This window comes from Cyphomyrmex costatus, unplaced genomic scaffold (assembly GCF_001594065.2).
Source record: "Cyphomyrmex costatus isolate MS0001 unplaced genomic scaffold, Ccosl1.0 scaffold120, whole genome shotgun sequence".
Lineage (NCBI taxonomy): Eukaryota > Metazoa > Arthropoda > Insecta > Hymenoptera > Formicidae > Cyphomyrmex > Cyphomyrmex costatus.
In genome coordinates this window covers 2190466-2262554 of record NW_017275174.1, presented here as the reverse complement: position 1 = coordinate 2262554, position 72089 = coordinate 2190466, and the positions used below count along the sequence as shown (strand labels likewise).

The window sequence follows — 72089 nt, the reverse complement described above, 5'->3', positions numbered from 1 at the left end:
ACTAAAATAAGATTAGTTAGATCACATTTTGGTCCCTCGATCGTGGGCGAGATGTCGTCTACCGCGGCGTTTCGTCCCGGCCCCCACTAGTATAGAATCGTCAGTAAGGCATCATAGTGGAAGCTTGCCTTAGAATACATGCGAGAATTGGCGTGAGTCTCCTTGGATCTCTGGTGGTGGGTTGTCACAACATAATAAAGGTTAGCTAGGTTAGAAATCTCATATTTTATTGATCACCAGTGGCATACTTGGCACTGATATCAATGATTATCCACTGATTCAAATTTAGAGAGTAAGTGATTAATTATTGTCTTTCAGCATCAGCCAATATTTCAAAAATTATACAAATCTGTTTGTGAAATATTGAAAATCAAAATCGTGCTGCTTAGAAGTCCTATTAATGTAATTAATATTATCATTATTTGAAAAAAATTAGTTTGATAACTACATCGTCCGATTATTATACACATATGTAATAACATACAATCCTGGATATTTTGTTAATACATTAATGATTTGAGTAAAAAATTAATGGAACAATAACCGAATATAAGCTTTTATTCTTTCAATCTAATATTACAATAAAAGTATACACAGGAGAAAATATAACAATAGATTTTTGATAATAAAAATTCTGTAAATAAAATTTTTATAATTACAGAAAGTAAATGGAAAGTAAGAATTATCTCGGAAATGTAAAAAATTATATTGAAACGAAACAAAGTTCATTTAAAAACTAAAAGTTGACGTTTTCACGTAGCATAATAAAGTTTAGGAAAAAAATTCTATGAATATTACAATGTTATAAAACCCCTCAAAATCGTTTTTAACTTTTTAAAAGCATTTTTTTTCAAAATTATGAAATGATAGCTTTTGGACAACAGATTCGTATCTAGCAGAAAAAAAATATGTTGGAAATTACTATTTACATTTATGTTTCAAAATAGTGTTGAACAGTGACAATATATGTTAATAGAATTTCCATCTTTATTTATAAAAGTTTTAGTTTCAAAATAGTTTATTGCTAAAAACGTATTGCGCTTTTCTGTGAATATTTTTATTGCAATATTGAACTGGAACAATAAACTTATATTAGTTATTCTTTCATTAATTTTTAAATAAATTGTTAGTATGCTAATGGAATTTCCAGGGCGTATATTTTTCGTGAGCGCACAATATCATTTCGTTTTCACATTATTATTTCCTTCGAATTTGAAAGATATTGCCTAGCATCAATTGTTCCCTTTTTATCTTTGCTTCTCTGTGATCCCCTCACTTCAGACCTTCGGCATTTTCAAAAGAACCAAACGTGTCTTCGTACTTTAATGAAGGCAATCAACCAACAAATACTTACCGTGAATCCTTCTTTAAGATTCCAAATTCTTTTCCAAGATCCACCCTTCATCCAATTTTCCCAATGGTCTTACTCACTAAGCAGATCACTTTTCTTTTTTCCTCGCATAATGGAACATTAAAGAAACATTTCACTTTACGTTACGGCACACTCTCTTCTTGTCGGAGCGATGAAGTGGCGATGTAAATTAGCATCCTCGAAAAACGTATAGTTTGAGTGTTCACGCGTTGCTTTGCTTCTATTTATTGTTGTCTCGGTTATCTGCGAGATTAAATCGCTACATATTTCGTTCTTGCTAACAAAATATAAATTATCACGAAGTACGTTCTGTCATGCTATCTCCAGTTGCTTTACATATTTTGGAGCAACGGAGATAAAACATGCATTTTATGCCTAATATAAAAAGTTAACGTTTGCAAAATTAAATTACAGATATGTTAATTACTAACAAAACGCGTTACAAACGGCATATTCATGTAATTGCATAGTATATATAAACGTTGATTGTAATGCAATATCAAAATATTGTTATTGAAGAAAATAGCCATCGGCATTTACATAATGTACCTATTATGACGGAAACGCTATTGTTTCAAGACTGTTGCGTATATATAACAACTATAAATATCCGACGAGACTTTTCATGTTGTTGTGAAAAGTACGGAGTTCTCTCGGACCGGGACGTGTATTTTAATTATTCATACTCAATTATAACTTTTCGCTGCCGATTTATGCTTGCATAATACATCTAGCGATCGGCTTAATTACAAACCTAGCTACAGGGTATACATCAGGCGGTATTGTGCCACTCCGTATAGCCGGAAAAAAGATTCACTCCGTATAAATACGGGCGGATGACCTCAGGGGATGTTCACCAGCAACCCTCTTCGGGTGCGCTTTCCATGTTAATTAAGAGGGGTAAATAATATTCAGAAATACATTTCGCGCAATTTCTATTTCTTTTCGTAAATTGTGCTTCCCTTTTCAATAAGCTGCTAAATTTTTTGATGGAATAAAAAAATATATATAATGTAACTGTAAATGTAAATATAAGCTCTCTTCTTTCTTTATCTCTTTCGTTGACCATTTCTCCAGAAAATAGAATAAATAACATTTGTATCAATTTTAGAATTTATTGTTATATTGATTACAGTTTTGTGTAAAGTTGTACGTTTCTATTTTATCTATTTTATCTATCATATATCTAGTCCCGAGACGCAAAAATGACGGACATTGAATGAGAACCATGAGAGAAAAGAATGTGAGCGAGGTCGATTTGACAAATAATTCCAGAGAGTTAATTGAACGCTAGTTAAATAATCCCGGTAATGTCATCAATAACAGAAACGTGTGAATATTTAATTACGAGAAAATGATACGAATTAATTTGAAACCCACGTAATAAAAGATCAGCTTTTCGATTGATCGATATATATATATTCTTTTGTCATAGAATAACTTTTTTATAATATATAGAAATAAAAATAATAAAATATATAAATTTTTGAAATAAATATTTAGAGCGCGAGCATTATAATACTTCGTTATTATACTTTGTTATTATACCAATTCATAAATTGCATAGAAGAATTATTAAGATCAATTATCTTTGCATCGAAAACTTTTTAAAAAGAGCATCTCAAATTTTGCAGTGTGTTTTTAAATTATAAAGCTTATTGTAAGTGACCTGTTCGTGCTGACGAACAATCAAGTTGAAGTCCTCGTCGTTTATACGATATCACATATATACGTCTATCGTGCTCGACCAATTTGGTCAGGACTAACTCAACCGAGTTGCTTGTTTACGAGTTGGAGGAATTCTTTCGCATGTTCTGAGCCTGGGAAGTAAGGGATGTGGAATTAGACGTCCCCGGAGAGCTTCGCGCGCGAGCATGAGAGGCACTTTAATAGAATAAGTCAAGTAGCGGTACACAGAGCGATGAAGGTGCGAAAGGTGTAAAAGTGTATACACGCGAGTGTAAACCCAACACGCCCGTTTTACAGAAAATTAACCATTTCGTCGTCAACTTGCTCGCGGTAAAATTCCCACGTTTTACGTTGCGGTTGCGTACTTCTTCTTTTTCGAGGAACGCAAAGAGTGGAGAAGATCCACTATTCTCTAAAGAGCAGCCCTTTCGACATCTCTCGAAACCGCGCTGTGGAAACGATGTTTCTCTCCCTCCGATGTTTGTTTTAATTTTCTTTCCCAATCTTTTTTATCGATGAGATAGTTTTCAAGCAAAGTCTTCTCTCGATACTATTTTCTTGAATAAGTTCAGATCAATTTGTAAGCATTGGTACATATTGCATACTTAAACATTTATAATTTTAAATAAAATAATTATCACATAGTCACGTTTTTATTTTCGCTTTCTTTTGAGAGAAAAAGGGCTGATTTTATATTAACTAAAATATTTTTTTAACTACTGAAATGTACGCGCTAAAACTCTTGACTTCCTTTGGGTACTTTTGTATCCCAATGCGCTCGAAATGAAATAATTTTTTGTGGATTATTATATATTGTGTTACTAACAATATCATTTGTATTTTATTACAATTACATGCATTACCAATGCCACAAAATTAATGATAAACACGACTAAACTATGCCATCGGCATCAAGTAATCCACAGGTTTTCACAAATATCTCTCATTGTATAGTTTAACTGTTAAAATATCTATTTTGGAATCGGCCGTATAGAAGTTTGTATCGCCGCAGTATGCGCAGCATTATGACTATTTTGAGCGAACACGAATTATGTTAATCTCGCGATTGCATAATTCGACAACTTATATTGCTCGTTACCGCTAATTAGCGTTCTATCTGCCAGAAGGTATTCACTCAAGACCGCGCGCATAGTCCGTTTAGTTTATTTAATGCATCTCCCACGAGCGGAAACTCCATCTATCTTCTCTCTGTAGTCTGAATGCCCCGAAGTGAAAACGCGCCATCCCTTCTGCACCCTGCGAACGCTTTTATGAACACTTGCATCAATTTATTGTAACTAATTATGGTCAGTATGATGTCAGCAGTTAAATGGCCATAATGAAATTTACGTTAACTAGAAACATTATATGTATTTGAGAAATTCTAAACGTGTATTATAATACAATATATAATTCAGATCAAAAGCTGTATTTGCAATGTGAATTATATTAATAATTGTCACTTGCAGGATACATCATAAAAGACCCGCATAATTCTGGATGAAGATTTTAGGAATTTACATAATAATCATATTTGATATAAAATAATGTTCCTATAAAGTAATTAATTACATGCATTTCGTAAATCTTTAACTATATAGCAATTCCGAATTTGCAATAGTTTCTTTTATTTATGTATGAGAATTATAAAAAAATATATTTGACTATAATGTGTGTGTTACTTTATTTCATAATAAATCTAATCTTTTATTTAGATTTTTACCATATTCTGTACAAGCCATGCACATATTGTAAGCCTTTATATGCTCTTTGATCTTTTACTTGTTCAAACTTTCGTTTCCTTGTATGCCTCCCCCATCTCTATTATTATTTTTTTAAATAAGAATGGGATAATAATCTGATATTAAATTTTTTGAAAAGGCTAATGGATGCTTGAAAAATTCATATACTATATATTCAGGTAAAAATGTTTTAAAATATTTATTAAGTTATTATCGGTAATAAAAATATTTTTAATTTTTCTTTTTTCTCTCTCTACAGTAAGAGGAGAAAGGCGATTTATTTAATTTTTGGAGCTATCCGACTATTGCGAATTCTCCATTCTTTTTCTTTAGCTTTCACGAATCGGAGAGAGTAAGCGGAAAATTAAAATAATAGATCCTTTGCGCGTTCAAACAAGATAAAGGCCCGTCGCAGCAACGTCGTTGTCCCGGCGTGTTCTCTTCTGTTTTTCTTCTAATTTAATTCTATGTTTTACGCGCGAAGGCGACGACGGCGCCCGGACGTATAGTCACGTCGCTTTTCATTTTTCAACCGGTGCCCGGCGCTTTTTACGTTTCCTACGCTTTTGTACCGTGAGTAATTAAAACATTTTGGCCGGAATCCACGGGCCGGAGGTCCTTTGAGGTTTAAACGTGCCAGAAAATGCAGCCTTTTCCCCGCGTGATGCGGAGCCCATGGCAAAGTACGCGTCTGCCGTGCGGCCTGGTGCGGCCGTAATGGAGAACGTCGACGCATCGCTCGCCGACAAGCTTCGCGTGTCATGTATTCGCTCCGTGAACCTTTACAGCTTCGCGGGCTTCGTTTGGTGAGCTACGACGTGAAAGCACGTCTCTTTGATCCGCGGATGATCGTTACGATCTTCTAACTTGTGATTATGCCTGGCTTGCATTCACATGATGTACAAAGGTTCTTCCTGAGACTTTGTCTGTGTGTGTGTATGTGTATGCATTTACGTGCATGCATACCTACATGAAAACATTTTTCGTGCAGATTCGATATTTGAACTGTCCTTGTTCCTGAAACGAAATCGAAATGATTGTTTACACACACATTTGAAAACTATAAATACTTATAGCTTATAAGATCGTAAAGTATAACATCGTTGTATAATATTGTTATCAGATATTTTCAGTTTCGGCGGGACAATTCCACTCTTAAGGTATTTGTTCCACTATCCGGTCAAACATACGATATCATTCGTTCCGATTTTAACAAAAAGTATAAGCAAAAGTTCCCATTGGAAAATGTTTTATAAATGTCAAATTGTAAAATCATATGTATTATCACTTCCAGAAAGTAATGCAAAAATAAAAGAATTTTTCTTTACGATAAATTAAATATGGACAAAGGTAAACTAATTTTATATATTTGTATATTAAAAAATTTTTATATATTAAAAAACAATATTAATAATAAAAATTAATTTTGATTTTAATGACCAAGAATTTTGTACATTTCTTTAAGAACGATCTTTATTAAAGCAGATAATTTTAAATGATAAGTATAAATAAGATATAAATATATTTGTATTATTTGTTTAAAAATAAATTACAATTAATGTATTATTATTATAAATTATTATTAATGTATTTATCTTTTATATTCTCTCACTGTTTAATAAAATTTCTACTTTAATTACAAAAAAAATTTCTGATCAAATTATATGCATAAAATACTTTACAATTTTTAACTACATTTTCATTTTACTGGCGGAGTTCTTTCATAAATTTGAAAAGAATTTTCTTTGAGAAGATTACAAAGAGAAACCTGTTATTTTTACAACTTATTATATTTTTTACAAGTTTTATCTATTCATTGAATATTCTAACTTAACTAATGAGCATTAAATCTGATTACTTTTATTGTTCTAAAAAAAACTCGGAACATTTGAATATAAACGGAACTCTGTTATATTGTATAATTATGCACATATACAGTTAGTTAAAATGATAATAAAGTTCCTGCTAAAAAGAAATCGATTGTAATTTGCTCAAAGTGTTCATATAAATGAAAATGAATTCCTTGGACAATTCATGTTTTTATTGTCGAGCTTGTAATAATCCTTCTGTAATTATTCATTTGCTCGTTCATGGACTACGCTCGTTTATTCATTCTTTTACGAGCTATTAAAATATGCATATGATATAATTCTTGTCTTCATATCATGTCATTTAAGAATAGCGCATACATGAATTAAACGTGGCCAACATATCAAAAGTAAAACAAAGCATCTTTTTCTGGCAGAATTATAAACTGCATATATTCAGCAAAATATACAGGGTAGTCCTTAAGTATTCTACAAGATTTAAGAGGTACGATTCTTCACATTAATTCAAGACGAAAACTTTATACAACTACTTATATGTTTAAAATGGTTTTGTTTGAAATATATATGGTGTCAAAGTGAAAGGAAAAATTTTGTTTTTCCTCAAAATTTAAAAATCACTCTTTCAAGTTGTTTTAATAAAAATTTCATGTTCTTAAAACAAACATAAAATTTTATCAAAATAACTCCCATGTAATTTTCAAAATTTTTTAAATAAACGAAATTTTTCCTTCAACTTTAACACCTCATATTGTTTAATTATATTACTATTCTATTTATAATTGCGTTTTAAAAAGCTAAAAAAGGTACGATTTGAAGAACTGGATATGTATATAAATTTATTCTAAAATATTTAAACATTAATTGTAAGGGTTACTTTGATAAAAAATTGGTTTATTCCTCTTTATATTAATTTATTTGTAAAATTAAGGATCACTCTATATACCTCTTTCTATATAGACAGAATATGTATATGTATGTCCATTCTTATAATAATCAAAAGTATATTTTAAAATGCAGATGATCTTATTTAAATAACTCAGTTTATGTATATTTAAGTGACTGTATTACAAACAGAAAAAGATAAATATATACATCGAGAACATTAGAAATATCAGAAGAAAGAAATATGTTGAAAATTATCTTTACCTGAGAAAATAAATTTTCGAATCTATAGATCCTTCTGTTGAGATACAGACGTGTTTGCAAGACTCGATTACACCCTCAAGCGTGCTGTTCTGAAGTTAATACACTCGAGTATTGTTACTCGATGGGGACGGTGAGCTCGGAGCAAATTTCTCATTGAACGTAACTAGTGTTTCGATATTGCGAAATTAAAACGCATCCCTCCCTCGATCAATGTTTGACTAACCAATGCGCGCGATAACAAGGAGGGGTTAAGCGAGCTCTATGTGTACCTTATAAATTTTATTTGCCCTCGTTTCGGGGCGCTCTCGTTCACCAAAGGAGAACACGGCTCAGAAGAGCACAAGCATTGTGTTTTCGCGTGATTCATGCGGTCTGTCACGTAACAGGAAGAAGCGAAATGTGCCTGTCAAGATTAATTAAAGATTCCTCCAATTCTCGAGGCGAGTCGTCTTTAATTCTTCCCTGGCGAGTCGAAGATATCCGGAGGGACGCTTTTGCAACCGGGGGTGTAGCGAGGGTGTAGCGTTGCAACGAGGTATCTTCTTCTCTGGAAGAACAACAAAACACCCGTCGCTGATTAATAGCGCCGTCTCGCTCGCTTCCCCTTTCCGCGACTTCGTTTCCTTCGCTGCTATTGGGCTAGCGAAACTATTTATCATAGCGTGCTTCCGCGTGTTATCAATTTCACTGACCACGACTGTAACTACTGTGTATTTCGAGACTCTCTTAATTTCTCGCGATTCCGTCCGTGAGGCGTAACAACAGCCGAGCTCGGTTCAGCATACAGTTGCGCTGAATCTTAAAGTTGCACTATTAATCCAGAACTCTGAAACGATGAGTTTTGATTTTCAATTTAACTTCATCGTTTACAAAGGTGTTCTGGTTTCTCAGATTTTCTTCAGCTTTTTAGCATATTAATAAACTATACGACGAATTAAATCTTTATCGCAAAGCATGGATTATTTCATATAATTTAATTACATATAATTTATATTATATAATTTTTATACATCATGCATTTATTCAGAGTTATTTTGTAACATTCATATTTCTTGGAAAACATATATTCAACATGTTATATTATTTGAGATTAAAATATGGAAACCGAATGCATCAAACCGCCCATTAAACTTAAATGCACCCGCAGCAGAAATGTGCCTCTTTATTTTCCTTTCCTTTTCGCTGTTTATCCTATCGATGCAATTCGCTAATATTGTTATATAATTTGATGTGTATATCTCAAACAGTCTGTGAACAAGATATTAATTGTTTTGCTGTGAATAACTCTTCGGGGACAGAAACGAGTGGGGTCGTTTGGAATTCGTCGAGTCGCGCGAGAGCTCTATCGCGAAGATTACGTCGACGCCGACGTAGCTGTCATATGCACACTAACTTGTCGTGACGCCTTTTCAATCGGGAACGTCCAATCGAGTAACGTACAGACGCTACGAAGAAATCAATAAATCCGCGCAAATTCAAGCACGGTACAAATCGATCGCGTGCGTATAATGCCATTTCCACTTTAAATTAACAACGCGACGTTCTTCATTATTCACACTCGGACTAAATGTGACAAGAAAAATTCTAACATCTCTCCCGTTGGAAGGTACCTCCTAACTACATAAAATAAATGATGGAAGTTAACGAGGATGCCAGAGAGTTTTTCGATTTTATTCAGACGGAATAAAACGCGAGTCTGAGAGATCGATCGACGAGTGTCGTGCACGTCGAGACGATCCGGTTGCAATTCATGTGGCGTATCAAATTCTAAGCTGACCGTATCTCACGACAATTTAGAATTTCCACAAACACATACGTGACCGGCATCGCAAGGAAAACGTTTGTATAAGACAGCTGCGGTGCGAATTGAAAATTCCTCAAGGACTCTCTTACGTGGGCGGTTGACATCTTTGCAAAACTGATTGCGAGGAAAAAATGTCGACATTATAAATCTACGAAAATAATGTCGGTGTCCAAACGCTTTCAGATATACATTCGTATATGGGCATTACATATGGATTACTTATATGCACGTATGCCAGCACGTGTTGCAAGCGCTGCTGTTCGAGATATTGATGATCGTCGATGTCGGACGCCGATCAAGTGGATGCATCGCTTGGAATCGCAGTGATGCTGATTCGGTCTTCAATAGCAATTCGACGTTCTCAGTCGCGATCGTATATACGGATAAACGGAAACAAGATTCTTGACCTTATTTTGCGTTGCACAATTTGTATCGCTGCGCTGTTGGGGCGAAAGACGTTCAACTTCGATTTAAATAAACGGGGATGCTTCGGTCTCGATGCAGTAATTGACTTACTCTGATGGTTCGAATTCTTTTAATCATATTATACATGATATTAAAATTTAACCGTTCTATAGATTTTTTGGTTAATGTAAATTAAATCAATATTTCCATAGCAGAAATTTAATTGCAATCAATGCAAAGTAGAACTGAGTTATTTTTAGCATTATGGAGGGATTGAGTACGGCAAATACTGCGAAAAACTAAATAGAGCCAACGATTATTTATCAATTAATAGAAGCTTTATTTAAAAGACATTTCAGTTATTTAGCTAAACTATAATAATTGACATTTATATTATATATTAATTATCAATAAGAAATATAATTTTAAATGAAAAACAAAGTTCTTGCTATTTGAAATCAAGAGGCGGTAATACAAAAATATAAGATAGTAAAACGTACCCAAATAATAAGCGAATTGATCAATCATTTATTATGTCAAATTATACTCAATTTGAGTTATTTTCAGTCATTTCTACAGATCGCCATGCTCCTACTCAATATGACGTTACTTTAACTAAAACAATGGAGTTGAACAATTTAACTCAAGGAACTACGTATATTAAATTTGACTCAAATTTTTACTATTTTTCTAATTCTAAGTGCATAAATAATATTGAATTGGTTATGCATTTTAAATTAATCACAAAAAAGGAATTAATTTACATTTTAATACAAGGGATTGAATTATCACTGTTTCTATGATGTTTAACATTGCAAAGACGTATAAAGCAATCCAAAATGTTTGCTGCTTACATCTTACTATTTAATTTTTTTTGTATGTCATAGTCTTTTTCCACCATCACACGGAGTGGAATTAAATCTGTATTGTTTCTTGTTTAAAATTATAGTTTATACTATTATAGTATATAACATATAAATATATTAATTATTTCAATTTAAAGCCAATACTTTTTTATAGAAACTTTTATAATTAATTAATAATCATTGACTTTATTTAACTTTTCTTTTAAATATTCACAATTTTCCCATTTTACCTTACATGAAAATTATCGAAAATTATATAATTGTATTTACCAACAAGCGTGTATACTTTCTACGGTCGCGTGTTATAGGTAATGCGACACTAAACATATATCAAGCTATCAGTGGATGCGAGAAATGAGAGCTTATCACTGATCTAATATACTACAACAAAGTATCGTTCGTGTTTACTTCGTGTTCGCGATTTTTCTATTCTGTCCTAAATCTGAAAGTAATTCAACTTTTGTAAATCGTATTAAAATCACAAAAGTTCGTTTTCACAAATCTTGTTCCACATAAATTTATAGTAATATCCTATTTAAATTCATGATACTTTGAAACTGGGCTTACAACGTTCTCAAAATGACTTTACGAGAAAGTGCAGGAAATCGGCAATATATTTGATTTTTCTTATATAAAATAAAAACGTTTGACTTAAATATATTGTTAAAGAAAAATTAAAAGAAACAGCAATAACAGCAATTAATTTCCAATTTTTTCGTGGAAAAACTCCAGAAATTTATGTATAAACAAATTCTGTCTAATTACTTGCGTTGACTGCATGAATAACGTAATCGCATAATGTAACTTGGCTTGAACATGTTATTATCGTTCTGTATAATATAACTTGCTCCAGGCAGTAAACTCTGGTCCAGCAGCCGCATCGCATTGCATTCCCATTTCGTATCTGTCTCTATTTGTAATGAGCTGCTGCGCCTCGCTGCCTTGAACAAATTAAGCCTAGAACGTGTGCATCTCTGCGCAACGCACGTCCTCGATCGTAATTTCAACGACATCCTCGAAGCGCGGGGATTGTAACTCCACTGCGCGAATTCGGTGCATAAATATCGCGCAACGCGACTACAAATGAATCCATTGGCGGAGACGCGCGTCATCGCTCGCAGGGCCGCGTCAGTAATTTAACGGAATATGCACAATTAGGGTGGGGTAATTAATATTAACGGCACGGATATCGGCCTAATTTGAATTAGACGAGGTCCGTGTAATTAACACTATTGTTTCGCGACGCATTGTACGAATCATCGCATACGCATGGATGTATTTGTGTGCGTAAACACACGCGATTTACCAGGCATACACGCTTAGTCGCTTGCAGCTTTCACGTTATCATTTATCATGTCGATGCAGAAACGAATAAGTAAAAGCAAGCATTTATCAGGATTTTCTCGCTCGTCTCGATGAAGAATTGAATCATATAGATGTTAGAAACGCAATCAGTCTACACAAAAAATGTATGTTTTTTATTCGAGCTACAGCAACGAGTCATTTGGATTTAAAGTAAAAATTTTTGTGGTTATATAATTTGTACGATTAATACTATGAGATTCTAAAATGAAGATAAAAGAACTTTTCAAACCTTTTTTTATACTGAAAAGAATTGTTTATTTGAATAAACTAATTTAGTTCGTCTTTTAAATATGCTTTAAAACTTAAAAAAAAACTGTATTTAATTAACAAAATTTTTTATATTTTGATAATTTTCTTTTCGTACATTAGGTAAAAATCTGAGAAAAATTTTGTTGGACTATCAAAAAATAATTATATAGATTATTCAAGTTGACTGCTTGAATGTCAAAACGTTTTGCAACATTACTCATTATGCAAGTTTTTTTACATATAAATGTTTTGATAATTCAACAAAATTATTTTCAAATCTGCAGTATCTAACTAAATCTTTAGATACCTTTTAGACACTTTAACTGTCCTTTCCGTGTGTAGTTGAGATTAAAGGTTTTTTCCACATCTTCCTCGCTGAAAGCTGAATGTCTAGTTAGTGTCCAGCGATGCATATCGCTTGAATCCCACGTCCCTCTTTCTCTGTCTACGCAAATGGAGGTGACAAAAACATATCTGTACTGTACATTAATGCGGACGAGCTCTACGATATCTCTCGGTTGCGCGTCCTTAATGAATTGCAACTAAATTAAGTTACACATTCACTTTTACAACGAATAAAGCGGTGAAAAAGTTTATGTGACCGTAATAATTAAAATTTAACCGTAAAAATGTATAAATTAATATGGTGAAAGGGGGATTGCTTCTAAGAAGTTAAATCGTAAAAGATTTGGTGTTGATAAAGCAAATAAACGAAAGTTTATTAAGACAAGTATAACATTATCCGTTATCCGATTCATCTGATGTAGCTAGCGTAATAAAGAGATATAGCGTTAATATAATATTATAACTCCTCAGAATCAGCGGAAAAAGGCGCAAGGGAATAGAAGACGGCGCGAAGGAGAGAGTAAGAGGGAAAAGTCACGGTTTTTCTTCATTAATTCTTTCGTTGCACAGAGCTGCATTACATTACATCGTCCAATTGCGCTTGCCCGTAAATCTTGGACCGCGACTAATATTATCATCTCTTCAATGCGCCGTTATTATTCCATAAAGTAAGTCGCCACCATCCGCCACCGCCGTCGCTGTCGCGCCGGTCATTTCCTTTTGCATGTTAATACATTAGCCGTCGTCTCGAGGTGCAATCTTCCCGCGCGAATGAGCATTCCTCACGTAGGCTAACGTGGCAATCTCGCATAAATATCCGCTGAAAGTTTATTACGTCGATAATGCATACCGAGGGAATAAAGTGCGGAACTGCGAAGGTAAGGGTTGAGAGAAAGAGCCCGAGCTTTCTCGCTTTGCCAAGTCCGAGCTATCGGATGTATATCTCGGTATTCTTCCTCCAGCCGAACATTTTTCTAACTAGAACTCGCACAGGGGAACGGCACGATCGCAGGAGGTTCGATGAACCAGAGAGGGATGCGCTCGGCCTCCAACGGCGACAGCCACAATCCGTTCATTTTACAAAATGCCATTATCGTGGGTCGGGAGCGCGCGCGCGCGAGTTCAGATAGCCATTGTGAGGATAACGATGCCGCCTCCGGATGACGAGTGCTATTGAATCACTCCGCCAATACAGCCGCACTATCGTACTCATAGATCTGTCCGCCTACGCGCGATGCCGGGTAATACGAGTAATACAATAAATTGCAGTCGATACGACCTGGGGGATGACGATAAACTAGTGGCGTGTTCAATTAAAATCCCAAAGCGGTCCATTTACCGAGGTAAAATTCACTTTAGGCGACACTTAGAATTCACCGCGCAGCGCCAGTTTGCAGGATGTGTATCACTATTAAATCTATACGCGCTAAGACGTGTTTCAGATTTCGCAAAGTTATACATTGTTATTATCGATTCAAATTAAAATTAGCTAATATTCTTGTAATAATCACAAGAATTTTTCTTAATAATCTAAGATTACACGTGAATTATAAGTTTGCGGTAAATATTGTTGCGTTGGTAGAAAAGTGACACATTTCAAAATTAACAGCTTTTTAGCAAAATATTGTTTAAATTCTGAATTTGACGTTTTAATTAAGATAGTGATTATGCATAATTTAATTTTCTTTCCATGTTGTAACTTTAATTATACACTGAAAAGAGAGAAATGTACTAAATTTTGATAAATATTTGTTTCACAGTAATATTATTTAAACGTACACGTGTTTAATTTATTACTTTTTTATTAAGTAAATATGTTTAAGTTATCTGAAAATTGTAATATTGAAAATATATGTATTAAGATTTAGTAAATTTTTTTCTTAGTGCAACGAGCACCGATCTTTCAAGTAAATCTAACATATAGTATATAGATACGTTATTTTTTTTAAGTAACAAGTAATTTATTATAACAAAATGATTAGAAATGTTTACGAATGGGGTACATTGGCTTAATTAAGGAAAGTTAACTTGCTGTCGTTATCACGTACGTGAACATTCAACTACAGCTTAAGTCTGACAAACACACTTTATATTTAATATTTCTATGTTAAAATAAACTAGAACTAAAATAATTTACATTTGTTTTTTATATCAACATTTTGCTATTTGATCAAGCTATTTGATTACAAAATAACTTTAAAAAAATACATTTTTTACTGAACAGTTACATATATGTATATTTACTATCTGTTTTTTTGATTTTTATGACGATTTTATTAATTTAATGTAGACTTTATCAAAGATGCAACTTGCACCATAATATGCATCAGTTTACCCTACTATCAAACAAGTTGACTACAATGCGACATGTTTGTATTTCACTTACTATAAAGAAATTATACAGTACTTATACAGAATTATTCCTGGCATGAAATTGTAGAAAACTATTCTTTTTATTATATTAGTAAATTTTAATTAATTATTTAAAAAGTCTAATGCCAAAATTGTGAAAACTGTGCTAACAAGCTCCGGTTTCTCTTATACGTATTCAATTACATATATATTTCTTAAAATTATATCATTTTTAATATTAGAACACTACAATCCAAATTCTAATTTATATCCTTGTGTCACTTTTCTATTAACATGGCGATATCTAAGTATATACTCTACCACGGAATAAATTTCACCGTTCCGAAATTGCGATCGACATGCAGAGTATTTATCCCAGACAGAATTCGAAGTTTGTCGAAGGAAGGATGATCGTGATTGTTAGTCTTGTCGTTACCGATGCGAAGAAGAAATTATTCTTACGAGCTTTATCTCGAAGTGGTCCTGTGCACATCACCAAGTACGAGAGTTATGCGTTAGCGACCTATGAAAGGCCGAGCAGGAGAAGCAGCCAAGGCCTGCTGCTTTCGGCTCTTGTCATTTGTCTTCCTCCGAGATAGAACCAAAGTTTCAAAGACCGCTCCAAGTCGCGTCCCGGGCGAGTAGCGAGGTCGACGTCACCCTAAATTTTCGCGCTTGCAGAATTAATGGCGGCGTCAGTTTGTAAAATCTTCGTTAACGTCGCGCGAGACGATGTACGTTCCGATAGTTGGAAATCGAGTAAATCGAGCCGGTCGTACGTAATGGCGAGATAGATCTTAATTCTCTTACTGTCCGTGTCGCGAAAAACGGAGAAAAATCAGCGGTACCATGCTGGTTTTATTCCCAAACTTTCCGGCGACAGAATCAGCTTGGTAGCTCGCCGACGTGAATCAAAAGTGACAAAAACTTTTCATCGAATAATTAAATAGTGACTTCACAATCGTCTACCCTTTGTTCATAATAATCGTCTTTAATCCTACCATCTCTGTAAATTTAATGATTAAAAACCCCTCTCTACCTACGTACGTTCGTCTTTTAGGATGAAATATGAATGCGAAATATGCATTCGGTGCTTTTAACCATCTACTGCTGCGCTTTAGCTTGCATTATTTAATTACGCATAATCCCGAAGCTGTTTCCAGTTCGCGGAAGCCATAGTTGAAACATACCGCAAAAAGTAATCGTAATAAATTATTATGTCGAACATTATTTGTATAATACGTTATAACGCGTTGTCGCGTGGACTAGTGATTTGTATGCTACGTAAAACATAAATTCAATACGCGATCACGTTGTAATAAAATAAATATTATTAATCAATAAAAGATAATGACGGCGTTTTTTTCATAGAAATAAAGCATTTATTAATCGCTGATTACTTTCAATTAAATTCAGACTGCAACATATAGATTAAATACAATATTGTAATTATTGGAAATCATGAAAGAAAACTTTGTTAACAATCAATCTTTTTTCACTTTTATTGATAAGATTTTAAATTGCTTACATCGCAAAAATGCAACACATTTCTCTATAAATCTAAAAAGATATCTTCGATATACATTAATTTATTCATTGCACTTATTTATAATGAATTTCATTGTGTAAGAAGCATCACAACATATTATCATAAATATATTACAATTTATGAAATTTTTCAATATCAGTACAAATTGATGTGTAACTAAACATAAATTTAAGAATTTCCTTTTTTATATTATAATATTTTCATACAATGATATATATTTTTCTAATTTTCAATTTCTAGAAGCTTAATTTTTAGAAATATTTAATGCATACGAAATCTAAAATATATTAGTAAAATAATATAATAATGAATACAATATTAAAAGATGATTAAAACTTTCATTGCATTTAATTTTGATAAAAGAAATATTTTTCTCGATATTTTTTCTAATTATTTGTTACAATTTTCTTCTGATAATTTTAGCCAATCAATAAAGCTGATGAAATAATTAATAAATTGTGAGTTAAAATATTATGTATATATAATGTGCTATAATTTTGTTTTTAAAACTTTAAGATCTTATACAAAGTAATTATTCAGATTAAAATGAATCATGTGTCTTAGTATAAAATTCGAGATACTAGGTCAGCTGGCACTAGGGGGCAGAGTCTCTTCTCAGAATTAAATCCCGTAGGGATGACTGATCTGCACAGTCATTTGGGTTTAGCACGAACCCGAGCTCAATACTCTGCGGACATTCACCTACATTTACACATTATGTACATACACCTATGTATCCACAATTTTATGAATAGCAATGCATTAAACATTTTAAAAAAAGGTAAGAGTTATATACAATTAAATTAATAATAAAAACGATAAGAACAAAAATATATACCTATATGATAGATATGTGATATAGATGAAACATGGGATTGCAAAATTTAACACTCACGCTTTTTATTTATGTCCCTTCAGAAAGAGAGAGAGAAAAATAAAAATTCTAAAAAAATTCTTAGATATAATATCATTTTTTGCTCGTTATAATATCATAATATACTTATTATAGATTAATTATTATACATTAATCTATTAAAATTAAGTAATTACTGAAATAATACTAAAACAATTATTAGAGCTAAATTAAATGGATAATTATTATTAAAATAAAATTATTGGATTAACATCAAGGCAATTATTGAAGCTATTTTAAATCTCTATATTACAATAGTCCCACTGCAAATTTTCAACGATAAAATTAACACATTCAATGTTTAATCTTCAGCGTTAATTTTTGACAATTCATTTATTTACTACATAAGAAATAATTTTTTATAGCTGTAATAAAAACTTTCTAATGCATATATGGAAATGATATATTTTTAAGTAGTTATTATGCCAGCGCGTTATTGAATCCGCACAGAACACCTGAACCTCCCGTAGTTTCCACTATTTCCAGGTGCCTGCCAGAATTTCCGTGTTTGCTTTTATCCACTTGAAAATAATACAGCATTTCACCATACGAGTTTATGAGAAACAATACAAGCTTGCATAAAAATAGTTATATAATATATAATTTCGAAATAGTTAATTTCTTTCAAAATTAATGACATAATTTATAAAGCATAATGTTAACAATTTATATTAAAGATAAATAAAATGATTGTCTCCGTGTGTGTTAAAAATATATGCTTTGGAAATAATTTTGTCTTTTATATGCTAAATCAATATTAAGGCAATTTTTTCAAAAATTATTAATGCTTGAGATTTTATGTCAATCAATGGAAAAAAAAAGGATGAAGAAACTTCCCTTCTACACGTTATCACATTGCGCTTACCGAAATGTGATGAACGAGCCAGCATAATTAGTCATACTGAGACTGCAACATCGATTTCCCAAGAGGGGACATGTTACGCTCATCAGGGGGAATCTCGATGGCGCAGGCGGTTCCAGAAGAGTACAAGTGCGGGATATCCCATACCCAAGATAGATAGACGCGCAAGTATGCCGTAGTTACGCGTCAAACGCTCGAGGATTTATGTGCGCGTAATAGAGTTTGGATACCTCCTCGCCGCTCATCGCATGCACTTCATTCAGTACTAATTAAGACAATAAAGCAGCCAATATATACCGTATAGTTAACTGCAAGTTTACCGTGTCGTTTAAAAGTCTGCCAACCTGTTCTCAATACGCGTTAAACGCTATAGAAAGACAGACACTGAATTGTTTTCATTTTAAACAAATTTTACGATGTAAATGAAATAAAGATAAAATAATAATCTTTAAATACATAAAAAATAATCATTTAAGCAATTTATCCTCAAAGTGTATTCAATATTTCAAATTGTCTATTAATATTTATCTAAGAAAAAATGTAACTGTCGCGTTTTTTAAATAAACTTTTATTTTAAAAATTATAAATAATAATTTATAATAAATAAAATATAGATATATTAAAAAACCTCTCTTTTTTTAATGTCTGAATTTCAATTAGATATATGTGTGCAATAAATGTTTACGAAACATTTTTATTATTAGGAGAAACTGCCCGATAAATATATTTAAAACATCTATTTTTTTTCATGTTTACGTTTTGATTACTCGTGTATGCGCTTTAAATGTTCACGAATTATTTTTATTATCGAAACTGACTGATAAAATAATGTGAAATGTTATATTCAAAATAAAAATAAATAACGAACAAAATGGTAGGTATGCGTTATATAACTTTTCGTTACCAGATTTTCAAACCTCTGAAAAAAGTCAATTTTTTTTTCTAAAATAGTAACTAAAATTTGTGGAAACGGTTGACAAACTGATGTGGTTTCGTGCAGATTTCGGTCGTTTATCAAGTTTTCAGTGCAGGTCTAACTGCGGACACTAACTATTTTCGAAGCCCGCAGCCCAATTTACCGTTAACCCAAGGGGGCCATTACCAGCCACTCGAACTAGGAATAGTGATCAAAGTTTAATTGCACCCTTATCGTAAAGTTGTACCTGCTAACAAAGTCTACCTTATACCCCCGTGAGAAGCGCTGATGACGAACTATTTACTTCATTGAAGCGTTAATATGCCCAATCTGTTAACCGATCCAATTATCATATCTATAGTAATCTTCCGTTTACATTTCAATGATAAAATTAATGATGTAAAATATTTCTTTAAAAAATATTTTATTTCTAAATGGTTCGCGAGCAAAAGATGTTAAATATTTACATACTCGTATTTATAAATTTCACAGATTCATGGCAACACATAATTATCATTAATCTTGAATTTTAATTTCAAAATTTTATTCGTAGAATTTAAATAGGATGTATAGATAGATACATAAGTCACGCAATGAAATAATGTAATATCACATTAACCGTTTTATTGGTCCTGTACGATAAATTACATATATCTTAAATGAATACTAGTATAATTTTTCACTACAAAGTAAAAATATTAAATGCAATTCCTTGATAATAATTACAACAAAATTTATATGGAAATTGCGTTCATCGTTTTGTATAATGACAATTTTTATGAATAATTACATAGTTTTTCAATAATATCGATTTCGATTTGATAGAATTAAGATAGTTTTAATTATAATTTTACACACACAAATAACAGAGATTTGCTTGTCTAGAGTTGTGGGCAGTATTCATTTTTTTATTATATCGTATATAAATTGAGATACATCGATTCATTTAAAAAATAATATATTTAATCATAATTAATTATGTTATTATATAGACATAAAAGATAGAACCAAAGAACGCAATAGAAGTTCTGAGTACATGGTACTCAAAATATTGTGCACAGTGTGTCACAAAGAATTTAATAACTATACAAATGTAATATATGTGCTCCATGATAATGATGAGTCTGTTCCTCTCATCAATGAATGGTGGAAATTAATTCATAAAAATACATTCGCAACATTATGAACGTAACATGGCCATTCATACATATTTCTACCATTTACGTATCATTCGTTTCTCTCATTCATTTAACTCGTTTCTGTTGTCTTTGGCGGTAAATATCATTCACAGGTGGAGGCGGTAAATCTTCCTCTTCGCTATCATCGCCTAAACGCGTCCGTCTACGTTTCGATCCGAGGCTCATGCCATCATTACTTTCATCAACAATCCAATGCACAGATTTCGCGAGATCGAATAACTTGGTGTCACATCCGTTATCTGCTACTGGCAACGGAGCTGTAAATTTATTTTAATTGTTAAAATGTATCAGGTTTAAGAATAAGAATTTACAAATATAGTAATAAGTACCGTGATCGGGTAATTGAATTCTACTAAAAACATCCATTAATAAATCGACGACGACGAACGGACCTCTGAAACAACCAGGTGGAGGCAAAATGGTGCACAATTGAGCCGCGGCCGGAGGTAACGGGAATGAACCACCTATAATATAATAGATATGATAATATATAGTTTACTAATATTGTATTCGATATAAATGAAGATATATTCAATACATTTGACGAAACCTACCTGGAACCGGATGTTCACCAGGTAAGGGATTTACTTTTGGCTTGTATGGTATCATTTGCGATAAATCAGGTCTGGGCAAAGCGGCAATCGCTTCTTCTGGATCAGGTACGCGGGGTATAACTCCAATGGAATTTCTAGCAACACTGGACACATCCATATATCCTATTGATCTCAGCTCCATAGGTGTACATGGATACAAATCCAAGAATTTGTATCTGTCTACTAACTGAGCTGTCTCTTTTCCTTCAAATTCCTTAATCTAACAAAATAGAGTAATAATTTAAATAATAGTCGCGCATTATTTCTTGTATTATAATAAGTTTTGTCTGAGATAAATAGTAACCTTTTCTAACACTGCACTTCGTCTCTTCTCGACTTTTACAATACTAGCTAGATCACCAATGTTAGATTCAAACTCCAAAAAACGATTCCATATGTCTCTGTAAGAAATATTTAATCACTGTTTGCAAAACGAACAAAAGTAGTTCATGATAACGTAAAATTGTTAATATTACATAAATATACATACACTGATTTTTCTGGTTCTAAGCTAGAGCCAGAAGCTAATACTCTTTCGAATAGAACTCTTGTATTATTATCCTCTGCAATAATATGCAATATAGCATATACAGTAATATCATTTAGAACAGTACTTATAAAAAGATTATTTAAGCGTTTGTAAAAAAGGTATACAATTTTCCTGAATTCTTACCATTTAAATGTGACAAGTAATCTATATAACAAAGAATATAATCAGGATTATCTCCAAATTTCTTTAATCCTAATTCAAATATACGGAATGCTATAGTTTTGTCTTTAGTGCAATAATATTCCATTAACGCAGCAGCAACGTAAACGTGGTGTTTACATCTTATATCTTCTCGTGCTCGTTTGAACACTGTCCTTGCAGATTTTATACCTTCGGCTCTTCTTGCAAATTTCATATATTGCACATATGCCTACATAATAAAAAAAACATTTAATATGTTATAAACATAATTATTTAATGCACAAGTACATATATATACTAACCAAGGTAGGATCTATGTCAAGTATATCGAGAAATTTTTGATATATTTGATGCACTTTCTCGTATTTCACTCTACCCTCTTCGAAGTCTGCGTGCGCAAAATATAACAACATATTCTTCGATAATAATGTATTTGTCGCTCTCTCAAACATAGTAGCAGCCTCATCACTAAGATTCTTAGCCGCATTCACGTCACCCTTCTCCGTCAATATTTTAGAACTCAACTCTAAAAAGTGCGCTGCTTGATGCCATACTGCAGGATGATGACCCAAACATAAGAGACATTGTTCGATTGCGAACATAACTCTCCGAGCGACCAGCGATGTATCTTCTGTTCTTAGAGGATTACTGCGTTCCCATGCAATGTATTTCTTCCATAATTCGACCTTAATAAAATGCACTAAATGTAATATACATGTATTGCAGTTGATACTGAAATTGGCTTTTATCGTAGACGTAATAAGTATATGATAAACTGCGTATTCCTATGAAGTTGTCGGTGGTTTAAAAAAAGGAGATAGTTTGATAAGTATTTATCTTCCTCTTTCACACAACTCTAAAGTAACCAAAGTTGAAGAGAGATGCAGATACGATTCAATATATTGCGTTGTCTTTTTAATGGAGAATAGATGCTAAGATTAGGGATAGCGCAGTATAATTATTTACTTATTATGTTACGTCTATAGTTTTAATAATAAAAGAGAGAATATGCTAAACAAGATTGTAAGAATACCTGTTTAACTTCTTCGGGATGACCAGTTGGAGGGACGCTGGGTGCACTTCGATTCAAGCCTCTCGTAACCGCTTCTAATTCTTTAGCGACACGTCTTGCATTCATATAGTCCCTAGATCTTTCGATGGCCATTTTCTCCGCGATTATTGGATTAATATTTTGCTCAAACGACATGTAATCTTTCCATAGTTGCTCCATGTTTATCATGGGATTAATAACGCCTCGTTGATAAACCTATAATTTAATATTCGTTAATAATTACTTTTACTCAGAAAATGTTAAATTTCTTTCTCTTTCTTGTAGTTTATTATACAATATTCAAAAGTATTATAACATATTACCTTTCGTACAGCACTAATTTTCTGATTTTCCGCATATGATCCGACCGCTTCAACGCTCTTCAAAAACATGACATAATCATTCCAAATACTATAAGAATGTATATCCATACCAATTTTATCCAATGCGAAGTCATACGCCTGTGCCATTTTCTCCCTAAAAAAATGTTACAATTAATTTCTCTTACCCTAAAAGCAAGTAACTTCCTTTAAATTTACATAATTAATTTAATATCAATCGGTAAAAAAAATAAACAATGCTTACATTTGCACTCGGATTATATACAAAATCTTTCACATAACATACAGAAATAACTTTAAAAATAAATTTAAAATACAAAAAAACAAAAATGTTTTATAAATATTTATTCATCTGACTTTTTGGCACGTAGTTTGAAATTAGTCGGAATAAATTCCGATCGAAATTATTCCGTTTTTCTTAGAAAACATAATAGAAATTTAGAAAATAATTGAATAAATAATTCCGATCGAAATCTATTCACATATAATTCCATATCTTACGTATCTTTGTTTATAAGTTAAAGACGTTTTTCATGTTTCATTATTTCTCGTTACAAACTGTCGCATATCATCTTCATACAGAAAGTGTTTACTAATAGTTTTCATAGTATGATGCAAAAGCATATGAAGACATGTGAAGACGCTATTCTAACTCATTGTCAGTTTAAAACGAGAATCAATAAAACACGAAAACGTTTGTAATTTGGAAACAAGTTTAAGTTAAAACAAATGTTTATATGAAATTTTTGTGTTACTTTTTAATTAATTTGTAAAGTTATGCCCACATGTTGTAAAATATCTCGTATTCTAAAACAAAATACTTCCGTGTACTTACTTATACGTAGTTAGACTTGCTTTCGTTTCTTTGACATAAGAAAGATATAGTTTCCACAATTCAATATTTAATATTTTCATGAGGCACCTTTGGAAAAGCTGTTAGACAAAAGAGACATTTTAGAAATGTATCCGTAGTAATTAGACACCGTAAATATAAGACTTCATACACACACACAGGCTTGTCTTATAGGAAGATATATACGTATATATATCCACCAAGTTACTTACCCATAAAGGCAAGTTTTATTTATACACATAATTAAACATTTTTAATACAAAGCACGGAATACATTGTACATTTATATCATAGAAACTAATAGGCAAAATTTATTAAGAAAGTAGTTTTTAGTAGAATACAGTCACCAATAATAACGTTTGTTATATGTAAAAATGGGATAAATAATAATGCACCAATGCATCAATCGAGAATAGTTTATTGCATAAAGATATGATTTCTTAGCAATAATGAGAAATATTAACGTTTCGTGTATAAAACATATATATTGTTTAATATAACACAAAAATGCCCCACATAAAATGAAAAATTTATTTATTTTCTGCAAGTGGGGCCAATTATAGTAAAACGAACCTATGTGGGATCCAGAAATGAATGATCCCAAGACATATAAAAAAATGAAGACAATGTGAAGCAGCATAGAGAGACTAGAATGCCCTAATACTAAAATTCTTTAAATTATGATAAATGAAGAAAAATATATCGATAACTACTTAAATATTTTATCGCTTTATGCTACTTCTAAAGGTTTTCGCAACATTTGAGCTTCCATCTATATTAGATTTTCTCAAATATTGCTACAAGGAAAGGTGTAGAGTGGAACTTTCCATGGTTGAATAATGTTGATCATGGTTGAATAAAACAACGTTATAAAACATATTCCTCAATATATTATATATATATATTTCTTGTGCAAGTCTGAATCTTATTTATTGTACATGCTATTCAGTTTGCAACAATGTATATATAAATGTATATATACAGTTGATTTAGCTCCGATAAACCGATTTTAACACATCTTAAGCTCAAATAAAAATATATTGCAGGAAGGAATAAGGCTATTACATTCAGAAAGTTGTCTTCTTTGGATATTACAATAACAATTTACTTTTTTCAAAGAAACTTTACAACAAATAATATAAATAACAGCCAAAGAAAACAACCTCCCAAATATATAAAAAGATCAATTATTAATCAATGAAATAATTGGTTTATGGTGAAATAGTCTTTTTATTTTCACCTCATATAATTTGCAAAATGTTTAAATCACATTATATGATAATATTCGAACACTATACGTTAATAATATCCTAAGATTCTAACCCGTTTTATTATAGCAACGAAACAAAATAGAAACATCCATTCTGTAACAATAACGTTCATAATAAGAAAGTTAACTTTACAAAACGAAAAGACGCGCCTATTAGATCAAGTGGAGATTAATAAGTCAAATCAATTAATATAATAAAATAGAAAATTATATAAAACATTTTATATATTTACAATGGATACAATTTTAGCAATTTATAGTTGTAATAAAAGAGACAAATTTTATTATAAAATTACTTTAATTTATGATATTTATGTACCAATGCTTAATTTATTTATGTACACGAACTGAATTTCCTATATGTGTTGTTTTAATAATTTTTGAGAAAATAGAGCAAATTTAATATTAATAATATATAAATATAAATATGAACTCTTTACACTAAACATACAAATTCATAGAATTAATATTAACATACCTTTTCCACCTTCTCAAAGTTCCGCATTTTCATCTAGAAAAATAAACAAGACAACAGATTAAAATCACATTACAATCAAATGTCTTTTTTATAAATAGAACAGGATAAAAGATTTTTTGCTATATTACAAAGTTAAATAATTTATTGAAATAACTTCTATAGTTACAGTATAATTTTATAAAAATTGATATAACCAATTACCTCTTGTTCTATGTAAATTTTCCAATAACGCCCAGCTGATGGAAATACTGAAACAAGTTTCTCAAATACTGGTCGCACTTCTATGATTGGTCTGTTCTGCGCCTCTCTTATAAGTATACTCCATGCTTCCAAGTCATATGGTGATTCATCAACAGTCTTCTGAGCACGTTGTAACTTTTCATTTCCCCAATCCTACAAAACAGATTTGAATAGAGATATAACTCAATGATTTAAATGTAAACTTATATATATATATATATATATATATATATATATATATGTTTTATACTTCTTTTATCTAAATAATTTCTTAAATAAATATGTAAAACATGATAAAATCTCTATGTAGAAAAGACAGGGATTATATAATAATCTTTCTCAGAATAATAGTTATAAATATTAGTAAACTGACAGTATTTCAATAAAATATTATATCACATTATGGAATAAGATATAACAGAACATGTTTATAGTAACAAAAAATTGTGTAGCTGTTTAAGTATAAACATCTATTCGTAAGTTTAAAATTGAGGAAATTTTACGTTCATTATTTCCCGAATCAGAAGTAATTAATTACAGAAAATTGGAAACAATCAATAAAATAATGAATCTTTTACATTGCCTAATTTTTGCAAGCAGATCTCACGAACGTAGAGGTTATGATAGATTCAGACGGATCGAGAAATTAAAGATACTTACGAATTCCGTTTTGTTTTCCGTCATTTTATTTTCTGGCCGTGACCGGCGTGCAAGATGCTTAGGTTTCGTATAATATTCAGTCACAAAATAGACAAGAAATCACGTTCCTGATCGAAGTTGCTACAAGAAAAGCAAACACCAGAGACCAGGTGCTGACTGCTGAATGAAAAATGGAGCGAATGAGGACATGAACTGAAGTATGGAGTAAGTCGTATGGGCGTACGTCAATGTATATAGCGATGTATCGATATATCGTGCGATGTAGCGATATATGACAAATCGTAATGGCGACCGAATACTGAATGAGCGGGAGTTCACGATTCACGTGTGTACGAAGAGAAATTCAAAGGAAATGGAAGTAACTAGTTATTGAATTTCTTTACCTTCATTTACCTTTGAATTTTTCTTCATTTTTACCTTCAGCGTTGGTTACCATATTGGGGTAAAATTGATAAAGAATCTGTAATTTTTTATTTTTTCAGCTTTGGACACAAAATACATCAGGAACAAATAATACGTTAGCCTATATATTTTAATCGTGGAGAAGAAATTTTTATTCTGTGAAATTACTACGAAGAAATTGGACAACGCGTCAAAAACGCTAGTTTTGTAATACAAGCGGCTCTGAGTATCTTTTATCCTTGTTCAATATTTGTTGAATAATAAGGATAAAATGATACTTGGGTTGACGCATATACTTATTTATATGGAGTATTTATATAATAAAAATCATGAATTTAATAATGTATTAGCCAAATATATTTAGGTTAATGTTTGCAAATTTATATATCAATCGTCGATAATGTCAATACTCTTCAATTATCTCCGAGCCCTCGGAGCTCTTTTTATGAAAATTTGTCCAGGATTGATGGTTGATGGTCTTCTTGTCGGTGCTCTTGTTATTACTTTTTATTGTCTTTTATATTTTGAACCTATTTATGACATAATTATTTTCACACAACCAATTTGCAATCTTTGATTGATATTCATAATTTGTTAATTGTTATTATATATATATTCCAAATTATCTTAAAAATTTTAAGGTCACTTTTTAAGGTGTCTTTATATTTCTAATGAAAAAAGAAACATAATATATATATAGCCGAACGTAACAATAATGAAAAGGAGACAAAGTAGAGAGGTTGATTTCGTTTTTTTCTAATCCTCTGTAGTAAAACTTTATTCTTTTGCAACAACGCAACGGTAGGATATACGAACTTTTGAACAAATGAACGGAAATCAGTTTTTCTCAAAAAAATAATTTAAACTAGAAACACTTACTTAATATGAGTCTAAATTGTCACAAATATTTTTTACGATTTTTAAAAAAATTATTTGGTTTTATATTTGTCATTCTTTTACAATTTTTTAAAAGTTATTTTATTTGCAGTTTGCATAAAACATTTTTATAAGAGCATAAAAAAAATATTTTTAGTATTATTGGAACATTTATAAGTTAAATGCCGCAAAACAGACCTTAATATCATGTTATATTTAGTTGAAAAAAATTAATAAAAAAAAATTAATTTAAAAAAAACTGTTTTGCGATTATTTAAAAAATACGTGTTGGGAAAATATGGACAACGTTATTGTTTTCAGCGCAAATTCACGCGTGTTGTGTTACAGTAATGTGGCACGCGCTTTCTGCTATCGTAACGGACGGCATGTCAACTGCCCAAATAGCACACAGATTTCAAAAAGAATTCAGTTGTGTGTCATCAATTCCGAATTCATTTTGAGTTGCAAAAAGAATTCTTTTTCTGATAAGTTCTAAAAATTCGTTTTGCGTTTGAAAATGGATTCAAAGTTGATAATATTCTTCAATTTCTATTTTTTTTAACTCTCTGTATTATCTGGGTGATCAGCTGACGTTTGTATTCTTTTTTTATTATGGAAAATAATTTTTTCTATTTAAAAGAACAAATTAAGACAAATAGATTTTTACTTAAACACTACTAGTGAGCTTTGTAAAAAGAAACGTTATTTCTTAAAATATTCGGCGTCGATTAATTGAAGTGGACAAACTTATTGTACGTACAATCGCGACGTACCAAACGATCGATTAAAACATTAATTTGCATTTAAGCGTAACTAACTCGACGTGCGGTACTCATGTGCTGTATGCAAAGCACGCGTAACCGACCGCAGGTAGTCAATTGCTACTTGCGCCTCGTACAAATTTCTACTTTGCATAGGGAAAGCGTCATTGTGTACACTGGAGTAATGATGCCGGTGGTATTAGCACTTGAAAGTTACCGTGAAAGGAAGATATGTATTCAAGTATTGATTCGACGCACGCAATGATTCTAATTCGTATACTTTCGAATCGAAAATGAAAAGTGCTACTTGAAAGCGGAAGCACTTTACACATTTAGAGTATTCCAAAGGAATCCTAATCGATTTTTTTTCTATGCCAAATAAGACGTTTCTTGAAGCATTTTTTTTTTTAACCTTTCTACGTTATCTTACACTTATAACAAAGTTTAAAATTTTGATTCTTTTAAAATCCAATTTCTATCTTTAAAGTGTGATGAGAAATTCTGCAAAATTTCCAGTCAGTCATTACATTATGTACATGATATTTAACTCAACAATTTTCTCTCTCTCTTTCAAAAATTCTGTTAATTTAGAATTATTTAAAAATTGGAAGTATGAGTGTTTTAACGTTGGAATAAGTTTTTCTTTGTCATAGATTCTAATATTTGTAATGAAAAATGTCATCTTCTACCTTCGCCATTTATGCTATACTGATTGTGAGAGAAATATTTTTTATATTTAATTTTAATTATATATAATATTAAATATAATTATAATTACATAATATAATATTATACAATTACTTTATGCACTTAATTGTATTGTATATGGTTGCTTTATAGACTATAAATTATAGTTAAATGATAGTAATAAATTACAACTTTCCTATAGTAATAATATAGTAATAATAAAAAACTATTATAATTTATAGTTATTGGTGTCAACTGTATATATGTGTTGATAGAACTATACACAAATTTATTATTAACATTATAGCAGTAATAACATGTATTTAATTATAATCACAAATACCAAAATCTTTTTTCTCAGTATAGAGATAGAACGCGTCAGTCTTTTGAAAAATGACGGAATAATATTTTCATATAGTTATAAATCATTAATCGCAATTGCAGCAACAAATAATGAAAGACCACGGATCTTGTTTAAATTAAGACAGTAGTCGGACGAGCTAAGGTGTCGATAATGAATCTCTGTGTTAATTAGCCTTCGGCCAAGCAAGGCGATAGGTAGTTCGTCGTGGCATACTGATATCTGCCTCCTTGCCAGTCCTGGGCAAAGTAAAGCCTAACTGAAACGTCACGCCACTTGTTACTCGTTAGTGTGCACGATGCCATCTTTACTAGCTGCCGTGTGGCCTAGTTACTTCGTCTCCGGTAGCCAGTATCGATATGGCATGACCGTGTAATTAACAATGTTTCTCATTGTCAGCTCTTTACTCGTTTCAGCAAGATGCGCCGCTTCTCGAAAGATTTTAGGACGGAAATGCGACTTATTGATATCAATCCAAAATCGATCGTTAAATCGTAGATGATAAATGCATATCGGAAAGTCAAGCAGATATGCTTTATTGCTCAAATTTTTTAATCTTCAAATTAATAAACTTTTATTTAAAAATAAACTTCATTACTTAAAATATACTGTATCGAGTTATACATTATGTTATATATATAATATATAAACATGAAATTGACGAAATTGTTTGTTTTCTTGATCGTGAGTATTGAACTTGAAGTGTGATTATCAGAAATTTATATAGTAATATGTCTAAAAACTCTCTCCATTTTATCATATTAAATTATTATTACGTATAAATATAGCTCAATGTACGCATAGTCTAATTAAAAACGAGCAGATCTTAAGAATCTAAGTACGCACAAAACATAATTTATATGATATTTAATTCCATTTCATCCAAGCGAAAGGGTTAATAACGAAGTCAGGTGGAGCTCGGCGTGTCTTCACGGACAGGTCTGCGAGAACAGATTCCATCTGGAACGTATCTCTGGCGCGTCGACAGAGAGCTCTTCCATTACTGGGCGGTGGTCCGTCGTTATATCTGGAACAGTCAAGTCTACTGCGACCGCTGATCTGATAGCCCCGGGATTTATGGCGACTCTGATGGTCCATTTAGTGCTGACACGACTGGACGAGGGTATACCGAGGCACGCTTTCGCGTGTGTGCGCGCGACAATACGGAAATATCTCGTTAAAAACGGGTTGGGTAGGCCGCTAGATTGAGCGATTTGATTGCGCGCGCATGGATGCGTTCATTGCATGAATTGAGGAACTGCACCATGCAAAGAAACGTTCATTTAAATTACACGCGCGGCGCATTTAATTGATTTAAAATAACATTGAAAAATCTTAATACATATTTTTTTGGATAATACTAAATGTACATATTTACTTACAGCAAATAAATATTTACTCAATAAAAAATGATAAACTTATATAATTTCGTATGTCTCGCGAGATTTTATTTCAAAAATCAGGGTGACAATAGAAAACAATACTCAGCGGAATAAGGCACCTCGTTGATACTGTATTATAGTTAACCTTTCCTAGGCTATCATATAAGTTTCGCGACTTTAATTGTAAAAAAAATGGTAGACATATAGTCTCGTGAAATTCGTCTTCTACTAATTTTCTGTATAATATTTTTTATTGCATTTGCGGTAATAAAACAAAAATAAGTTTATTGTGCAGTTATGTATACGGAATTTGATAGAGCATATTGGTTTTGTGAGAGGCACATTAAGGAGCTAATTATCGCTAAGGGGCGATCGGTAAGATAAACCCATGAGTGCGCATTTAATAGCGGATAAGTTTAGTGCGGTGTCCCCCATAATGATAGCAAATGTATTATACTTTCATCGTATAGAATCATCAAATAGGTAAATAAGTACCACGATTAGCGTTTACTGCCACGATAAAATGATACTGCACTGCGCGAATACGAGTGCCTCTATTCTACGAGAAGAAACACGAAACCGAACTCTCCACCCATCTCTTTCTGATTCTGAGATACCTGTCCATTTACAGACATCAGCAAAAATAAAATTCTTTACATTAATAAACACATCCAATGATTACGATCATACATGCACTGTTAGAAAATATAATAAATTATTATGTTATAAAAAAGAGAAGACGAGAGAAATATTGGTGGCAATTTTTGTTATTTTCTTATAATCAAGCGAAATATAGTAATTATGATAGTAGAGTCTAAAGAACATAAAAATTCAGAATATATTTTGAATTAGTTTGAATAATGAATTTATGATACCTAGATTGCAGATTTATGAACTTCTGAAAGAAAGTGTTCTGAAACGTACACTTTCCTTCAGAACAAGTAATTAATATTTAAACACACACACACACAAGTATCTATTTTTCTATATGTACACTGAATCCACGAATACCAATTAAGATTTATCAGTATCCTTTATAGAAATATTATGCATATTTCCAAGAATCACGCCGCATTTAAAAGAATAAAAACGATCGATTGAAATTAAGCTCACAAGAGAGACAAAGAGACGACCCCAAATTCGTATATCATAATGTGGTAATTATATCATTGCGATGCACGATGGCGCAATGACATTAACAATTTCTCGGCGCGGCAGCGAGCGTGTTCACCGCGGGCAATGCTTATTAAAGTGAAGCCTGGAAAAGGTAGGCATTTTTCATCGATACGTCCGACAGGGTGATAAAATCTGCGGAATATATGGCCCGCTCGCGGATAGATACTGAAGCGCTCGCCCGACGTCTAGGCCCTCAAAGATTCATGCGCGATGAACGTGAGACCGGCATTATAAGAGTCTTTAACTCATTAATAGCCGTGCAAATGATAATTGATATATAATTGCCGGGCACGGCTGGCGTAGTCTTTTGAGCGTGGGATACCCGGGAAAAAGCGTCGTAAATTGGCGACGTTTGTGTCGCGGTCTAATTATTGAGTCTGTATGGAAACAAATGTAAATAGAATTTTAGTAAATTTTATGAAATTGGCAGGTCCATATATATATAGAGACAGGCGCCCACTTATGTAAAATTTACTTTACTTTTCTGTAAACGATCGTCATATATATATAGGTATATAGAGCCACACATACTATAAAATACTTTCTATATTTCATAAAATAAGTCTATAAATTACCACGCATCTTACTAGAATTTATTTTATCGACAAGTATTTTTTAGCTTAACCTGACATAATTTACTTTACTGCGTGATAAAAAATATAAGTACATAAAGTTTTGAGAGTTATTCATGCTTGTAATCTTGAGAATAATAAATATGATTTACTTTACTGTGAGGTAAATAATCACTTGAATGGATTTACTGTAATTGTACTTTTTACTTTAGGATATCTTCGATATTTTTACTTTCAAGTAAATAAAGTTTGTCATAAGTTTGGCAAAAATAGCCAGAATATTTTTACTAGTCTGGTAAGGTAAAAATTATCGAACCATTTTTCTCTGTATGATGAGAAGCAGCATACTTATTTTGTTTCCTCTTGCAACAGCCAGCATAGTCCTGCCATTGAAAGCTTTTTGGATTTTATAATACAAATAATAAGATTGATTGTCAATCTTATAGTGCTTAAAATATAAAGTACTTTGACATGCTCTCATAAAATACAAAATACAATTATCTCATCTTACAAATACTGTTTTTTAATTAAAAGTACTTTAAATACATGCCCAGCTCTGTCTGTGTCTCAACATCGCATCGTAAAACGATGAACTCGCGAGGCAATAATCGCGCTTGCGATTATCTGCCCGCTTCGCGATCGTCGGCGTCGCGCGGATTTCGCTAATAGCACTCACAGAGCGATTGCGAAGAAGGTGATTCCACAAGTGTCTCTTTTATGAGTACGTATACATGAATATATATATGTGCGCAACGCGTTTACGCAATTGAGACTCGGCCGCTGGATTTATATCGCTAGCGTACCCCAAGTATTTCGCGCGATCGCTTCCTGGGTGATCCTATAACGTAGAAATTAGTAGCTCTCGATTTTACGATTTTCCCTCTAGCTCCTCTCTAAATATGGCATCGGAGTGTTTCATTTTACGCCCGATGCTTTCTTGCCTTTCGTAATATATATCATCATGCATGTATATCTTAATTTTTCTGCCGCGCGCTTAGAGCGAGCGTACTCGCCTGGGAAATCGTCGAATAGGTGCAACGTTCTCGTAACCTTGAGGCCGTCGAAGTAACTGGATAAGGTAAAGGTAATAATCGCGAGCACGGTGGCATACGGACGCCTTTCTACATCGCCCTAGTCGCGGTGAACTGATTTCCCAGATAATTGTGCAATTGAATTTGTTGAGCGACCTTGGCTACCGCTATGCCGATGATATCTCTCTCTCTCTCTCTCTCTCTCTCTCTTTCATCGTCGATTTAATTATCATTTATTGCTATTTTCGATTCATCGCGAATATCTTGTACACGATGATATAATAATAGTTCCGATTGATATCTTGAAGATACGCGTGGCGTATCTTCACTTTATTTTACTTTGTCTTCCAATCGTACATTTTAATGATTTCTGCTGTAAGAAACGAATTAATGATTTATTTAAATTAATAGTAATTTTGTATATTAAATTTCCTATTTACTTATCACTACTATCTTTTTTCCTTTATTATTCTAGGTGCGTAATATTTTGCAAACTTTTGAATATAAACGTGTGTATTACAGTCTAACGTATAGATAGTATGTCGGCATTAATTGCCAACGGTAGCCATTAATGGTCGAGGCGTTATGCAAACTCAATATCGCGGACGAGCAATAATGAACCCGTGTGATGTAAAAATATTAATACTCCAACTCGTACCCATGCGTTCAAGAGCCGCGAAATGCGTAAGACGCATTTTACAACGGATTTTCTTGCGTGGTACATATATATGCAACTGGCACTGGCACCGCCGGCCGCCGTGGGAAACATGACACAAGTTAGCTCCTAAACCTGAAAAGCCGTTTCGAGACTGTAGATAGGGGTCGCCGGTTGGTAGCCGGTAAGAATTCACCGTATACTCGCAAGTACCGTCGGTAGCTGCGCGCAATAAATTACTTATTTGCTTGTCACGAGGCCTGTCGAAGCAACGTTTTCCGTCATCAACCGCACGATGCTGTGCTAAGATATTAAACGGTGGAGTCGAATGACTCTTTCCACGGCGTTTTCCAGGATGTTGAGATGAATACCATTAAAGCTGATTGTATCATTAATCAGTGTCATACAGTATAAGTAAATTATAAATTAACAAACTTATTATTTATTACAACTTGTTATTTATTTATTTCTACTTGGGAATAACCATTTTGCTGATGTATTTAAAAATTTAGTTAAACATACTAATTTTAACGTAATTTTTTATTGAATTATCAAAATAATTATGTAAGATGTTTAAACTAGTTGCTATATTGAAAAAATATACTAAATTTTAATAAATCATTTGTTTGAATAATGCCAACTAAATATTTCCTAAAAATAAAGATATTTATTTGATACAGAAAAATATATATTATATATATATTTACAGATTTATATCTATCTAAATTTTTAGATATTTCAGCAAAATCATTTTTTCCGTGTAAATATTAATTAAAAAGTTAAAAAATGTAAAGAGATTTGAAATCTAAAATCTCTCTCTCTCTCTCTCTCTCTCTCTCTCTCATCTCTTAACTACTCATATATTGCTTATTATTTACTCATATATTATTTTTCAGTTCAAATATTATTATTTTATTTATTGCTTGTATATAACTTTTTTGTATATTATATATCTATTTTTAACTAAATTATAATCACTATCACTTGTACGTACGTTCTTAGAGGACTTACCCTAGAATATAAATAAATGCTTCATCTATGTATCTATCTCTTTAATTTTCCTCAAGCAAACGCGTCTATAATAGTCTATAACGTAACAGATATTTCCACCTGTAAATAGTTTATGTGGCCGATAGTTGCACAATGGTAATAACGAGTAAAAATTAGTTATCATATTAAATATTGTATAGCCTCACTATTAGAGAAAGTAATCCAAATACGATAAACTATAGCTTGTACTGACGTCTGTGTAAAATTACTGAAAGATGAAATGAATATCTACATGTTGCAAATTACACATTTCTCTTTAGGAATATATAATTATATTCCTCTAATACCACATGATTATTATGAGTACGAATGTACGAGGCTTTACAGTCAATATGTTATCTACGGTTAAATCGCCGCTGTCTTTAATCAAGTAGCTCGGCGATTCATTACGCGCGCATTCATGTGCACTTGTAATTCCGCTTTGCAACATTTTATAAGATTGTTAATCTGCATCGAATCGTATCGTAAAGATCGCGAGATATGACAGCTGCTGCGGCAATGGCATACAATTTCCGCAATGCTGCGTCACGCAAATACTATTATGCATGTCTACCTTCTACAAATAGACCCGTTGTCTCACTGGAGTCTAGCTGTTTAAATGATAATGGCAGGATAGTAGCGTAGACGCAAAAACATAATTGAATTATAAAATTAAGAGAAAGATGTAACAAAAAAATGGACAATTTCTTTAACGAACCATTAATGATAGTGTTGTTACGAATCGTTTAAATAATTAGAATTAGATATAGATTCATTATAAATAAGCCACTGAGAAAAATATGTAACAGAAAATTAATACTTTTCTAACAAAATTTTTATCAACGATAACGTTGTTAAAAATAATCTTCTAAATAATTAGAATTATGTAATCTTAGCATTATAGGAAATCTAAGATAATATTTTTAAAAAGGATCACTTTATGATTCACATCAAGTATCTGCGAATTTATAAGAAATAATGTAAGTATTTAAAAAATTATGAGTTTAATTTTTTAAATAAATCATCCGGAAATTGTATGAGATATCCCACAGTATCATATCGTAATTACTATAATTAAAGTAATTACTTTAATTGCCACTCATAACATTTAATGTGAGATATTTATGTTTTTAAGTTACAAAACTAGTAAAAGACACTTTAGTGTCATCAACCCATGATAATTAAATTAGTGCCTCATTACGTTCTCACATCTGTAAAAATCGAACTTTCCACGGCGGGCAGTGTTTGAAAACCCATTTGTGCCGCAATCGCAATCGCATTGCTCTTCCGTTATACGTTTGTTTTTTTTTCACGCTAAGACATTAAGGCGCGTAAAATTAAATCCGTTAAACGTTATACGCGCCGGACCCTTTTATGAGCCGCGGACGTTTTCGTAATTCACTTTCTAATGCTCGGCTAAAATTATATCGTCACTTTTACCGCGCCGTTTTATCCGTTCTCTTCTCAACGCGTGTGATCGCGCGAATACGCCGTGTATGTGCCCGCAAGCTATGATTTACAATGCAACGTGCGACGCTCGCAAAATGATGATTTCGTTCCCATTCTCATTTACGCATCGCCATGCAATCGGGCCGCGAAACCATTGTTCTTTTTTTCAAAGAGCACGAAATCCTCACATTAATCCTCGGTAACTGCGACCTGCTCAAATCTGACCGTGACATTTTATACGTAAGATACTTAATATGATTTATTATCCTTTCCTAAAATCTTCTTGATTTTGCATGGACATTTCCTCGTTTATTTATAGTTATAAATTATGTTATCATACAACTTATAATTATATCTAATTATTTTATCCAATTTATTGGATATATAACACTTTTGGCTAACAATTACAATTAAATAGCAAGGCATAAATAAACAAAAATTGTCTCAATTGATAGAAGACTTCAAATTTTTAATTGATTTTGCATAAAATTACAAGCTACGCCGTAAAATTGTATTTTGAAATGCGGATTACGGGTCATTTTAACCAGTGGTGACACAATGGATGGATAATAATGTTCTTATAATATCTTCAAAAACTGTAAAGAACGTATTGCAAAAAATATTACTTTAATCACAATTTACCTGTATTTTATTAATAAATAGAAATTTCATATATTTAATATATTTATCTTTCAAAAAATGTTATCAAATATTAGAAGAAAATGAATTACTATTTTTTTTCTTTTAAACAACAAAGTTATTACTGCTCTCTCTCTCTCTCTCTCTCTCTCTCTCTCTCTCTCTCTCTCTCTTTCTTTCTTTCTTTTTTGCATATTACTAATTATAATTGTGATTTTAACAATCTTATTGAGAAAAAGATGTAAGGAAGTTAACTAATTATTAAATCAGATACAGCGACGACGTTCATATACCGAACCAAAATTTATCTTGCACGCTGTGGCTGGGTTACACTGAGACGATAAGTAGACTTGATACCTTTAATGCAGTGGTTTCATATATGATTCGGATTATATGCTGCATATACAAATATATATACACCTCGCACCCACTAATGATGACAAATATATAGTTGCGAGAAGTACTACTTGCAATTAATAACATTCGCGGACAACATTAGCCTCTCGTTACATTCAAAGTGGATGTGCGTACTGGGTTATACGCAAACGTATATTTTATCGTGGCGGTAATCGCAAGGCTTTACGCAGTGTACCCTTATTTGCAGGCAAGCTAGTCTCGAGACCGTGCACGATGCTTTTCTCCTGTTTGACGCTCTTACGTGAAGATGCGACACGACGTGTCAATTTATAATCATCAAGAAATCACGCCGCGATTACTGTCAGGAAGATGTCTCATTAGCGCCAAGATCGACGTGAATCGATCACACGGAATACATCCGTGCTTCATTTAAACCTGTCGCGATTTGATATACCACACGTATAATGTACACACAACAAAATTTTAGAAACAAGGTATCTACTTATATTTAAGTTTTCTTTCTCTTAGAAAAGATTTCTAACAAGATAACAAATATTCTTGAAATATATTAAATCTTTTCGCAACCTTATGCAGTACAATACAAAAATAAAATATTAATATTAGCTCAATAATTCCTATTCTTCTCCCTTAAAATAAATCAGACTTATCTCTTCAGACAAAAGTAATATTCATAAAAAATTAAGTTTATATATATATATATATATACTTAAAATAAATCTTTAACTTTAACGTTAATATTTGGCATAAAACTGATGTTCAAAATCATTAAAAAATTTAAATTTATGAACAAAAATTTTTCTTGGCGTGTAATGTTGAAAAAAATAAAGATTCTAATCTATATTACTAAAATATTGCAATATTGAAAAAATGGTATAAATTTATCGCAAAAAATTGTTTATTTGTTGTGAGAAAATAATATAAAAAAATAAAGGAATGCCTTAAGTTTTAAATATATTTATTTTATTGAGAGAAAGAGAGAGAGACATCAGTTAATTTATCTACATAAATTATAAAGATATTGTACGTGTTACGAATTATATCTGAAACAATCGATTTACTTGCATTTTACCAGGTATCCGATAGATTGACTTTTTGCTAATTAAAGAACAGCAATCGAGCGAATATTGCGCAATTCTTTAATTTTATGTATAAATTAATTAATAAGATTTGATATTTAAATAATTTCTTGTTTACGCGTTATGTTTAAATCATGCATTTTAAGACTGAGATATCTCTCAGATTGTAAGACCTGTGTAAAATACATGTGCAAAGTATTTAATGTCTACTTTATAGAGGCTATAACGTTTTCTAATAGTAATGGCTATCATCAATCGCATAGTGACACGGAAGACACATAGACGCGATACGGATGGTATGGTCTACGAGTTTCTTGCAGTCACTTCCATAATCGTATCTGTTGTTTTCTATTTTGTTAACATTGTCTGAGAATCGGAATGAGTTTGTCTATTGGATAGAACACATAAAACAACGTTAGACATTGATCACGCGTTTCTCTTTATGATGCACACTTTTTTTCTTAATCCCGTACTTTACTCGTCAACATATGGATCGCGCAAAAAATTTACATTTAATAATTATATAGTAAAACTATTATAACTACATATCGAAATTTACGTGATTATAAATTGAGCAAAAGATATCGTAGAAAGCGTTTCCTAAGTCTTATAAAATGTATTCCGATAAATATTAAAGTAAATTGATTTTAAATTGATCTTTAATGATCACTTTCTATCTGAAGAAATGTTTAAATGCTGAAGAAACTGTTATTCTAACTTTGCCTATTTATATAATATCTTTATAGTAATTTAGTTCAAAATGCACAGGTATAAATTATTGTTTGTAAGAAGAAGAGGATAATTGACATCTTTTCTATGGATGTGTATAGTTCGTCAATATATTTATTTGTGATGCTAGTATCATTTATTTCACTTTACATAACTCGTTGATATCCTGCCGACATATCTGACTGAAACTTCAAACATCAAAGATAAGATTGTAAGAAACATCCGCGTGGACAGTGGATTGAATTAAATCATCCGGCGATATTATCGGCGCGCCTAAACCACTCACGGTTCTTTCTTAAAGAAAGTCTACGCGAGGAGACTTGTCATGTCGTCATGGCTGATATCCAGGATTGTGCCTCGACTCGAGAGAATTTCGCTGTAGACTGGGATCAGCACAGCGGCGGTATTCCGCTAAGTTATAGCCTCGGTTATAGCCGCCGTTCGAACTACAAATTCTCCCGCAGTGGTGTGTATATATATATGTATATATATATGGTAGGATTTGTACTTACCTAGTACGGAAACTACCTACAACTTAGCAGAATGCCAGCGTGCAGAAAGGCTCGTTGCCGTGCGGGACAAATACGCGGTTACCGCAGAGATATTGCGCCTTAGGGCCCAACACACTCCGAAGAAAATAGCCTAATGATCGTATTGTGGCTGCCAGCTTGTCACAAAGCATCTTCAGCGCTTAGTCGTCTGTGAATTTATCTGTCGTCTTTTGCCCGTTAGAATTCATTTGCTTAAAAAATAGAAAAGAAAATGCAACCGGAAGATGCATTTATGATTATGTTGATTTACGACGTCTCAGTAAAATAATTTCAGTACGGTGGTATGTTGACGACAAAAATGTTAGATCGAAAGAATCAATTGATATGAATCAAACTATTATTTAGAAATTTTTTATATAAAAATATAGTAAAATAAATATGAAAATGTAATAATAGAGGAAAAGTATAATAGTAATGAGAGCTCTATATACTTCCTCTGCCAATAAAAATTTTATAATTAACACTATCTTTTGCAAAAAGTTTTCAATTTGTTCGCAGAAATTTTAAGAAATTTTAAGAAAAGGTATCTGTGAAGCGAAGGAAAAGTGCTTGTAAGTAAATATTCACGAAAATGTATCCATGAAATAAAACATCTAAATCTGATGACATCTCGATAAAGAGAATGTACCCATGAAAAGAAATATCTAAATCTGATAATATCTCGATATATTCAGACTTCTTAGGAATTCGAGCTATTTGGACTTCATGGAAAGCCCAAGTATTTTCCTGAAGAAACCAGATTCTGTAAAAATGTAGGAGAGACCTACTTTATCCTATTCAGATAATTAAATCATAATATATCTTATTTTTATCATTTAAACAATTTTTCCCATTTTATAAATTATCTTAGTTAAACCATTATAAATGCATTTTATATTAAATGAATAAGTATAGTTTGAGCTCTTTTGAGAATATAACTAAAAAATAAAGTTACATAAAAAAACAAAACAGAGGCCTATATTACCACTTTTTCTTGAATGGGATCTGATTAAAGGAAACATAAATAGACGTGTGTGACATGTTTTTTCGGTTTTAATTGTCGTAACCCTGCCAAATACAATAATAATAATAGCAATAGAGTAGTAATTATAAGAATCGTAATAATGATAATGATAATAAGTATTATCTAAAATATGTAACCAACGCGTTTCGATAGTGTGATTACCGTGTCAGATGCGTGGCTGTACCACACACAGAACCAAACATCGGTATACCGTGTGTACGTACATCGCACGTCGCTGCAACTCGATCAAACGGCGATATATTTATTTCAATAAATCACGTCAGCCACGACCGTACCACCTGGACCTTACGATATAAGATTCACTTCCATAGTAGGAATCGCAAGTTAATTATAATCAATATGCGCGCACAACGGCCGTACACTTTTCGGCCGAATATATACTTTTAGGACTTTCTCGTACAAAAACGTCACCGGCATTTACGATAATGTCGTATATAAATATATAATATATATATATATATAATTTTTCGTGCGTAATATATATTTCACTATTCATCTTTCCGCGGAATACAATAATTATACATTCTCCATTTCCTTTCGCTGCAATAAATAAATTATCCAAATCAAGGACATATATCGCGCGATATCGATAACAGTAATATGATTACAACCACATTTACAATATATCTATATATTTGTCTCTCTCTATATATATATTTATATATATAAATTTCTTTTCATTTAACTAACGAACTCTTCTGTGCGCAGTATAGAGACCATCTTCAAGCGCCGCGTGGTACAATAGAAAATACCAAGTTAGCATATAATACCTTTGTTTATACAATGGTTCATAATATATTATTATTGATCTACGTTTCTACGCAACATATACAATTATGCTTAAAAGGTAATAGTTAGTGGCGCGCAAGTATTTCGCCCTTCTTCCAAATTTTAGCCACCCCCATCTTTTATCAGAAAAAATGAGATATTTATTAAATATAAATGTTATTTACCGAAAACAAATACCGATAAGATTTGAAAAAAAATTAAAAATTTTAGTTATCGCGGAGATGGCTCATATTATAAAGAAAAGAATTCTATGATTTCTGTGATATTATGATAGGAATTATTGCAGTATATATGTTTATCGACATATATACTTATTCCGAACATAAAGCCGTGCTAAAATTTGCAATTCGGGCTACGCTGCGCGCACCGCAGTGTATAAATCCGTGCGAGATCCGAGAGAGAATTACTGGCCCCCATTGATTATATTAGTTAGATAGAATCACGCTATTCTAATTCGCCGATCTATCGATTCGACGATCATCAAGCGAAGAACTTTACATATTATGTACACAATAATTATTCTTCCTTTAAGTGCTACCTTAAGATCTAGTAGTTCCGTTCGTCAAATTTGCGTGAAAGTCCGTGTTGAAACCTACCGACAGCAATATGTTTCGCGTTGTAACCTGTCGTAGAGATTATCATATGACGCTCATATATTTCGCTCTTAGTACTTTCGGTAATATAAAAATAAAGAATATCTCTTGGTCGCCTATCGAGACACGTACTGTGGCATTCTGATATCTAGAAGAGAAAGAAAGTCGTAGAAAAAAAAGCGAAAACAAGAGTTGTTACCGCTTGAAAATGGATACATACAAAATCGATACTTTTTATGATGAAGTACGCTCGCTAGTTAAGGAAATTATGCGATCTCGTTGGTGTGAATTAATGTCGGATATACTAAGTGCCAAGAATAGATGCGGTTAATTACTATATTTCTTCCGACTTCATATTTTCGAGTTATGAATAATTTTAAATTATCAAACATTGGCCTTGTACTATTTATTTCACGCATGGATTATGTTCTATTATGCTCATATGTATGGATACGAAAGCATCATAAAATATCATGCACACCATAAACAAAAATTGAAAAGAAATATGCAGCATTAGTATTTGTTAAAAAAATAAATAAAAAAGAACGAAAAAGAAAATCATGATTTTCAATGATTTATGCACACGTGCATGTTCGAGAAACAAAAATAATACTAATAATATGTAGAAAGATGTATACAACTATCCGCGAAGTGATCTAAAGCATGTTGTTATATTCCGTATTTATCATTCTTAGTCTTCCTCATTGAATATGAATGACACATGACGTCAAGAAATAATACTGGAAAATGTATTTTGAAACTTTAAAACTGATAAAACAGTGACTTAAAACGGTGACAATAATCCCTATCTAAAATAACATGTCTCGTTGTTGGACCGCCTAAAAACTTCTAAAGAAATTTTTAACTTTCTCTTGGACCGGTCTATCTGCCCGAGAAAATGCTTGGAATGCGATATCTCGTGTAGATAATACGTTTCTCCTTGAAATACCAATCACTCTTCAATTCTTCATGCTACTGGTTCTCTTGAAATAAATCTGAATTTCGGAATTTGAGAATGGTCGAGCTCTCCAAGAACGCTCTCGCGATATTCGTCTCACTAAACACTACAGGAATGCGAGAAGAAATATCGCCGAAGCAGAGTAGCGCTGCTTCTTCCGGAATTACTATTAAGATCGTAATCGACGGGATTCCTCTTCGCGCGTGTCGTGTATGCAAATCGCTGCATATTTGTTTTATTCATTTTTAGAGCCAGACTCGCCGAGGTGTGCCAAATATAAATGACCCGCGTCCGAGACTTGGCGACTCGCGGTGACTTAGAGTCCACGACCGCGTAATCCCGATTAGTTAGCTGTCAGTTGACCATCTGTTAAGGCACTTGAAATGCTAATTTTCCTGGGCGGGGCCCTTCAAAGAAAATTCAGATATGAAGCTCGTTTACCTACTTCCTTATCCATTCACGGTTAGCCTTCTACAGAGAATTGAATAGTCGTGCATTAACATGAGAAATAAGCGCTGATATATATATATATAGAGAGAGAGAGAAATAGAAAAGGAGGGACACTCGAATACGCGTAAAGCATTGAATTTCTTGAAGCTACACGCACTTTTCGATATAGGAACGTGTGTGCTCGGGGAATGTAAATCCTCTAGACCTCGTCATTTTTTTCGGAATATCGAAATCCCTAAAGACGTAGAAAATTCCACGCAAAAAATTTGAGTGAATTCTCGTGCTAATTGCAGGAATGTTCAATGATACGTTTTTATCTTTTCTTAAAAGGACGGCATTTAACGCACGCGCGTAACAGCTACTTATTTCGTACATTTCGAGCATTTCTTAAGCCTATAGCAATAACGATTGATGCCACGTGCCGCATGCAAATATAAAAACACTTTTCTAGCCGAACGTGAGCGAGTGAGCAAATATTCTACGAATACATACCTATCGAATAAACTTTTTTAAATTTTAAACATATAAGTAATTTTCGATATATTTATAACTACATATATATCTAACCATTTATTAACGTAATCACGTTTTTTAATCTTGAAAGACATTTATTATTATACATAAAGAGTTTAAAAAAGAAAAATTTAGTGCTCAAAATAAGAACCGATTAAATAAAAATTTTTAATTAGGTTTTATATATCTATAAGAAATTGAATTGGATATAATATTGTGTAAATATAAATAAAAATATTACAAAACTGATAATCGAATGAGATAATTTCAACAAAAATAATTTGAAAGTTGATAATCTTAATGAAAGGTTACGAAAATAATTATTCAAGTCCTAGTTTAGGTTGAAAGGCCCAATTTTTAATTAATTTTCTCCAATATCGTAGAAGGGATTTGGATATTCCGTTAACACTAATATTCAGACAGCAGTCTGAAATCTAAATTTGAATGAAAAGCGTACAAAGGACAAGGTGACGACATACGTCAGCACAAATATATGAGCGAAAGTGAAAGATGGTGTCGTTATGACGTCAATATTTACATCAATATTATTTTCGCCGTTCATATGGTGCTCAGCGCTTTTTTTGTTAACGGCCATTTTAAAGATATTTCCCCCGAAGATATAAATAGTTAGTACGATCGAAATAGTATCTTGGATACTTTCTTTATTATCGAATTTTATGATGATAACAATCTACGAAAATAATTCGTATACATATTATGAAAACATGACTATTGTCAGTTCGCCTATAAAGATTCTACTGCAGCCTAGTAGCTTGCAGTAAATGATGCAAAAAAAAAGCAATAGAATATTAGATTATTGTTTTATTCGTTCTAACAATTCATGCGATATGTTGAGGAGTGTAAAATACTGGATATCCAAAATTTTAGCATGCAATGAGATCTACACAGAAATGTGTGAGGATGCATAAGTAATTATATTTTAAATTGTAAAAGTTATATGAGAGTGGAAATAATACATTCGATTATATCAATGATCACATATAACAATATATATGAACGATAAAGATCAACATTTCGATTGAAATTAAAAAAAGAGAAAAAGTTTGTCACGCTTTCCACCAGGAATATCAGATATGTCAATATGTGCCAATATATCGAATCTCATAGTGCTTCTTGATTCGATATTCAACAGATAACTAAAATTTTATTTAAAATTCTATATCGTTACATATGATATCTCATTCCTTATTCACTTGATATAGTTTTCATTCCCGAATTCAATATCTGGTATCCCGAAAACTTCGTGCACATTTAATAGAGCTTCATGTGAGTCGAGGTGACATCCGATTTGTAACTTCAGCAGGGAAGATACCATAAAGCGCGCCAAACTGGTCCTGCGGGCGAAGATTCGTAGGATCGGATTATGAAAGGTGTACAAGCACGAAGATTCGCGTGACTTAAGGCACTAACAGTAATACTTAAGGCCTAACGCAGCGTCCCCCTTCCTTAACATTAGAAGGCACTATTCCCTATCAGAGTACAACACGTAACAAATGTTAATTTATCGACCCTCGCATTAATCTTACACGCGGAGGTTTTCTCTTTAATGATATAAACTGGCTCTAGCATATACTGGCATCTTGTTCCGTTGTCTCAACTGGCTTCATGATAGGTGTCCCAACTAACTTTAGCCGCGTTATGCAGCGGCGTAAACGCGGTTTAAAGAAACAGGCTAATGCTACATCTGCCACCTACGCAGTGTATGTTGCGTTCCGCAAAGTTTCTAGAGATTATGTGCACAATGTATTACAATATCAAGAGAGCGCATTGAGATTTTCGTGTCAATTACGTGTCTAATCATTTGACGCGCGGAATAAAGCAATTTCAGTATCTTCGGTATAATTTTCAACAGCCAATCCGTCTTTTCTTTCGACTGAAATTAAATAAACATACACTGTTTACACATCACATTATTTAATTAATTCTACTAATTATTATTACGTTTTTGTACTCTTAATATTAAATCAAAATTACAAAAACTATACAAGGCGACAAAATGTTTAGTCATAAAGTTGAATATTTATCAAATCATTACCCAGGTAGCAAACGTTATTTGTTGCCATTTTGTAGTTAAAATGACATTCAAAGGTGTCATTTTGACATTAAAATGATGATAAATAATGTCAACTTAGGTAATAACATACATTTAAAAGAAAACAAACTCTAAAATGTTAGGTACCTGTTATTAAACATAAAAAAATTTTTAGGATAACACTATAAATTTATATAATTGTTTTAACTATATGAATTACAGTAATCTGACCACTAAATTATGATCATAACGATCATATATATATTTTTTACCAATAATATATTTTTTAGTTATTGTTACCACATGTAAATAGTAAGCGAATATTGAAAAAATGGTGTTATATTCATTGCAATTATGATTGCAGTTACTACATAAAAATGGTTATTCTATTTACCATCCATATTTCCATACATTACTATATTAATATTTAAATTATCATAATTTATAGTACAATTTTTGTACCGTTTGATAGAACTATACATATATTGTTATTAACATTGTAGCAATAATAACTATAAAAATGATGCTCCTAACCATAATTATTTTACCATGTAATTATAGTCACAAATACGATATACTTTTCTCTCACTGTAAGATGTGTGTATTTGTGATTTTAAAACTTAATTGTTATTTTTGGCATATAAAATATGATTAACACTTTGTAATTTGGTTTTATAAATATACATTACTAATTTGATAAATACAAAACTTTGTGGCCACAAAAATTGCTGTCTCCCTACACAAACTAATTTCTATCGAAGTCTATTAATTCAATAGTAAACAATTAAATAATCTTTAAAATGTAAAGCTTAAATTGCCTTTTTGACTTAGTAATTCTGAAATCGCCAATTCGAAGTGTCAAGATATCCCGATATAATTATCATTTTTAAAAACAAAATTATAAAGAAGAATATAAATATATACAAAAAATGAATCGTTCTTTCGACAATCCACAGAATGTTTGAGCATTTCGATGCTTAGCGGATATTTATTGAGCTGTTGAGTTTTCAAAATGTCCACGTAAAATGCGGAGTAACACTGTCACTAATTTGTGTTCGCGTAAAATCTACAATGAATTCAGAATCGAAAATCTCAAAGCGCAATAGAAAAGAATAATTTACTCGATTATGCTTGTTTTTTTTCATAAAGCACTATTAACAATATCTCGTGATTGCACCTTCTACTTTGGCACCTTTACGCGCAGAATTCAAATTTAACGAATTGCGAATTTACGATTAAAGAAAGATCCTCCTTTCTGCGATTAAAAAGAGATTTTGGAAAGTATCGTACATATAAAGCCATCAGTGATATTGCTTGTTACGTAATACTGGCTTCTGGTATGCCGACGTTTATATTACGCTTTATTACTACGTAATAAAACGTTAATGATTGTCCGTCTCTAAACGCGAAATTCTTTGTGCATAATCGAAAAATTGCTCTATCAATGCTTTACGTAGTGTCTACGATCACGATTGTAGTTTATTTAACTGAGCATGCTAAGTCCCAAGCTCCGTCACCGGAGTTCGATATATTCTTTAACTTACATGCTAACCATTTATTATCTTAATTAATGAATTAATTATTATACTGGCTCTCTTCTTCGCGATACATACGATAAATGGTGCTCTAGACTAGTTGAGCTGGCCTTAATTAAATGTATATATATAAAAGAAAACAAACTGGATAATCGAACGAGTAAAAATTGGCTAGAAACACAGAAGAGAACGGATATATATAACGATACGTCTCATCGTGCCGAATCTGTAGGTGATCTCGATCGCACAAGCGGATTATTTTTCCCTCAAAATCGTGAAGTGTGAAACACGCCTTCGTTAAAGCTCGACAACTAATAAAACGATTATCTTTGCTCGCGATTATTCGATCATCATAACCTTGACATCGGTTCAATTATCGTGACCATCAATTAGCTGTGACCATTCTTTTCCGCAGAGATCCCGTCGGAAAGGCGAAACGAGAGACAGCACCGAGAGAATCAGACGATCAAAGTTGATCGGCGCCGCGATTACTTAGCTCGCGGTTAAGTGCTAAATCTAATAAACGCGATTTGTTTACTTCATCGATTTATTTTCTCTTTTTCCTAGTTACTGCCTTGCCCGGCCGGACAGTCCGGCCTAAGGTTCGGAACGGGCCGACACGTGGCGTGGCTCTTCAGGTCCCAAATGTAAGAAATATCATCGTTTCTCGTCTAGGATTGCTCGGGATCACTAGCCGATTATCGAGGACCGTTCTCCAGCTTTCCTCTATTTCCTCTCGCAGATCGGTGTGCGCTTTCTCTCACATCAACGCGGCTCTAGGCGGTCCTCACCATCAGTGCCTCTTCATGTGGAGCGACAAGTGGTCGCTCCGCGAAAACGATCGCTGACAGAGATGGCACTTGAACGGCTTTTGGCCCGTGTGTTTGCGATAGTGCCGCGTTAGCTCGTCCGATCGTGCGAATTTCCACGTGCAGCCTTCCCACGTGCACTGATATGGCTTCTCGCCTGCAACAGATAAATAATGCTATGAGAATACTTTGACGATAAGATATTCTAATGTCAGATGAAAATTAACGAATGTGTTAATATCCTTACTATTTAAAGAAAAAATATTACGTTTCTCAAAGCCAAGTTGGTTAAAAAATTTTTCAATCACTTCAGAATATTAACGTAGACATTTGTTATCCGCGTATACTTAGCATAACCAAAACCCATATCTTTAAGCATTTTACGACACATAAATTTCATGTTTTCATATTTACATTTTCTGTATTTCAGAAATAAACATACCATAAATTTTATATTCATCCATATGAGTTTTACATACCGCATACTGTTAACACAGATAATATGTCAAAACTTATATCTAGACCTAATTATTTATATCATGTGAAAGAAGTCAGACATTAAAGATAAAAGTTAGATATACGTTTCTATTCTAGATATAAAAATAGATGGATCAAACACTATAAAATGTATGAAATAATCATCGAAATATTATGTATCAATGTATAATTAATCACGTGAATGTACACTAACATAGTACAATAGTTATTTGCTTTGAAACGTTCTATCTTTTTTATTTATTACACTTACTAAATCAAGATAAATATAACAATTTATGATTCATTTTAATTCAACGAAAATTTAATTCAAAGAAAACAAAAGTTTTAATTTGATTTTAAATATTGATAATAATCCTTTTATCAAAAAAACAATATATGTATATACGTTTGTATCGTATTTATCATATTAATAATCATACATCCTGTGTAACGAACAATATAAAATCTCTTATCGTATTCGCGCGGTTTGCCTCAGTAGAAAAGTTTTTTGTTACATAACAAAGTATATTAAGCAAACAGAGTGGAATGTCACGTAAATATTTTGATGTTGATGATCGTGATGATCACATCAGTCGCTTTAGATCTATCTAAAACAGCTTGTTATAAAATATTATATAATATCTAATATTATCATTAATTATCGTTAATTATGATATGATCAAAACAATGCACAAGTTATATTACGCAATACATATTTGATATAAAAGCTATCGTCCATGCGCTAGTCAAGAAACTTGCATTAATTTTTGCATTGCATTCAAAGTGTGAAAGTAATTATTAAAATATCATATAAATTCACTCTTTTGATATTAATAAAAAAAAAATTCTAACAGTAAATAATTGGTTTACTTGAAACTATTCGACAAACAAATTACTTATAGAGTTAGAAAACTTTTTTCAGTGTAGTGATTCTATTTATAGTCTAACATATATTGATTCGTCTTGTTTTAATCGCGTGTAATACACGACAAATTCGGGCACCTGCGAGATTCCACAAAAACGTCGAAAACTGTTTGATGCATTTAAACGGTTAAATGCTAATGGAGCACTGCACACATACGTGCGTAATCTGATGTAGCGTCATCGTTTACATGTAAATTGTTTCTAAACTCTGTTTGAACGAGCGTTCGACTTTTCAAGCGTGTCTTATAAGCATTCGGCGCAGCCCAGTCTAAAATTAGCCCAGTCTAAAACGCGTGATATAAAAAGATAGGACGTTCCATAAAAAAAACACCGTTCAGATATCACGACATATGTAAACGAGGGACCCTATATATAAAGATCTCGTCGTGTCTGGCTCAGTCAAAAAGAAGTCCACCTTCGAAGTGTTCGAATCATACGAAGTGCTAAAATCATGATATCGAAATATCAAATATTTGTGATACTTATAATCGTTAATATCATCGGTTTGATTTCAGCTAACCAAAGTGAGTAACTAACGTTTCTTATGCTTACAAATATGATAAATATTAATTAATCATTTAAATTATACTCACACTTATCTAGGAATTAATAATATAGTTTTCGTCATTTTCATTATTTTATTTATATAGCGCCAGAACAAAAATGCATACTGGGAAAAGAATACTTCGACGGCTGCAACAATTGCTACTGCCAAGTTGGAAACATTGTTACCTGCACCAAAAAGTTGTGCCAAAAGTATGATTTGGAAACCCGAAGTGAGGTACCTGTGGCATTGCTTCCGGCACCTTCTGATTTCTGGGAATAATTTTTGTAATTCTATAAGCTTTATATTTTAAATTTGTTTGATTTAAAATGCATAATATGTAATTTAAAAGAATTAAAAGTTATTAAATAACGTTTTGTTTAAATTAAAAAATATTCATTGATAAACGATGTGAAAATGATACAAAAATATAAAAGCTCTAATTAGCAGTCTAAGAAATGTATTTCGAGAAATTCATAAAATAAATTTGGCAAAATATAAGTATATACATATATTATATCATATTTGTGTTATTTTTATGTTATATAATATAATTCACCGTTTAGCTGTAAATAAAATGCAATGTGTGCTCTAAAAATGTTAATTTTGCGCACAAAACGTAAAAGTTATAAGTAATTAAATTATTTGGAGATACCAAGTATGCTGTTCCAGCACAGTGGCATTTAAAGATTAAAAATTAATTTACTGTTTAACTCTAATCGATATTCGTTCTGAACTTTCCTTAACTAATGTTTGAGGGTCTCTCTTAAGTGTATTTTAAATTAATGTAACTTTTTAAAGGTCAAAATCTGAGAAATACGATTATGTAACTTAAAATCATGTAAAGTTGCGAAAATGATTAATAAACAATTTTCGACAACGTAGTAGAAGAAAATATTTACTGAATCCACGAATACTGAATCAGAGTTACTTTATATTAAAATGATTACGATTATATAATCGCATCTACACTATGCTATGCTGTGAAAAACGATTAGACATCGTGTGACCCACGAAAGAAATAGGAAGAAACGAGATTGAAAGACGGAGTGAAGACCTGTTCCAGATGTTTTACGGATTACGACTCTGTCGTAAGACGATGACGTAATCGCCATCAAGTTCATCCGCTTCGTGCAACACGAGACGAAGACGGACTGACGAATCGAATGTTACGATCGGGCGGCCGGTTCGCAATCTCATTAAATAAATCTACAGTCGGTTGAACTCGGATAATAGCCCAGTCGGTTCAGCGACGAAGGCGACGACGTGCTAGTCTTCTCTTTAGGTTCGATCTCGTGGAAAACGTCGCAGTTTGATCGATATATCTGCGCGTTTGTCCGCAAATCTCCGCGCGGGTAGTCTCAGCTAGCTGCAGGTCGTAAGTCACAGCAGGTCAAGACAAGGAGTGTTATTATCACGAGGATCGGTCGGGCGAAGAGGGAAGTGGGATCGATGCTTAACCCTTAATTTGGTATTTGCCCTTGTAAATGGCCGGTGTTAAGGCACGGTCGGAACAATTATCGCGTCGTGGGGCGTGAGCCAAGTCGCGGTTTCCCACCCCAACCGCAAAACAAGGCACATTTATTATTACGCATTAGGGACGATTAATCTTTATAAATCGGACGTTTTAATTATTGTAGTACATGAAGGGGGAAAAGATCGCCCGTGAGATCGTTTTAACAAGAAATTGCGCTTTCGGTATCTTTGCGATGACTTCGTAGATGGAACAACTCGATACACAACTTGGAGTCATATTTTTGTCTACAAAAAAGCGCATTCTATCTTTCAACGCGATTTATCCTATTGTGCTAAAATAATAGAATTAACACGCACATCGTGTATTTCGCGGAAAATGGATTGCCGTTGTTTACAGCTGATGTTCGTATTGTCTGTAACAACTGTAGATACCACGGTTTATAAACGCAAAAAGAAAACTAGTCATCTTGGAATATTAACGTCACCTTTCTGACATCGCGAGTCTAATTACCAAATGGTAATTAACGAGGCTAGCCTGAAAGTCAGGATAATTAGAGACGCGCGACCCAGGGGAATGGCAAGCTGTTTTCCCCGATCTCTCGATTTACGTCGATTGGAAAGGATCGGAGTTTTAGCGAGGCGCGTGGATCGTGGTCTCTCTCTTTCTATCTCTTCACGATATATCTAAATCGGCCGTCTTAAACGTCTCGCCCATTCGGCGAATATTATTCCGCAACGCGCTGAGGATACGCGAAACGACTAATGACGCTGTGAAGGAAGGTGTCCGCGCGCTCACGGTTATGTAATCTTGAGTAATTAGTCCATTTACGAGCCATGTGCACGTAATATCGGTCGATGGGCAACGGACGAGGGTCGCATTAGTTCTCCTGTTATTAATGTATTTCGATCGTATTTTTACGTGCGGACCCGCGTGTTTATTGCGCTGTAGATTATAACGCGGTATCTACCCTCGTATTCGACCTCCCTTTCTTCTCGATACGTTACTTAATCGCGAAATTAGCCGATCGTTTGCAGCACCGCTCTCACAGCGAATGCACACCTATATATAGCAAAGAAAGAATAAATAAAAGAACAAAAAAAAAGATAATTTAAGAAATAAGGAACTTATATGGAAAATATAATTATATTAAAGTATCTAAAAATTTAGCTATTCCCTAAAACTTTTAGAGTGAATCTCACTTTTAAAATTAAAAATTGAGTCACTCTTTTTCACACTCTTTAAGAATTCCACTTCAAAGAGAGAAAGAGTATTTAAAAAATAGATATAGATTCAACAAATTTTGTAACTATATATTTTTTGTAATACAAACGCATTACGATTCATTTGTTACACGAGCTGGAAAACGAGCAGAGACGTTATTTAATTGTCACATAATAGCATATCGCGTCTTTTATGATACTTCAGGATACAGAAACAAGTTCATTCATCTTGAGACAAATCTATTGTAGTCACGCAAAGTGTAACTTTTAAATCAGTATTTGTAAGAGTAGATCCTTGCTGTTGGGAATTATCAGCAGCCACATGGGGCAATACCGAGCCCCCCCCTCTGGTCTTGTTTTTCATTTAAAATTACAGCTTATATTAATAATATAAACTATAATTAGTTAATTATTGTAATTTAAAGCCAATATCCTTTGAATAAAGATTTCTATAATGATAAATAATCGTCGTTTATTTAATTTTTCTCTTAAGTATTTGCAATTCTTCCCTACGTCAAAGCATTGAAAGTATAATAGTATTTACCTTAAACGGCGTGTATACTGCAATAGTATCGTTCGCGTTTATCTTGTGTTCGTAATTCCCTCACTCTCCTTTATACTGTATTATATCGCAACGAATGATGTACAAACAAGATGTTATTCAGCGTATTAAGCTACGCAATAATGCGGACATATGCCAGTGTTTTATATGAAACACGTTAATTTTCTTCGTGAAGAAAATTAATACTATTTATGTCGTATTGCATAATATTTACCGTACCGTGTTACAACATCGCTGAACACATAAATTAGGAGCAGCTTGTACATACATACAATACGTTTTTCAGATCCGCCGTTAACCATCGGTTAACGAAGCTGTACGCTTCGAGACATTTGCAGCACGAGGCATATAATTATCACATCACAGCATGTGAGAAAGTTGCTAGGACGCATGGTTGAGCGACACGATGCGTGCTGGTAATGAGGAGCGAACTAACAGCTCTCTCGACTAGAACGTTAAAAAAAAGAAAGAGTATAGCGTGTCGTTTGCGAATGCAATGTTCACGTGATGTCAGTTCGAGGCTGTAATGAGATGCTGAGTCTCCTACGCACCTTGAAATTATACATGCCTCGAATAATTTATTTCACTTTTGGCACACAATTGAATTTGCTTCTCTCATCGAGAAGTTATGCGAATCTTTTTCTTTAATGTCCTAAAGACAGATGTATTTCAAAGTAGCAAAATATTAAAAATACAAAAAAAGAAGTTACAATTGCATATTATACACAAGTCCATTTATTTAGTAGATTTTTTATTTTTATTAGATTTATTTTAAATAAAATCCTCTTTTTTTTCTTTCTGAAACTGAAATTTATACTTGCAAAGTTGTGGATTTACTTCATACATATCCCAAACTTTTCAATTATATTCAATTATAATGTAAAAAAATTAACCACTTTAATTGATACGACAATTAACGTAATTTGTAAAATCACTTTTTTTAAATTTGACCACGAATGAAACGTGAAGCAAAATATCGAGCATAAAAGTGATGCTGGCCGAACACACCGAAGTTAAGATTATGGGAAATTAGTTGCAGAAAAGAGAGCAACATGAGAGATTTGCAACGACCGACGAGAACAATGCGGAGGAGCATGCTCGTCAAGAAATCGTTAACCTACCAGACGTAATCGCAGCCTTCGGCATTAGTGCATACGTGCATTGTTAATAACAGGGTACTCGAAGCACTACTACTCCGTAGAGAAATCCACAGAGGACTGCCTGCGATCATTGGCGTATCCTTCGATACACGGAACCGATCAGCCGACGTTGTCCGGCTTACGCCAAGGCTAATTCGCCTTAATTAATACACGAGATCTCACCAAACCTCCTCCTGTCTATCAAGGGTCACGCCAGTCGGCTGACACCGAGCCTATATTCTGATAGTTACGCACAGTGATTCTCAGCAGCGATTCTCTTCGATCGATCAAATATTTCTGTTGTAACGCATTATGAAGAATCTTGTATAATTCGAATATATGGCATAATAGTAATTAGGAACAGACTAATTCCTAAATAGAACAGAATTAATACACAAAAAAAATGATGCTGTAATGACTAATAGCATTAGCAAAAGAGTAAAAATGTCGGCCATCTACCATCCCCCAACCTCATTTATAACCACCGCAAATAGTAATATGTAATTATCACTAGAAATCACAAAGTTACACGGTCAACGGTAATTGAAACACAACTTGTGTCGCTGTGTGCATAAAAGTGTGTAGTAATTTTACAATTGAAAAGTACTCAACAATAATAAGCTTTAAAATGCATTTAAGAAGTGCTAGACGAATATCCCTAGTGTAAATTTAATATCTGTGCAGTCTATAACATAACTGTAACAAGCAGTTAATATATAATTGATAAATAAAGTATTCTATAATAATCATAAAGAGCTTAATAAAATTTACTTGTATTATAATTTATTATTCATATTGAGATTTAGACAGAATGCACTATTAATAACTTCCTGAATGCAGAATTTGTGTGCTGTTCAAGCCTTTCCCACGTTTGCATTAACAGCTTATACATATAAAGTTAATTATAAATAAACTTAAATTTATATTGCTCTCATTTAATGATACCTCGTTAAAAATTCTTCCAAGTCAATCAAAATCATGGCTCGCGGAAAATTCTGGCACAGGAAATAACGATGCATTTAAAAGAAGCGCGGCGAGCATTTCTTAACTCATGCAGAATCATCCTCAGCTGAGGGAAATGCGATAATTAGAGATACCTGTAGATACACATGTTGTTATGCGATTTCTCACAAGTAGATAAGGAATTTTATGTGTACGCTAATGGGCGTAGGAAACATCTCTCACCATATAATCGTGCAAGGGCGATTTACCGTGTGCTCATAATGAGCTATGATTCTCTACCTGTAATGCAACTCTCGTTACACGCAACAGCGTGCGTCGGGTACGTTGCTATATTCATCGATATTAAAAGTAATATTAGGTTCTTATTATTCCGTTACGTCGTCAATGAGGCGCGTAATACGAACAACATTTAGTTACGACTCTCGCTGAAGCAATTAATATTGCTGATAATATATTTTGCCCTTTTACCCACTATTATCGAAAAGAGTGCTATAGGGTACGTCATAATTTAAAAAATCCATAATTATTATAATTTAACTGAATATATCATTCCTTTATTTTAAAAGAAAACGATACATTGTATCATACTCCTATACGCAATTCAAAAAATAAAATTAGAATACTTAGAGTTAAAACAGTCTTGATGATTGAAGTTTGAATAATTTAATCATTTTACTTAACTCGGGTAAATAGTAAGTAAAACTGTTGATCAGATTTCGAGTCATTTTTGATCATATTTGTAAAAGTATTTTTTTTTTCCAATATTATTTGTTTAGTCAATAAGTGTTAAATTAAAAAATAGTTTTTCATTGCTCCATTTGTTATTGCAAAATATTTCAATTATAAAGAAGCAATGAAGAATATCGCGATAGAAAGCAACACTCATAAAATATCACGAAATGAGTAAACCACAATATTTAGTGCGCAAAATCTGTTGAAATCACGAGTCGTTGAGAACCGGGCTCATTATTCCTCAAACCGGAGTAATTTTATGGTCACTCCCGCCGGCTTCGCAACGATAATCATGATCGCGCGATTTACGAACGAGTTATGCGGAATGGTAGAAATGACAGTAATCAATGAATTGGCATTTCCCACATCCAGGCGGTATCCACCTCAGTAAAGATATCTCGATGGTGTTAGAATGACAGATAGACAGCACGATTCGCTAGAAACGAGCGTTGCACGCCAGTTATCGAAACAATTATTAGAAGCGAGGTGAATACGACATATACAACGAGGTCTGGGTATGTCAAGTAATGGCCTTTTGTTTATCAGCCGATCACCGTGCTCCAGGGATTTCGTATAAAATCGTCTACTGTAGTAGTATCCTAATGTACGAAGCATGTTCCGGTGTCTGTGGAGCGAGTTTCTCTCAGAATCGGAGCAATGGAGAGAAACCGAAGCAGGAAGATCACGTAAAAACAGAAGGCACGTAAAATTTTCGTGAGATGGGATAAAAAAAATGGTAATTCTGGTCTTTGATTTGTATTTCAATGGATACTTACAATTAATGCAGAATGTGACCAATTCCACTTTAATTCTATTAATTTATATTAAGAAATAAAATAAAACGGATAGTACAAGATATCGTGAATTCTCTAACAAAATTATGATAAATTACTATCACAAAATGTGACCTTTTTACTAAAAATGTTTAATTTATCACAAAAATTGCAGTTTTAAAATTTCATTATTTTTAATTAGTAACACAAGAAGAATAGTTTTACTAAAGTATCTAAAGATTTGAATATATAGATCTAAAAATATTTTTGTCTGTCAAAATAAATTATATAAGATTCTTAAGCTGGTAAATTATCGTAATTTTAAATATAAAATTCACGATGTCTTCAATAAAAAAATAAATAAATAAGTAAACATTCTTCTGTGCTTTTCTCCAAATTTCTATAAAGTTACGACGATCAACTCGATAAGAGAGAGAACGAAAGTCTCGGTGATTTCTATAAGCGAGAGCGTCTCCGGGTTGAGCACCGCGATCGCGCCGCGTCTCGCTTGAACCATGGACCAGACAAAAGATCCTGGTTCTCACGACCACGCCCTCTCTCCTCGCCGCCTGTGCCCCTCGCCAGACGGCGGCGATGCCTTCACGAAGGTACCTATCCACCGGAAATTCCTGAAGCAACCACCATCGCCGCCGCCGCTGCCACCGCCGCCGCCACACCACGTCGTGTATATCCACACGGTCAGGAACGGAACGGAATGGAACAGAACGCGTATGGAACTCCTCCAAGTTCTCTCGTGACGCGGTAATAAATGGCCGGGGTTGTATGTATACGCGGGGCGCCCGTATACGAGAGCGGATAAAAGTGCGAATCTTTTCTTCTCCCTCCCCTTCTTACCCCTTCACTCCCGCTGCTGGACAGAGGCACCTCCTCGGCGACGTCGCGGAACGGTATCGAATTTCCGCGAGGCTCCACGGTCGTGAATCCTAGCGTGCGAATGCCGACGACCTCTGACCTCGACGGGCCGCGGATCACGCGCGCGAAAAGTCCTGGCGGAGGATAGCACGGCGCCACACCGTGTGTGCCTCTTATCTTTTGCATCCTGCAGCATGCAAAAGAGTCACAGCGTTCCCGATATAAATTCGCGAAACACGACAAACGCGTGACTGAATCGGCGATTGTCGTTAATCGATTTTATAAAAAAAAACTCGGGGAGGAGGGAAATTCCTTCACAATTAAATAATTCATGCGAAGAATTTAATTTCAAAATTGCCTTTTTGTAGTAATCGGATGGCAATTTCTTGAGTTCGTAACTCGTACTTAAATCTCACGGCAAGCGGTTACCGCGGACAGACCACGTCCAATTCGAGCGTCTCGTTCGAGTAAAGCGTGGTGGTCTCGGCCTCTTATTCGTAGATACTAAAGGAATGTTCAATGACTAACGATTTGCCGTCGAGTACTTGACACAGTTGGGTGACAAGTTATTAACTACTGTACAATCAACCCAAACATTATTATTGATAAATGATGATATTTGATCGTAAGGTGCGAGTTTTAAACCGATTTAATATGGAACGATAGAGATCACAATTCCCAATTTCTATGTAGCTTCTTGTTAGTAGGAGAGCGATTTCACTCACTTTAAAAGTTCACATCATACTACTTCGCTGAATGAGATTCTATATAGCTTATACATATAATAGTTGCATGTGATAACGATGAGGCGCTGTCTCTCCACAATTAAATTGTTTCTTGTTAGCTTTTTTCCAAATGCTATACGTTCGTTGATTTCCTAACTCTATTAAGAAAAGGGAAGCAAAATGTGAACGTTGATACACGTCAAGCTAATGCTTGCAATTACAAATTTGATGCTACAATGGTTCGAAGCATTTTTCATTGGTCAATTCATAAAATTCTTTCGATTGATCAACCAAATGTTTTGAAGCATTTGTAGTGCCAAATAGACCAGACACTTGGTCACCTGATGTAGACATTCAATATTGAAAACAATAGCGTAAACTGAGAAAACTGCGTACGGGAGAGAAGGTATCGTTAATGACGAAATGCGCGATCCAACGATTGCTGACGTACGCACATGAGTCACGATCGCACATAGTGATCATCAAGAACGTAGCGCGTTTGTTTCTTTGAATCGATTGATTTATTTCATCTTGATTAGCTTCCCAACTGAAGTTCCAATAGTTATCTATAGCTTTTTAACCATGGAATAGAGAGATTTATGATACGACGCTACGTAATTTAACTTTTTTTTTTTTATTTGCAACTCCAGTGGTGTATTCGACACTGCGGTATAGCTTTGTCCATGAGTCCCTGATCGAAAGAGAATTCTTATCTTCCATAATATGCAGTAATTAAGAACTTTAGAATACTATCGCTATTGAGTATTGTTATCGAAACGTAATTTTTACATACAAGAAAATACAGGCCACTTTTAATTAAGTAATACAAGTTTTTCATACATTTTACACTCATAATGGCGAAATATTCTTAATTTAAACTTTTATAAACAAATAATTGTTAAGTCAAATAAAAAGAAAAAATAAGCATATTATAAAATTCAATCCTAAAGTAATATAAAACATAGAGTTTAATTAAGTATATTTCCACATAATCACATTTAAATGTATAACACAAAGTAATAACACAATACTGCTTAAAAATTGAAATTATTTATCACGCTTTCTGTTATAATAATAATTACCAGGTCAGAAAGTTTGAACTGATAATGGCCAATATTTTTAAAAACTCATCTCCGCTTGTCCTAGCTTTTAGCAGATTAGACTTTCTAATGACCACTGAAAGCATAACTTAGGGCTCAATGACCTCGCTCATTTGTACATACAATTTACACATCAATAGCATTCTAAAGTTAACACTTGAATAGAATAATTGATAGAAACAAAAATAAATGCAAACATGGAAATTTTACTAAATATTTAACTGGATACAGATCTAAAAATAATTTTGTCGCACCATTAAAATAATTAATAGGATGTTGAAACATGATGATTAATGCTTGCAAAGAAGTATTCTATAATAGGAATCAGTTTAGTCAGCGTCCTATATAATTACTTTCCACCAAAATTTTTCAGATATTTTAGTTCTTTTCACAAAACAGTACGCGACAAAACAATTTATTGTATTATTTTTGAAAAAAATTAAACTTGACACGTGCGGCGAAAATATAGATGTAAAATTTATTTAAAGAAAAAATTACACGGAATATTATTTAACACTATTCTGCAAAATTGATAAAGCGCCATGTATTCTCAAAATTAACGCTAACTTACCGGTATGAGTCCTCTTGTGCGCTTTTAGGTGCGAGCTCTTTGTGTAAACTTTGTCGCAGCCAGCAACGTCGCATCTGTGAACTTTGCGTCTCTTCAGCGCGTCGCCGCATTCGCCATCGACACCTAAATTACCACCATTTCCGCCAACACCGGCGTTTCCTCTGCCGCCCAAACCGATACCCGCTGCTAGCGCCGGACGTTTGTGGAACACGCTATAATCAGATAGTTAAACCCACAAAAAATTAATCCCAACATTTGTGAATAAATACAAATAAAAATAGCATGCCTTTAAAATTACATTCAATACAATATTCTTTTTTTAAGTTTATTTTAGTTGAGACAGATTCTTCATAAGTAAATAAATCTTATAAAATCGCTATAAATAAAGCAATATAATTTAGTTCGCAGATTTAGAAAGTAAAGTAGAGTCTAAGAAGAAAGAAAGAAAAATACAAAATAAATTACCTATATATATAAACTTCAATAAATTAAATGAAATTCTTCATGGATCAGTTTAATTACAATTTACTTTTATACCTTCTGAGAATTTATTAATATTTAGCAACAATGTCCGACTTACATATGTTAGTCTTTCTCTTGGTATAAGCGAAGAACTCACTAAGTGACCAGTTTTTGATTGTATTAAAGGCAGGTAAAATCGTTCGAAATGAAACGACCAACGAGATGCGAGGTAATATCGTCAAGAAGAAATCAAACACGATTCATAAAACAGCGTAATGCAACATGCCGCGAATTATGAAAGGATCAGCCCTGAGATCGCGCATGCCTTTTTGCACCCGACGCTCGTAACTATACACTATACATTCGAGATGACATTGATTACGATGAGGAAACGAGCGACAAAAAAATTCGCCGTTCCAGTCGCTACCAATATCAATTCCTACATGGACGAGAGACATCTTCATCGATCGTTTTGCGCTGTATAGACTCGATTGTGCGACAGATGATCTCTCACTCCCTCTTTTTATAAGGAATAATTCTCAGTTCCTTAAAGCCACAACAGGTGACTGTTTATTTTACAAATATAATATATATATATATAAACTATTAAAATAATATAAACTATTTAATATGATAGCTCATTTTTAATATTTGCAAGTTCATTCTAATTTACCCATAAGTAGACATCAGAGCTATTTTTTCTTCTTTTTCTTTTCCCTGGATGGACCCCAACCTCCTAAAAAGAGTCATAGTATATCACAAGTAAAAGCCGAATCAAACAATCTAATAGACAATTTAATCTCCTTGAGGCAGGAAAGATCCAGATCCACACACACACATTTTGTAACGATCGCTGATTTTGTGCGTTTATTTAAGGATAAATATTATATTGTCATTTTTATATTAAAAAACTTTTGTTTGACATCCTAAAAGTAAAAGAACGATTTAAAAAGAAATAGATATCCACGTTGAGTGATTAAAAATAAAAATTTATTAAAAAAAAGAAACTTAAAAAAGACAAGAAACTTAACTTAAGTTTAAATTTGATAATTTTTACTACAAAGTGTAAAATTATTTACTCTAACAGTTGATGTTTAAATTAGTATAATTTGAGTTTTTCTTTATTGTAAAATCAGTGTAACTTATTTTCCCAGATAATGTACTGCTTTTTCATTTAGATAAGTGTACCAATTTCCGACGTTACTTGTAATGCGAAGTTTTCGTTTCGATCCGGAGTGCCTTTCTCGGTAAGTACTCGAAAAACCAAGCGATTCGTTGAAAGCGCGCAATCGGCCGAATGGCACCGGACCGATCGATGGAAACAAAAAAGGCATATCGGACCGGCTCGATCAATCTCAACTTGACGCACTGAATTCTGGTAGGACTTGTTTTTTCACGAAACTTGTACGTGGCAACAATATAGATAGACTTGCGTTTTTTAGGGCGTGCCGTATTTGTACCAGTCAATTTGGCGCAGCGCAAAATATTACCCTCAAATCATTTATGAAGAAAGAAACGAGGTAAACACCGAGAGATAATCTGAAAAAATTACATAAGCATCGAAAATTTTGAACGATCGCCATAAATTCGACTCTGATTATTTTAGAACATTTCAACAATCAAAGGACAATAAAAAAATTTAGAACAATCAAAATTTTTCCTAATTTTCTCAATATGTTTCTTATACATCCCGCACTATTAAATTCATATTTATTCCCACCATTTGAATTATTTTTAATTATTTCTAGGCCATCATTGCTCCTACTCAATATGTCGTGAATTTATGAGTAACTATATAAAAACAATGGAGTTAAATAATTTTATTCAAGAAATGTGTTAAAACTAAATCAAATGTATTTGACTCAAATTTAGTTTCTTATTTATTAAGTACATATGTTAAAATGTGTTGTTTACTTTGAAAAACTAGCAATTTAATTTTAACATATAGAAATTCAAAATATCGAACAGAATGTTATTTAACTTAAAGGATTGGGTTACTGCTGCTCCTTTGATATCTAACTGCGTGTTTATTGTGCTATCATTATAATTTTGTTATCAACACAATGGCTCGTTTTGACATGAAGTTATTCTTCTTGATAGCGATACTTTATACGAAATTCACATCAGAACAATAAATTACGAAGCGATACTGATCTACAACGTGCGATCCGGGCCGCAATCGAGAATTGGAAAACTTTTAAACTGGCTAGATAAAACGACGTCGGTACCACTGACGCATTCTTACCCGCGCCGTATTTCATCGAAGCTGTGTGAGGGCCCTCCTCGTACCACTCGCGCTATAAACTAGAACGGTGTGTTGCGCGAACTGACATAAATCCGTTTCTAGTCGCGATAATCCGGCTTGCGTCTACCTCAATCCGCCCCTCAGAAAGTACCAGCTATATGTCTTTGTTCATTCGTGTTTCTCTCTCTGTCGACACATAAACGCCATGGAAAATTAATTATTCGCTGTACTTCAATATGAACTAACAACTGTATATTGCCTCCTAACATACTTTTCTAACGATCTTGCTGTACACGTTACAGTCCGTTAACCCTCGCGTTATAGCAACGAGACGACCGCACGTTTGCGAGCCACGTGGCAGAAATCGCAATGCATTTTAAACGAAAAACTTGGAAGCTAACAAGTAAAAACGTGCATATACGTGTACAATTGCAGTCTATACAGACGGCTTTTCAGTGTAGACAAAAGTTAAAACTTGATTTGTCATAATGTGACAGGAATTCATCTAATGTCATTCACTCAAAGTTAAACTGTATAATTGAACAACTGTATAAGTAAAAGTTAGAAAAGTTAACGTGACATGACAGAAAAATTATAAGCACTAATCAGCTAGACATAATAAATTTGTACGGAAAGAATGTTTTGCTGAAGAATGTAAAAATATAATTATAGATACTAGATTTAAAATAATTTTGTTATCAAAATAATTATACAAGTATATAGATTTGTTGCTAAAATATCAAAATTTTTTTAGTATTATTATTATGCTGAAGATTTCTATGTAATTATTTTTCAAATAAAACTTTCAGATCTGTTTCAGGCCTAGCTATAAATTTTTTAATATTTCGGTAAAACTGTTCTTTTCGTGTGACAATTTAATAGACAAACAAAAAGCGACTAAGAAATATGTATATATACCTGTTATAAAATGTACTGAGTTTTTTACCAGTAATTAAATGTGAAATTATTTATCTTAATATAGATATCTGTTTCTATGCGATGAATTCATCACAAATTTTGGAGAATATCCACGACATGAGTACCAAGAGTTAAGTTGTGTGTGTGTGTGTATGTAAGGTATTCCTGTCAATTCTTGAGATGTGCTTGACGTACGTATAAAAAAGTAAAAAATGTACACAAAAAACAAACTGCAATTTATCATAAATCAGATGCGATTTATAATTATTTCTTCATCATACGTGAATTAAGATAAAAATGACCATATAAATTTCAAATTAAGAACCGATTGGATAATTGCTTACCAGATATTTATGAAATACTTGAATAAATTTAGGCTTAAAATGATTCTCATGCGTCTTTTCATATTTTTAGGGTAACAATAAATTTCTCCAACAAACTAAAACCACCAACTGAAAGATCCGTTTCAAGGATAAGGGCCAAACAAAGCTCGTGCGCAACGCGCCGTATAGATACGCTGATTTGCAAAGAGCGTATAATGGATCGGCGTCACGCTAATTGGACGAAAGGAGCGAGTCGAAATTACTTAGGCGCGTGCTTGAAAGAAATCGTGACGGGACGTGTAAAATGAGGTTTGTTAGCGTGCGCCGGGTGTCACGAGATTACTATGTTTCTTAGTGTGTGTCAGGACACGGTTTCTGTAATGTTAGATGGATCGCGGGAGAAGCCCGCGCACAATGGAAACGACAATCGCGCGGGTGCGCGGCGAGAGCAAATTAAACGAGATTTACAGCGAGCGCACGATCTCGTCCTATTAACCCTGGACGTACTTATGCATTCGATGAAATACGGCTATACGTAAGAATCACCATCGTGAATAAGTACTCGCGATACCCTGCTGCTTTCGACCGACTGTAAAGCGATAATAAAGTCAGTCTTTGTATTCCATGGCAATACATATAGTTAATAATTTTAAACGCACGTATAATCCTGCATCGTCGTGTGTTTATTCTGTATGTCTTCATTCCGAGCAGTTTAAACGTTACACACGCATAATATAAATACATACATTATTCAATAGAAGAAATAAAAACAAATTAAATTAATTTGGTGTCAAATAAATAACTTCTTTTTCAGTGGAGAGATACTTTTGTTACGTTATTCAATTAAATTGGCTATGGCATCTTCAATATATACGTTCTAAGTTTTACACGTATGATTCTTCCTTAGATGATCTACGATTCGTGAGGGAAAATTTCTTTTTCTTTTTTTTAATTAAAATTACCAGAGACACTAGCGGGACATTAAATTATTCCCGCATTATCCGTCCACAATACAGACTTGTTTAGCATACATCGTTACATGTTACGCTGGCGGCAATACCAATTATCAATTAATCATTAACTTTTATCACGCGCTCGTCTCAATCACGCTATACCCAGCCTTTACAACGCTATTCTCAGCGTTCTATCGTCGTCTTTACGCAACGCGGACACGCCTGTCTAAGTGGGAGACGCAACAGGTGAATAATAATACTTACAGAGAAGCGTCCTTTATCCTCTGCAACGCGAGAAGGGCCGCAGTAGGGGAGATGAAGACAGACTCGGGTGGTTCCATCATGCAGACCGACACGTCCCTCTCCCGATCCCTTTCCCTGTCCCTTTGCCTGTCGCGATCGCGCTCCCTTTCTCGGTCCCGCGCCTCCCTCTCCCTGATCGGCGGCTCTCTTTCCTGTTGACGTTCCCTCTCGTTCTCGCCGCTCCTTTCCCGCACCCGCTCCCGGTTCCTCTCCCGGCTTCGATCACGATCATGATCTCTGTCCCACGCTGTTTCACCCAACGGTGGCAAAGACGGGGATGCTGCAAAAGAAATACATTTCCTCCATTTATCCCTGTTTGCTTGCTTGCTAGAAAAATGTCAGTAATAATAACAATAATAACTTGATTGCGTACATACAAGATTGCTTTATGATAAATCGGATAATTACAAAGAGCTGAATGAAAAAGATATACTGCACGCAAAAGGTGAGGGGCACCAGCTATGATGCCTATCTGTAATAAAAACACGATGATCAGAGCGCAAGATGGATAAAACGTGAAACACGTAAAAAGTAAATAATTGTATTTTGTTTTGACAAATTATATTGCAAAATGAATCTCAACATTTATAAATAAATTCATCAATAAATTATTCCAGCTACGGAAATTTATGATTAATTCAAACGGGATTTTATAAGAGAGATCTCCTGATTTAACGGAAAGCATGATTCACTGCGTACGCGAGATGGCGATGTTTAATAATATTCGTTTTCTAATCTAAGGGGCCGGATTACACCGAGGGATATTTCTGTATAGAGAGGGAGAAGACGTTCTCGCAGATTGGAAACCTATTTCTGAGAACCGGTATCACCTGCCGTCCAACTGATTACGGTATTTTACATAATTACGCGATATCTCTCGCACCCTGTAAGAAGCGTGCCGTTCGAGTAATAGCTACTATCGCGAGATGCTCAAAAGTAAAATCGCGAATCACTATGTTCCGAGAAGATATGGAATGCAAGTGATATAATAGGGGTAACGTGCATTTTTTTTATATCATATCTACGTGTTTGCCACTTTGTGCGAATGTGCCATGGTACGTCACGGTACCGTACCCTCGATCCATCAGCGATCGAGGATCGAAGGTCGATGTTAGACGAGTACGATGCAGCTCGTGCAACTTCGCGCGAATAAATCAACGGAGCGAATAAAGCGCAAGCGTTCAATCCAACTCGCGCTCAAATCCACCTCGAGATCTCCCAATCCCACGCGACGGTGTGTTACAAATCGCTTTATAATCTCTTTTTACAGAATTGTTCGAGTAATCGGACTTGACTCGAGGCTCAAACTTCGCTTATCATTACGATCACGGGATTTTCTGCGAAATTTCGCGACTATCGTGAATAGTTTCCACGTAAATTTCTATATTCTTCAAAAATTGGTAGTTTATTACCGTGTTACATAGCATAGCATTGCAATTTACTTCGCTATCGAGAGAGTTTTGATGACCTCTGACCCGTTGACACCGCGACCGGTCAGTGTTGAATCTGGCCGCTGTATCTTGCAGCACGTTTTGCGATTTGTGAGCCGACTGACAAGCATGTTAAATGTCCGTGACATTACTGTTACTAATTAGTAGTCGCGTTAGCGAGGCAATACATTCGCGAGATCGAGCGGGAAGATGCGACGGCTTTGCGAGACTGCTGTCGATCGTATTGCCGATAATATTTTGACTACACGTCTTTCATTCATCATAGAAATCGCTTCCTTCATCGTCCCTTCTAATTGACATAAAATTGTATTTTGCAAGCTCATTTTCCTAAGCAAAATATGCTACGGTGGTATATATATGCGATCATTATCATGCAATTTCGATTGCGTGACATCGCTGAGCTGATAATTCAAAAATTCCTTTGATTCGTTTATATAGTATAAGAGAATGAGTGATAAAAAAGTTCAGAACATGATAAAGAGACTCGTTTTAAGTAATAATTTTGTTTTAATAAATAATTTTGAGACGTACAAATATGCTTGGTGATAATTTAACTTAAAACCACTGTCTACATTATTTGAAGTGGAATCTTATTTTAAAGAATGAAAATTGAGTCAGTCTTGAAAAAGAGTGGCTCAATTTTCAATCTTTAAAAATGAGATTTTACTTTTTAGGGTGAAATTCAATTTTAGAGAATACTCATTCATTGCTCGTTTCAAAAATACATAAAAATGATCAAAGATGTACGGAGAAAGAACAGTTTGAGATTCGTTTTACCTGACATTTACAACATTTGGGAGCACCATTTCATCTTTGTTACTAATCAAATATTAAACAACAATAAATTAACGCTTATAAGCGTTACGGTCATTAAGTGAAACGTATCTCTTGTTAAAGTACCTGAAAATTTAGCTAGATACAGATTACAAAAGTAATTCTGTAGAAACACTTAAGCATAAAAGCAATGCTGCAAAAATTGATATTTTAGCAATCAGCTTGAATGTCAGGCTGATAAAAAAAATTAAATTTTAAATAAATATTTGTTTGAGTGTAGTACTAACTAAATTATTTACTAAATATATACATATATTTAATTGGTATAGGAACCATTAATTTAATCTATCTATTATTTTCTTTATTTATTTGTTATTAGTAAATGTTAAGTTATTATTATTCAAACAAGTATTTATCAAAATTCAATACATTTTTTCTCGGTATACATAATTATATTTTGATGGTTTAACAAAATTATTTTTAGTTCTGTATCCAGTTAATGTTTACTTCAATAAAATTGTTCAATCCGTTTGCTACTAAAAATTATTTGTTCTGTTTTTGCCACTAATGATAAATAATATAACGATGATTTGTTCTCGATACTCATCTAACCGATCATCAATTATCCGTTTTGTCGTGGCAGAAATCTCGTGAGCAATCTGGAGGCAGTGAAGCATCTTCCAATCATATCGAGGAATCATTATGAATTCAGTTGACCGAGCCACGGTGTAACAGCACGTAACAGCGGTATTATTAGCCGCAATTTCCGTGCGCCGGACGGGGCGGCTTCGCTTAATTAGTCGCTGCTTCGAACACTTTTTCCCTTTCTGCCGCTGAAGTCTCGTTCAAGACGTCTCGTTATGGCCATTAACTCTTCTCGTAGTTCTAGAGACCTATGATCTTCGTTATCTAATGGGGAACGCAGTCGTACTGGGAACGACGTGATGTGACAGAGCTTCACCTGTCGATGTCTTACGTTTCACCCTAACTCTTTTTTTCTCTCATATTCTTTTTTCCGTCGCGTGTAGCTATATATTATATTAACTTGATCTCTGACGTTAAAATATAATAATGCTTGTGATTGGCGTATAGGATGACACATTTAATTATGCTTCTATAAAAAGGGGTTGGCTTCCGGTAAGAATTAACGATTAAGAGATAGAATTCGCGCAGACAATCTGGTTCAAGTAACTCTGGATTAATAGTATACCATCTCTTTCCATATTACACTATTTATAATACATATGCAAGGAGAAGGAAAGATTTAATTAAAACATCTAATTAATTTTAACCGAATACGTGGTTATAATTCGAGCTCGGCTAGTTCGAATTCTACATAATGATATTACAGTTGAAATATGTAGATATCAGCCATTCATGATTGCGTGTGCATTTAGAAATCGCCCTTCCCTAATTTATAAAATTATGTAAATTATATTAAATTATAGAATTCTGATTTTATTTTTCAAAAAGAAAAATCCTCCTTCCGCAGTATCCTTTCGCTATACTGTCTCCAAAATCGTTAATTACTATAAATCTCAGCACGTTTGTAATAAACATCTTCTGTTGCTCGATTACCATACCAACGACTGTGAGGCCATCCCTCTCGCGTTCGCTATATCATCGCCTCGCCCACGCCAGCGACAGGGTTAATCCTAAGCAGTAATACGTGGTCTTAGCATGTTTTACCTTTCTGTCCGTTTCACCTTCATCTTCCCTCTAGGAGCTCGCTCCCACCCGCGAGGTCTTTACCTTCGATTTTTTCACATTTTTTCTTTTTTCTTTGCGCATAGGTATTCAAAGCGCTCTCTCTCTCTCTCTCTCTCTCTCGTACGCGCAAGGAAACATCAGGGGGGTAATTGATAATGTTAAACGTTGGGGTTAATCCGTCGATTTATGAGCAGAGTTTGCACCGTGGATTTTTTAGAATCCGCCAAATTGAGGGATAATCGTCCGACGTTAATGCCTCGCTGCTAAAGATCGCCGCGCGAAGTCGGGGGTTTGATTGAGAGAGATAAGTAGGAGTTCGCGGAGGTTTATAGCGCTTCGCGTGTCCAGTGGCGAATAAAAGAACCCCGCTAATCCGCCAAGAAAAAGAAGGGGTGCCTGAATCGGCTGAGAGAATCGATCTCGCGTTAGACGCGGTGCGCGGGCGTTGAAGATAAAGCGCTTGCCTCGTGACCCGGAGCCAAAGGTAGTCACTCGTTGTAGGATTCTGCGTTTGCAACGATGTGATTCAAGTTTCATCCCGCGACTTTTGAATCACGTTGTACTAATCCGTGACGGTGACTTGTGCCTAGGAGCTTATGCGTGTTTAGATATATAAATATTAACGTAATGGATATAACGTAAGAATATAATAATAAGGATGAAAGTGTTAATATGCAAAAAGAAACGCGAGTTTGAAACATGAAAAATTTTGCTAGATGCAGATCTGAAAATAATTTTGTTGGAATCCAAATAATGTTGAAAACTAAAAAATAATAAGCAAAACAATTTATTATAATGTTTTAAAAAAAATCTTTCTATATTGGAGAATATTATATGTGATTGAACGATCGAACGAGATTTAACCGTCTAGAGCTGACGGTGAGTTTATAGGATTCACTCAATTATAAATTTCTATGTCAAAAGTGACAAATTTAATTTTTTTATGTTATATTTGCAAATTTTGATTATTCCTATTAAAACATATTTAAGATTCATTTTTTAAAATAAAAATTATGTCATTTTGATTCCTGAAATTAATTACTCAATTTTAATAAATGATTCTATCTTTCTTGACATTCAGAAAGTAACAAAGATAGAACAACATTTATGTCACCAAATGGAAAGCATTTAACTATTGAAGTCAACATCGCATTCAACTCAAGCGATTACTATAATAAAAGGCTTTATTTTTTGTTTTTTTTTTTTTTATATCGAAATAGAAAGACGATTTCGAACACATCTGTGTCATTCACGAGTGAACGATCAGCGGTTCCCGTTTACTCCACGCTTCGCGCCCGGCAACATCCATTATTACGCGTCGTATAATCCAGCGGGTGGGCGCATTAGCCACACGGAAATATGCGCGAGTGCTCGCGTGCGCGTGCACAGGATGGAAGGTGGGTGGACATGCCACCCGCGTTGCGGAACTCGTTAAGCTTTATGTGTTTTCAATTAAGTTTCCGGGCCCGCGTACACGCGGCGCGTAGATTAGCGCGGGCGGCCGCGCGCTTAGGTCGATTAATCGTCGAGTATTATCTCTCGCTCTTCGTGCCGCGGGGGCCACTACGATGTTTAGAAAATTTATCGATGGCGGTTCGTTGTACAAAGCACC

The 72089-nt window shown here is 33.4% G+C and overlaps 3 protein-coding genes across 3 annotated transcripts; 1 reads left to right on the top strand and 2 right to left on the bottom strand.

Moving 5' to 3' along the window:
- Nucleotides 1-20602: 20602 nt before the first annotated feature.
- Nucleotides 20603-26934, bottom strand: su(f) (cleavage stimulation factor subunit su(f)). Its single transcript, XM_018546344.1, has 13 exons — nucleotides 26781-26934; nucleotides 26082-26273; nucleotides 25881-25913; nucleotides 24115-24212; nucleotides 23262-23415; nucleotides 22921-23154; nucleotides 22190-22573; nucleotides 21870-22116; nucleotides 21687-21759; nucleotides 21501-21597; nucleotides 21158-21416; nucleotides 20933-21067; nucleotides 20603-20860 (listed from the first exon to the last, which is right to left on the bottom strand). Exons 1-13 carry the CDS (start codon nucleotides 26802-26804, stop codon nucleotides 20649-20651), a joined length of 2142 nt encoding a protein of 713 aa, XP_018401846.1. The 5' UTR covers nucleotides 26805-26934; the 3' UTR covers nucleotides 20603-20648.
- A 22308-nt stretch (nucleotides 26935-49242) lies between these two features.
- Nucleotides 49243-68799, bottom strand: LOC108778675 (Krueppel-like factor 7). The gene is made up of 4 exons (XM_018545916.1): nucleotides 68771-68799; nucleotides 66504-66869; nucleotides 61339-61550; nucleotides 49243-49415 (listed from the first exon to the last, which is right to left on the bottom strand). The coding sequence occupies exons 1-4, from the start codon at nucleotides 68797-68799 to the stop codon at nucleotides 49243-49245; spliced, it is 780 nt and encodes a 259-aa protein (XP_018401418.1).
- LOC108779208 (uncharacterized) lies at nucleotides 51075-51492 on the top strand. The gene is made up of 2 exons (XM_018546578.1): nucleotides 51075-51183; nucleotides 51310-51492. The coding sequence occupies exons 1-2, from the start codon at nucleotides 51111-51113 to the stop codon at nucleotides 51483-51485; spliced, it is 249 nt and encodes an 82-aa protein (XP_018402080.1). The 5' UTR covers nucleotides 51075-51110; the 3' UTR covers nucleotides 51486-51492.
- Nucleotides 68800-72089: the final 3290 nt, after the last annotated feature.

What these genes read in the sequence shown, in the direction of transcription:
- LOC108778675 (XM_018545916.1), bottom strand. Translation starts at nt 68,799, where the DNA reads ATGGTGCTCCCAAATGTTGTAAATGTCAG. An exon ending in AGGATAAAGGACGCTTCTCT is followed by an intron (nt 61,551 to 66,503) that starts GTAAGTATTATT and finishes ATCTGATTATAG; the next exon opens with CGTGTTCCACAAACGTCCGG. An exon ending in GCACAAGAGGACTCATACCG is followed by an intron (nt 49,416 to 61,338) that starts GTAAGTTAGCGT and finishes TATCTGTTGCAG; the next exon opens with GCGAGAAGCCATATCAGTGC.
- LOC108779208 (XM_018546578.1), top strand. Translation starts at nt 51,111, where the DNA reads ATGATATCGAAATATCAAATATTTGTGATACTTATAATCGTTAATATC. An exon ending in TTTGATTTCAGCTAACCAAA is followed by an intron (nt 51,184 to 51,309) that starts GTGAGTAACTAA and finishes TTATTTATATAG; the next exon opens with CGCCAGAACAAAAATGCATA.